Source organism: Protomyctophum bolini (assembly GCF_963924005.1).
Source record: "Protomyctophum bolini genome assembly, chromosome: 5".
Lineage (NCBI taxonomy): Eukaryota > Metazoa > Chordata > Actinopteri > Myctophiformes > Myctophidae > Protomyctophum > Protomyctophum bolini.
Window position 1 is genome coordinate 30549707 of NC_137866.1, and position 72089 is coordinate 30621795.

Consider the following 72089-nt stretch of genomic DNA (forward strand, 5'->3'; position numbering starts at 1 on the left):
GATGTGAAGGCAGGGCGGCAGGCGTTGCTCCGTGAACACATTGAGGTTAATACCACCAGGGGATGTGCTTGTGGATATTCCCAGGTTATGGTCAGAGATCAAGTAGGCTATTTGATTGCTTTAGCCCGCAGTGATTCTGTCACGTATAGGCTACATTCTCACACAGACACACATGCACGCATGTGTGCACACGCACGCAAGCGTGTGAAAAGCTAAAGCCATTTAAAATTATCACCATTATAGTTTTGGTCTTAAAATAATTATATATTGTGTGCTGTTTTTGCTTAAAATATAATGTTCTCACGGTCTACAAAGCCAATATAATTAGTAAAATACATTAAAAAAAGGTTGAACCTTTTTTCAAACAGTAAATTCGGGTCCGAACTGGGTTAACCCCAAAGGCCAATCCAAACACAACAATTACTTTTTTCTTCTTATTCTCCCCCCCCCCCTCTGGAAATTCTTAATATCAATATTTTCTTAATTGTGCCATATAGGCCTATACAGTATGTGTATCAACTGGTAGCGTAGCCTGTAGCCTGGCTCAGTATGGCTCTGCATGCCTCGCCTACCGCTGCCGGTATACTGGTATATAGGCTACTATGGCCAGAACAAAGGCAGTTACTGATGTCAGATTATTGACACCATAGACTAGTCGGAGTCTCGGAGTCGGGTCGTCTTGACCGGCGGCGACATGCATCGCGGATCGCGCCCCCCCAGAAGGATCCACTTTTGGTTTGGTCCAGATTTAGCGTATAGGATGCATTGCGCTGTCCATCCATGCAACAGCGGTTTATTCTATTGGTCCGATGGTGGAGTTGCGCGTCCGTCCATCCATAGATTAATTCTCTGTCAATGGCCCGCTTGTGACTGGACCCGTTCTCTGTGAAATGCAATGGCTTTGCACAGTCAAACGCCGAGAATGTATTTTATTATGGATATCTTGTGTTTTTTATGGATACTGCCAACGGTGTCATGGGCTGTCGAAGGTAAGATATACTTTATGACTCATTCGAATCTATTATTAAAATTTAGGCAATGAACTAATTGTGAATGAGCAACTGCACACTAAAGACCCATGAAGTGCATAAAGAGAAAATAACTATCTGACTGTGGGCAACAATAAACAGGACTGTATTTCATATGAATTATATCTAAGTAGTGTTCGGTACAGAAACATTTGGAAGAGGCTCTGTCAAAGTACAATTACATCATGTGCCTTCAGTGCCTACTCTGAAGTGAATAGAGCATGGTAGGCTAGTCTAGGTTTGTTTGTTTGTTTGCTTGCTTGCTTGCTTTCTTCACATATAAATCAGTTTCACAATAAGTTATACACCGACCAAATAGCAAGTGAAAACTGAGGGAGAATGCCTGAAAACCCTCCAGGGGGTTCGCATTGTATTCGTGAATTATGCATATAATGCATACAACTGAACTAATGCTCTTTCATTAAAACCTGTGTTGTGCCTGTATATAGGCTATAGCAGTACAAGCCCATCATCCCATTTAAACACACTGATGGTAGGGTATGGCCTAGTTACTAGGCTATATGCAATTCATATTTGAGAAATGAAAGTATTTTTTTTAATATATTGGAGGTGTCTGTGATGTGGACTCATCTCTTTTCTGAATCTTTTTGTAATAGTAGCTGCACGTTTCAACCAACTGTACATGGAAGTTTATAGCCCAAGACCTGGCCATGGCCATGTATGATACATTTATTAATGGAAGAATGTGTCTCTTTTGGGTTCGATTTCAGCATCTACTGTTATGGCTGTTGCCTCCCCAAGGGGGGACCCCACTTTCATAGATTGTACGACTAACCTGTAAGGTTTTCATCAGTAAACACCCCTTATTGAACATACTGTACATATAACTATATATGTATAACTGTTTATGTATGTAATATTATGTAGGCCAAAACGTATGTGTAACATTTTATACTACATTATTCTCCGCCTGGTAGTACACTCTCCCCAATGTCCCTGTTGTTATAAAGGGGGCTTACCCCTACCTGAGCTATATTTGACCATATTTATTGATTTATATCGTATAAACCTGAGGGATATTAAAGCTGCAACCCCGAATTTGTTTTGACCCATTGAGACCTTAGAACAGATTCTACAAATGTCTTCTAAATCATGACAGTTTTCTGAAAAACCTCTGTTTTTATAATGTAGCCTAAGTGGTTCTCAAAGTTTTCCATGTCAAGGACCCCAAAAACTATACGTAATTGACCGCCGACCCCCATCTGGAAATATGTTGTTCCAGGGGACACCCCCCCAGAAGCAAAGATTTTGAGTTAAAAACGTTCGCTCTGAAAGAATATATGTTCAAAGATCTGCGCCACATTTTCACGAATTTTCAACAGCTAAAGTATAACACAAAATGCTTAAAACACCAAAAGGGGTTTCCGTCCTGAATGGGTTAATGGGCTGCGGTGGCTCAGGGGTAGAGTGGCTGGTTGCCTGTTCGAACCTGGGCTCTCCCAGAGTTAGTGTCGAAGTCCTCCTGATGTACTGGTTGGTGCCTTGCATGGTTTCCGCTGCCATCAGTGTATGAATGTGTGTGAATGTATGGTTGAATGCAATACACACACAATCTATGTAAAGTACCTTGGATAAAGGCACTATATAAATGCACCATTTAATGAATAATGCCTTATTTTAACCAATCTTGCAGTTAATACAATAGAGGCAGATATGCGCATGCATAAAGTGAATGGCAGATCGAGTGGCAAAGTGAGTGACAAAGTGAATTTAAGGTTGTTTAAAGTCACTTAATGCAATCAGACTTTTCTGTGGTTGTAGGGGCTGTCAAGGCCAGAAAGTAGTTTTTTGCCACTCAGTAGGCGTTCATGCATAACTTCCGGGTATATGATGCTCTACTGGACAGCAGTGGCTCAAGCAGGAGGGAGAGTGGCTGCTTGTGGGAACCAATCAGAAAGGTTAGGTTGGACCTGTGTTACTGTCCAAGTGTCATGATTAGTCATTATGTTGAAACTCCACCAGCTAGTGAGGTCATGAAGCAGGGTACAAATCACACCCGTGTGAAGTGAGGGGCGCTGTTATCATCGTACATCATCATGCATCATCTCATTCTGGCCAATCAGAATGCCTGTTGCCACAAATTTACTGGCAGTCATTTGACCTAATTTCTCCTTTCATTGTCGATGGCAATTAATGTTTGTGTTGCGGACATTTTGTGGGGACAAAAGCTGTATATAGGAGGGGCTAGCGACACTCAAAAATACTGTAGTACTTGCATATTCTTTCAAATTGTGTGTGTGTGTGTGTGTGTGTGTGTGTGTGTGTGTGTGAGTGTGAGTGTGAGAGAGAGACATCCACAACATCAGTGCAAATCACCATCTTGTGTATGATCATGTCAGACCAGAGCGCGATCAGCGACGGTGGTAAGTGACTCACAGCTCACCCAAACACATCTCTCTCTTTTTACTAAACCACGTGGTCACCTTATCACCTAAAACTGGACTATGACTATAGGCCTTAAGAGAGGGAGCGTGTTGAAATATAGGCCAAATATAGGCAATAAGTTAATGCTGGATCCCGAAACCTGAACACGCTGATCAACATGTTGCTGATCAAACACGTGTAGCTCGTCGACGACAAGCCACAGAATGATCGCTGTCAGCAAAATAACCCCGGCAAGCTGATGTCATAGCAGAAAGACTTGTAGTTCATTGGTTCCCAAACTGGGGGTCAGGAACCCCAGGTTCAGGTTCAGGTTTATTTGTCATGTATAAATACAATATTTATTTTGCTCAGAGCACTCTCAGTCTTACATACACAGGACATAAACAAACATCTATAGTGCAAGAAAAAGACAAAAAAAGTGCAAGTGAAGTGACAAAACAGTGCAATACAGTTCAAGGGGGTCCCCACATCATTTTCAACCTTTTTAATACCAAATTTGTCAAATAAGAAAGAGGCAAACATTGTGGAAATAGCCCACCTACAAAGTAGTGCGAGGCGTTGTCAGCGTGTAGTTTGGCTATTCTCACAATATTTATCTGTGGGACTGAGCTAGCCCTGAAACATGACTGCCATGATGATTATCATGACAGTCATGACGTAACTGCACCCTGTTTTTGGTGCTCGCTGCATTTACAAGATTTCCGTATATAAACATTCAGATTTCAAATATAAAGTACTCACAATTTGTCCCACGGGTGTTAGTTAGTAGCAGCACCAGCGATTAGAATTGCTGCATCCCGCGTTGTTTAATAAAAAGCATTTTTGTCCGAGCGCCCCGGCTACTTTTTTCAAACGGGGTTCGTTTGGGAAATCCACAGTTGCACACCGGGAGCGCACTCGCCTATTAGTCTGTATTGGCAGGGCGGTCAGAGTACCTATATCGAACACACCGAGTGCCACCCTCCTCCCGACCGATAGGGGCGCGTAGTTGAAAGCCAATGGGAAAATAACAGCTCGGATAAAAATGCTTTTTATTAAACAACGCGGGATGCAGAAATTCTAATTGCTGGAGCTGCAACTAACTAACACCCGTGGGACAAATTGTGAGTACTTTATATTTGAATTCCGAATGTTTATATATACGGAAACGCTGTAAATGTAGCGAGCGCCAAAAACAGGGTGCAGTTACTTCATGACTCTCGTATGAATACGAGAGTCATGAATCATGGCTAGGACTGAGCCAAACAAAATGTAAGTGCTTGTCAGGGTCCCCATTTCACTTCAAATAGGATAATTTTGGGCAGTCGCGGTCTGAAAGGTTTGGGAACCCTTGCTGTAGATCAGGTCTATAATAAAGTACAACAAAATATGTATTTTCTATGTACATAGGTTAAGGTCTGTTGCAGTAAGCAGAGAAACCATGTACCTTGTTAGTTTTCCTGCATCAATCCAGGCGGTAAGATATGATATAAGTCTGACATAATGGTATCTCAGTGCTGCTCAAATTTGCCATGCTTAGGATGTGCCCCAAAAGTGTTGCGCAACCAGCAGATCTTCCAAAAATCAGCAGTACATTATACAGGATTTCATTGCATGCACGCACGCACACACTGACCCAAAGACCAATGACTGACGTCCATGCACCTGTATTGGGACTAGTTGGTGGTCCCATGATGTGTGTCTAGTCTAGTCAATCTATCTATGCCTGCTGTCGTATTGTGTCTCTCTGATTCAAGAGCCAATCCCCCCACATCATACACCTCTGTCTCTGTCTCTGTCTCTATCTTTCTCTCTCTGTCTCTCTCTCTCTCTCTCTCTCTCGGTCCCTCCCTCTCTTTCTTTCTTTCCTTCTTTCTTTCACTCTCTCTCTCATGTCTCCCTCACTTTCTATGGGGGAAGACCTATGACTGTCTTTTGATCCGACACCCAGCCTACATAGGTAATTGGATGTGCGTGTCTTTCGGCTGTTTGTTCAGCCTCTTTTGCTAAATATTTATAAAAACCTATTCAGGCGGACTTAACCACTTGAAACCTACAGGCTTCCTTCCTTACTTTGGGCATGTCATTATAGGCAATACTTTTATTATTGGTATTAGTATTTTAGTAGTTAGAGTCTACAAGTTCAGAATGCGTTCCGATGCAGTGTGTTGTGAGCTTGTATATATCTGCTATTATTATTATAGCTACTTTTGCACGTCACTGTCAATGAACAGGTACAGGCATTAATTACCAAAACGTAAACATACAAAGTTGAATTGTGAAAATGCAAGGTTTCTGCCTGACAATGTTAACCCATTTAGAACTCAGGACGATTCTACAAATGTCTTCTAAATCATGACAGTTTTCTGAAAAACCTATGTTTCTATATCAGTGGTTCTCAAATTATTGTCAAGGACCCCAGAAATTGCCGACCCCCATCTGAAAATATGTTGTTCCAGGGACTCCCCAGAAGCAAAGATTTGAGTTAAATACATTCGCTCGGAAAAAAATATATATTCAAAGATTTGGGTCACATTTTCACGATTTTTCTAAAATAGCAGACCTACAAGCTTGTAGCGCGGCACTCAGTGCCATGCTCTGAGCTTGTAGATCTGCTATTTTTCAATAGCTAAAGTATAACGTAATGCTTAAAACATTTAAACGTTCCCACCCAAAATGGGTTTTAATGGCAAAATAAATTGTATTTATTGATGTATTCATTTATTTATCATGGAATTATTACGTTTTGGAATATGAACTGTTGCCAGTTTGAAAGAGCTTACTGCACAGCAAGCCTCATGTAACCTCTTCTCTGCACGCTATTGGAAGCAGAAGCAGTCTTTCGTGGCTTCATTGCCCTTTCTTTGCCAACGGAGAAGTTAACCAGCATTAATATTCAGTGTTATACACATTTGCCCTGCTCTTTACCCTCTGGGAACAGTGCCAGAAAGGTACTGAGCATCAAAACAGACCTACTGTTCTCTGCTGCGGGTTGATGGGTTTGGAAGTCTGAGAATGTGATTATAAGATTCTATAGGCCAGGGCTTGTCATTTCCCATTCAATTGTCCGCGGTCATAAAAGTCACTTGTCTGGAGCACGGGCACACAAATACATTTTAAATCAACTAAACTGTAAGTTGGTTTTGTTGAATACATTAACCCATTTTGGGGCGGAAACCCTGGAATAACATATTTTCAGATGGGGGTCGGAGGCCAATTACATATAATCTTGGGGATCCCTGACATGAAGTAGTATCTTACTATAGTCTACCACAGAGAAACATCCCTTTCTGTCTGGGCACAAGGCAGCATGCAGGTTCAGTGCATGGTGAATGAAGTCAGTGTGAAAACCTGAGTGTTGTTGAGAAATCCATATACAGCATGATCCGTTTTCCTTTTTTTTTTTTTTTAAAGAAGAGTTTTAGGGTATGATGTTACAGCCTTGGCAGTGAAAAACCCTCAAAGGGAGGAGAGGATGTCTAATCTGAAATTGTCGTACAAAAATGCCTAATAAAAACAGTATTAAAAAAAAAAAAAAGGGAGGAGAGGATATTGCTGTCGGGAGGAAACCTTATAACTCCATTTTTGAGTTTTTTTGTTGCATAAATCAGTGCTATTGAACACCCTTTACGTCTGTGTGTTGTTTCGAAAAAATTGAACCAATGGAAAGTAGTAAAAAGTGCTTTGGACAAAACCTATTAACTCCATTGGACCCTCAAAATGTCTGCTAAAGCAACACCACCACCTCTCCCCCTCTCATGCAAGTAATTGACAATATATAAAGTTACAACACCAACTTTGATGAGGCTGTATTGCTTTGTTTTCAAAATATAAAGTTTTCTTAATTTCCTTAAAAATGAACATTTTGGAGTTTCCTCCCAACAGCAGAGATATATAAAGTGTATTGAGCTCTAAAAGCCACATATCCACAACGTTTTTGATTTTAGTTTTAGTCATAGTCTTTTGCATAGTTTTCATTTAGTTTTAGTCACACTTAAGTCACCTGTCTAGTTTTAGTCGACTAAATATCATAGGATTTTAGTCTACTAAATCTACAATTGATGTAGTCGATTAAAATGTATTTTGGGGGGGCCTTAATTTACACTTGCTGAAAATATCTGATCTACATGCTCACTTGCGTTGCAGCGCGACGCGTTGTGTAAAAGTGTAAAATGACTTGTGTCTATTATTTATACTGGATCTCTTGTCCACTATAGTCCCTTCCTAACGTTTTAGTCTAGTTTGTATTTGTTATCGAAATTGTTAGTAGGGCCAATATTTAGTCTTATAGTTTTAGTCATCATGGCTTTGTTTTCATTTAGTTTCCATTTAGTTTTCTGAAATCAACACTGCTACAAAGAGAATGCCATTGATCTTCTGCGTGTGCTGCATGCATATAGAGCTCCATGCAGACAGCAAGGTCTTCATTAATTTGCCCATAATGGCTGCTCATAATCACTCTCTGCACTCTACTGTATACATTCCTCATCTTGACCCAGCTCCCTCGTTGACTTTGTGCACTTAATTCCATCCAGTCTTTATATTTCATTTGTGCCAAATCAGCTCAGGAAATAATTGTTTCATGTTGTTATTTGTCTCTCTTAAACCCTGAAGCCGTGATCATTCCATTTTACAAATTACACATTTATGTAAGCTTGAATAGAAAACGCAATAAAGGCTTGATTAGCATGTTTTACTTGAAATGTTGCAGACATTATGAAGCATAGCTGGAAACAATTTGTGAAACTTCCAAAAAGCTTGCATGGGTGGCGGTCTGGTGGATATTAAAAACATCCTTCTAACCGCCCCTTAAGGTCTTCCACTGCTGGCCTGCTCGCTTTGCCTAAAAAAATGGCAACTAAAAAATACGGGGAAGCAGCTTTTTGCTTCTACGGGCCGACGGCATGGAACAAACTCCCACAGTACCTTCGACAGGCAGCCTCTGTAGACATTTTTGCTGTAGTCTACCACAGAGAAACATCCCTTTCTGTCTGGGCACAAGGCAGCATGCAGGTATACTGTATATTTGCAGCTCATGACAGGAGGGAAATGATTGATGTAGGGAAGCCTGTGCAATCAATAACTGAGCTATGCAAGACTGCATCCAGGCTGTTATAATAGAAGCCAGTTTAAACTAAAGAGCTTCATGGAATTAATTCAGTCCAGAACCATGATTTGAATTTACAATTTAGGCATGTCGCTCTTGATCCAGAGCGACTTACTGTAAGCAAGGTAAATACACACATCAAATGCATAATACACTACAATATAGTGCCTCAGTAACAGTAATAGAATCATAGGTAAACCAAGAACCTGACATCAATATTTATAGAAAAATAATAATAATATCTCTGCTGTCGGGAACTCCAAAATGTTCATTTTTCAGGATATGAAAAATTACATTTTACGGGAAATTAAGAAAACCTTATATTTTGAAAACAAAGCAATACTGCCTCATCAAAGTTGCTGTTATGACTAAATATTGTCTATGATTTGCGTGAGAGGGGGAGAGGTGGTGGAGGAAGCTGCTTTAGCAGACAGTTTGAGGGTCCAATGGAGTTAAGAGGTTATGGGTTCTATTTTCGTTCGAGCTTTCTAAAGCCACAATTTGGGGATTTTGCATTGAGGAAGGGCGTTCCCGCACTTAAGTGGCTATTTTGGTCACCTATCTAAATGCCTAAAACACCTCCGCTACCCGTTACATTATGCATAGGTTTATTTCAAAGTGCCATGTAATCTACGAAATTCGGATTTATATATATCGTGCATGTAGGCCGTCTCTATGAAACGGTATCAAGCGAAAATGAGATTAAAAATCGGATTAAATCACATTTGCTGCGCTATGGGGTGATGAAACTGAAATGGCAAATGGAATCGCGCACAATGCCTGGCACAATTAAGTCAAATAACTTCTTTGACTAGACAATTATATAAACCCAATGGACACAAGGAAGTGCATGGCAGGCACTCACTTCTGCTGATTATAGGAAAATTACAAAGAGATTGTAGGAGAATAATGATGGATGATCAAGCAGCCTGACTCCGTGGACATCTCCATTGCAGGCGCACGGTGCGCACTGCTCTATACCAAACAAATTTGGCATTACGCCTTACGGGTACTTTTAAACTCCACTATGCTCCTTTCCAAATGTTTGTGACCAAAATAGCAATTTATGGGAAACACGCCCATGACCACACCTCTAGGTGCAAATACCGGTGTCGGCATAATAGATAGCGGGTGACGCTGGACCAAAATACCATTTAGGGACAGAGAAAGCTCCTATACTCGTAATTGTAGGGCAGCGGCTGCCTTGCGGGCAGCGGCTGCCTTGCGGGCAGCGTCACGGGTAACGGCGGGGACGAAAATCGAGCCCTTTGTCGGTATTATATTGGTTAAATATTTTCAAAGCAAAAAAGAAACAAAAAAAATTGAGTTATGAGGTTTCCTCCCGACAGCAATGACATGTACATTGAAACTATACAAACTATGGGATGCCAGGTGAACAAATGGACCTGCAGGCATCTGTCTAAATAACATGCCATCTAAATTACATTTTTAACCGTTGTATAAGACTGCGTGCGTGGTTGTCGAGGTTATCCTAGGTCAAGTGTTACGGGCTAAGGTGGAGTCTGAAGAGGTGAGTCAGATTACGGTGGAAACGTGGGAGTGAGTCTGCAGGTCTCTAAATGCAACGGGGTTAATTGTTCCACAGTTTGGGAGACAGAAAGGAGAAGATTAAAATGGATTATTTTCATAATACTGTAGATTAGTTTGATTAGCATGCCTAATACACAGTCAGTGGTGGAAAAAGTACTCAAATGTTTTAGGCCTACTTATATTATTATATTAACCCATTTAGGCCTGAGGCTGATTCTAAAAACGCCTCTAAATCATCACATAATAAGCATCACATTTTACATACTGTACAGAACCCCAAAATGGGTTCCCGGCCTGAGGGGGTAAAATACCAAAAGGGGTTCCCGCCCAGAATGGTTAAGTAAAAGTAGAAAAAAGGAAGGAGAGGGTATGTGATCACATACCCTGAAGAAGGCATTTTGTTGCCGAAACATTGGTAATCTAATATATATATTTGCATCGTGACTACGAGCTGTGCGACTCACCTCTCCTTCCCTTTTTTCAAGTTTGTCTCCCGTGGTCAGCACCTCCCCATTGGTGTGGATGTTTGTCTCCCGTGGTCAGAAGTTTCGTATTTAAAATGTACTCAAGTAAAAGTACAAAAGTATAACTCACACTCATATCGCAGAACAAAATCATTTGAAAATAGCCGATCGTCTGTTTTCAAATGCCTGAAATGTATATAGGACTGAAGTGGTTATTACTGTATGTTTTTTCACAATAATCAAAATAAAAAAGAAACTAACTAGTAACTAAGTAAGTAAGTTTTCAAATAAATGTAGTGGAGTAAAAGTACAATATTTGCCGGAAATTGTAAATTTTACACCACTGGAATACAATATGGATACAAAGCCCTTCTGCCAGAGTGTTAAAATGTGTCATATTGGGAGTCTATTCATTCAATAAGCAGCAGGTAAATGTAACTGCCAGGCACAATCTGTTTGGTTTGCAGTAAATGATCCATTTTACTGCACCTCTGTACTGTACCACCTTACCCTGGACTTCCATAAAGTATTGTAATTTAACAGTTGGCCTTAGTGCCACTATTACCTCCATTCTAATCAATCAAAAGTTCTTGGCTTGACACCACTCTACTCAGCCTGACTCCATAGATGTGGTGGGTGTGTCTGTTTAATTACCCTCAACGGCTTGTTCATTGTCAAACTCGCCCCTATGTGCATATTATAACACGCCAACTTTGATGTTGTACCCATACCTGACAAAGACCCGTTTGGGGTCCAAGTGTTGTCATCCTACGTTAAATATACTGTAGGCTAGGCTGAGCTGCTAAACTGCACTCACTTTTTTCCTGTAAGAATCTGAATCAATCCCATGAAAGAATCCAAAGATGATTTACAGTATATTCAAAGATAGACATTTACCCTCCATTCTTAGAGAAACCGACCTGATATACAACTGTACTTGGATCGCTTATATCTCTTCATGTCCCCCCCCCCCTCAAGTGGTTAAGAATCCTGAGGGTCCATTTTTACACTCAGGGTTAGAATATATGACAGTATTTTACATGTGATATAAAGCTAAGTGCAGTCCACTGCTGTTTCCCCCTGGGTTTTAATCCACTGTGGCATACAGAGGCAGCCTACAAGGATTATGTGAGCTGGACTTAGTTGCCCCACTCTCTCCTCGCTGTCCTACTTTTCATTGAAACATGGAGAGAAAGGGAGAGCTCTCTCTCTGTCTGTCTGTCTCTCTCTCTCTCTCTCTCTCTCTCTCTCTCTCTCTCTCTCTCTCTCTTCATATATATGTATATATTGCTGGAATGCGGGGACAGATGGAGTGAGCGGAATGGGGAGTGGGTCAGAAAATGAGAGAGCGAGATCAAGTTGTACAAGGTGTAGTGTGGTTGATGCTGATGTCAGGGTCTACACAAACTGTACCATAGTGTGTATACCCAATATGCACCATAGAACTCATCTCTGCGTAATGCAATGTGTACTTTCAAAAGATGAATAGCGCTTTCGTTTCAAGCAATGATATTAAGATAACTATATGAATCATAATATACACTGTATATTGTTATACTGTGTGTGCGTGCGTGTGTGTGTGCGACAGACAGAGGGTGAGGAGAATTATTGAATTATTCTTAAATACATCATCAATACAATAACAGCCACAGTTGCTAAAGTGTGCGACAGACAGTCCTGGCAGCATATTGTGCCTAGTCGGTTGTGCTTAAATCACATGAACGGAGGAGCTGCCTTGATGAGTGTCTAGTCACGAAAGGAGGGCAACATATAAGGCAACGCAACCCCCCACCCTCGCCAAGCCTGTCCCCGTTTCCCTGTCACTGCTCTCAGCATCGGTTGGAGCGCTGTCAGGTTGGTTGGATTTTGGGTAGTGTGCACGCACAGACAGAACAATGGTGCATTTAAACCTGTAAAATGCGAATGCAAGCACAATTTCCGGTTGGAGAACAATGGTAAAGCCCCGTTATGCCACTTACGTAGTTTACAGCAGGGCTAGATTGTGGTTTCTGAAAGAGGCTGGCTGTGAGCTTTATATCGGTTTAATATTACAGCATGACATGGCCAGAAGTGGCACCACAAACACACATTCCGTGCGACAGTCCAGTTCTCTCCGTTTCGCTTCAACCCTCTTGGACGAGTCCATGGGAATTGGTCGCGGGTCAGCGCTCATGGCCTCTTTATTCCCATTTAGTGGCGGCCCTGACACCTGGCTCTTCGCTCCCTCCCAGCTCCTCATTAATCGCTACTGATACTAACAGGACGCGAGCAGCCGTAAAAAGGGCCCATTTGGATGTAACGGTGGCCGCTGGCACTTCAGGCCACCAATTTTTGGAAAGCACTGCAGCTTGCATTATGATAACTTAGTTATAGCATAAATGGCAGCTTTAGAGTGTCGCAGTCCCGCCCCCTTTCATGACAACGAGTGGCCCGGAAGAGAATTTCCTGTAAATGGTTTCACGTTTCAGGAAGTATTTATTTAATGACCTGTATAAGCCTCGGGACAAAGCCAACTCGGATGGTGACAAATCATGACAATAAACAAATTTAGTTTGGGCCGATCAAATAATTAGAAAGAAGATAAACAACACTACATAAAGTGTTGTACTGTACCTTGACAATTTTTTTTTTTTTTTTCTTCTAATAGTAAGTTTGTTCGCCCTAAATTATTTGTTTATTGTCACGATTTGGCTTTGTCCGAGGTCTATAAATAAATACTTTCTGAAACGTCTATGAATTGGAAATGTTCTTCCGGGCCGCTCGTCGGGGGGAGGGGGACGGACGGACTGACTGCGACGTTGGTTTTTGTATCAAGGCCCATTATTTGTTGAACATTTAAGCCACGGACCACCATTTGATGAGATCTAGCCTCTCTCTCAGACACAAAACTTTGAATTTTTCGTCGTCGTTTGTTGGATATGATTTTGTCCACAATTCCATTCTGTATTGATGTTGGTATACGATAGCAGAGATAACAGGCAAAATAACAGCAACATAACAATTATACTACATTCTATAATTGTGTAGACTTCTTGTAAATTAAGTAACAATTAACAACAATTGAACTCTTGAGAGCGTAAAATGAAACCAAATGGACCCTTTACACTCTCAAGAGTTAAATATCTAGAAGGGTCCAAGGGTCTCTCTCCATAATTTAGTTGGGGACCACCTGGGACCCCCTCAAGGACCACTGGTGGTCCCCGGACCACTGGTTGAAAACCACTACTCTAGAGCCTACAGAGCCTCGAATTGCACCTTTTTAAACAAAATGTTGTTGTGGAACATACTGTGGTCCTCACATGCACATGCATGTAGCCTACATACAGTTTTTGTTTACCCTTTGGTTGCTCTTTCTTGCACTCTTTATTCTATCCCTTTGTTTTCTGTGCTTGCTGTGTTTTTGTTGTTTTGAATATTATTGTTATCTATGCCGCTGCATTGTCTGAAAAAAGCCCAACAAAACATGTGTTTTATTCTTATGTACCTGTACACAAGATGTAACAAGTACAACCTTGAACCTTCAGCTGTGTAAGATAAGACAAGACATTCCATGTAAGAATAGAGTCAGCAAATAAATGGTCACTCTCTTACTTGACTTCTTTCCTCATCATGTCCCATTCGCCATTCAGATTTTAATACTGTCTCTGCATGCTGACACAAAGCAAAGGGGATGGGCTACATTAGCTTCAAAGCCACAATAGTCAATAATCATTTTAAGAGATTTTGATTTGATTACTCCAAATCCTGTATTGAGCGATCGTATGATTGTCGACCGCAAACTTCCTTTCAAAGCTGACGATGGCTGTGATAATGCCAGATTACATTCCGTCAGTGTCATTACTGTATGTCTATTTATATTGTTATCATTGTCATGTCTGCATTTCTATTCTTTACTGCTCTTACAAACGGCTCGATGAAACGTAGAGACGTCGCTGGGCAGAGATGAAGAGCCAGATCCAACGATGGCTAGACTAGAGGATGCTGTGGTGTGGTGGTGTAGTAGGGGGTACCACACAACGAAGGCCACTTTTATTAATATCTTGCTCTCAGCAGCACTAGACCCATAGGAGGCTGTGAATAATTGAAAATGTGTCAGGACACAAGGTCCAACAGAGACCAGTTTCGCTCTACTTGGCTTCCCCCTCTCCTGGGAGGAATGGCATAGAGATTATGGGCTGGACTGTGCGTGCGAGCGTGCATGTGTGTGTGTGCATGCGTGCGTGCCGTGCATGCATGCGTGCGTGTGTGCGAGTGAGTGTGTGTGAATCTGTAATCGCACAGCGAACATACAATCCCATGTAAGTCATTATTTTGTCATACAATAACATATGTGACCACACTCTGGCATTGACACAATTTGAGTTTTATGACACTATACGACATTTCCTATTTCTGTTTAAACCTACATTATTAATGCACTGCAAATATTCAGCGATATATGTGTTACATAAATATATTGATGTTGCAAAAAATAGCCTCCAGCTTTCACCAGTGCTATATCAGATACTGATGAGTAGTCATGTATGAAGTGAAGCATTTACGATGTTTACAATGTTTATGTCCACCTACCAGGGACACAAATATGTCATTATCTATACGATTATAAACCTGCAGCTGATAAACTGAGAGGAACATAATTGCACAGTATATTATAATCGGATAAAACCACAAAACATTACAAGGTGAATATTTTTGTCATAAAACACATCTACTTTTTTTTTTATCAGTCCAGGTTATTATACCATCAAATTACAATAAAAACAAATTCAATAAATATATATAAGGAATGGTATGAAGGGATACTCCTGAAAATGGCATAGTCCTACCAAAAATGCCCTTTTAGCCATATGTCGGTGACAGTAGGCTACAGTCGTACCATTGCTGTGCGTGCTCAATTTGACCAAGCTGTATTTTTTTTCCTTGAAGAAAATTAGCAATGAAGATAAATAACTGTATAGGGACATATCTGATTATCAAACAAATCAATTATAACCCGAGCTGCTGATCAAGCTAACCAATTATCAAGAAATAACTTATCAACCGCTGACCAGCCAACCAAAGCAATGCATACAAGGTTGCTTTCATGCTCGTCTGCGTTGAATTAGTTACAGCTGGATCTCCTGCAGTTTCCACATGCTGGAATGAACTCATTATTGTTCTTTGTGCTCATTGTGCATGTCAGCTAGCTGGCCGCAGTGTTCAGCCAACTATCATATGGCTAAATGTGGTGGAGGCTAAAATTAAATAGTCCTCTTGTTATTCATGTGAAATGTTATTTGGAATAATACATTACACTTATTTTGTGGACAAACTATTATTGGCGTATATACGTCGTCATGTTGTGTATGCTGTGTTTAACTGGTGATATTGAAATTATTTTTTGGAATACCCCTTGAGATACAATATCTCGTTTTTGAGAGGGTCCACACGTATACAGTCCATGCAAGGTAATGCAACGGTTTCAAAACAACACAAAACAGGGTATTACACAAGCAGAGTACAGCAAGATGGATCATTTGTTCCGTGAATATCATTGTCACTAGTCACTACCGTAGGTCAGCATTAAGATACAGTTAATAAAATGGAGTGAGATGGTCATGGGCATGTACAAGAAGTCGTAATATATACAGTGCACTTATTAAGTGCAACATATTCAAAGATGAAATGGTTCGAATGTGGCTTGGTGATGCCAAGTCCACAAACACTACATCTTCATAGTGCTTTTTCTGCTTGGAATTTGTTCCCTATGATCATAAGCCAGATCATGTTCATCATATCCCTATACAATATGCTACGCTGTGATAAATTATTATACACTATGACTATTTTCTAGTATTAACTGGTGGAAGCATGGATGGCAGAAGGGAAAGGAGTAAGGTGACTTGCAACACAGGTGTTTTTATTTGGGCTGGAGAGAACTGGTGGACCGATTCAGGCAGAGTTGACTGAATTATGGGATGATTGAGAGCTGAGTGAATGGGTTGGACTTGTGAGTGACAGGCAGAGGGCAGAGAGCAGAAGGGCGAAAAACAACCACATACAAATGCCCCCATAGGATAGCAATTGACCTTATGCAGACAGCAGCCATCTTGCCTGCAGGGTGGTAGCCTATATAGGTGCAGTTTCCCCTTGACAGCCCATACATACATTCAAACAGAAAAGTCCTATCTGATTGTATTAAACAACGTCAAACTCACCAACATTGCAGCTGAATGAAAAGCTTGAAGGGACAATGTTTCAATATTGTTTGAATATTACAGTACCAGCCTGGCTGTCCTGCTTTAGGGTTCTCAACACTAAATAAATCTTTATTTATTTAACCAATCTGTATGGTACAGTATGTTAATTCAATATATAGCCTCCGTAGCTAGTGCATCTGCTGTCCATTATCAAGTAGGACACACAGGTCGTGGTTGACAATAAGTGACACCGCCAGAAGCTCCTACAGTAAGCCCAATATGTCCCCTGGGCAGTGGTGTAAAGTAACTAATTACTTTTACTTAAGTACTGTACTTCTACTCAACTACATCTCAGAGCCAAAATGTGTACTACAATTATTTGAAAACTTTAGTTACTAGTTACTTTGGCGATTTAAATTTAGATTAGAAAACATACATTAACCACTTCACTTGTAGATCGGCTATTTTCAATAGATTTTGTACACATTTTCAACATGAGTAGTTTTACTTTTAGTACTTTAAGTACATTTTGATGCCGACACTTTTGTACTTTTACTCAACTACATTTTCAATTCCGTACTTTTACTTGTAACAAAGTACTTTTAAATTGCAGTATTGGTACTTTTTCCACCACTGCCCCTGGCCAAGCAGGTATTATATGTCCTCTAGGATGAGATGTTTGGTCTGTCTCCCACATCAGAGTTCTGGATTTTTTGAGAGTGTTATAGTTATAGTGTGTATAGTGTCTCTCTGCCGGGACAGGACATAAAACGTACAGGTTGTAGCTTTAACAGGATTGTGGTAAAGCAACATCATAGAAGCAGCCAAACACACAAACCGATCTCTCCTTGACCCTTTGTTACTCCCGGAGCGGAAATTCAGTTTAACTTCACCCAGCTGAGTTCTGCTCAGATGGTTATGATTGATGAGCGCTTTGGGTTTGGTTGTCTTGTTCAGGGACACCGAAACTGGGAGGCCTTGATGGCCTACGAGAGACCTACGCCTCTTAGCTACAGCCCCCAAACTACTACTGTACTGTATCAGACTGTGTAACTAACAATATCACTATGTATCTCATTTAAAGTATTGTTTTTCTTTTCTTGTCCGCAGAGGTACTAATGGATTCTACTACAGCAACAGCAGAACTGGGCTGGACCCTGCATCCATCACAGGGGGTGAGTGAGTTCAGCCAATTAGTCTAGGACCTGGCTAAGATATGTCTGCACACAGAATATCTCAACTGTTCTTGGCTAATATGACCCCCGCGAACAACTTGGGAACTCTGAGAAATTCTCTATCTCTCTCTTCTAAACCGTTGGAGCTACAGATGTAAAGTGTTTGTTTCATACACATCCACCATAGACATGTTATGAGCTCCATTATATCAAGAAATTCCTTGCAGGTGATTTGTGAAGTGTTCAGAAGTGCTCGCTTTTAGTAAAGCAATTAATGTCCTGCTGTCACCTGCAAATAATTTCTTGACAAAGTAGCTCATAACATGTCTACGTTGGAATTTTATGAAACAAACACTTTGCAGATAGAAAGAGGATAATGTAAGCTTTTCGTACAGCTAAAATGTTCGTGCATGAGTTTGATGTAATTTAATACAATTAGGACTTTGTCTGTTTGGATGTATGAGCTGTCAATGGAAAATTGCGGCTAGTTTCCACCCTGCCATTAACTTATGGTAAGATGACCACCGTGTTCATATGATATGGTCTATTGAGTATTCAAACATGAGTATTCTGAACATTTTGAGCATCTCAGAACAAGGGGAGTGGTCATTTTCGGGTATTTTGTCCTGAATAGAACATTTCTCACAGTTCCTAAGTTGTTCGCGGGGGTCATATTAGCCAAGAACAGTTGATATATTCTCTCCTAAATGAAGTGCATACATGTCTTAGCCAGGTCCTCTAATAAATCAAGTCTACATGACATTTGCATCATTTTCTGTATCATATTGTCACAATATGGCTCACAGCATATTACATGATTCTCTCTATTTAGTCTATTATTCATTTAAATAATTTTACTCTAGTATTAAAATTGACACAGGGTGAATTTCAGTCAACTTTGTACTCTCAGGGGTAACAACTACATACAGTACTTACAGTATATACTTTGTACTCTCAGGGTTAACAACTACATACAGTACTTACAGTATATACTTTGTTGGCCGAGATCCCCCAGGGGTCTATACTTGGCCCACTCCTGTTTTCCATCTACACCAAATATTTGGGCTGACAATAAAAAGACCAGGCTTGACTAAATAGAGGGTATGCGCATGCATAAAGTGAGTGGCAAATGTACTGTACTGTTTAACGTCCTTTAATGCAATCAGATAGGACTTTTCTGTTTGGATGTATGGGCTGTCAAGGCCAGAAAGTAGTTTTTTGCCACTCAGTAGGCGTTCCCACTTCCCGTCATAACTTACGGGTATGGTGATGTTATGCGCAATCGTGCAATCCTATACTAATTATATTTATAGAATATTTGGTCAAGTGCTTACAATAATGCACACGTTACTGAGTTGTTAAAACACAAATTCTCCATTCATTTAAAATGAAGTAGCCTAGCCCAGTGGTTCCCAAAGTGGGGTCCGGGGACCCCCAGGGGTCCTTGAGGGAGTTACAGGGGGTCCCCAGCTAAATGATAGTTTGGAACCAAATGGACCAATCAGAGATTATACAAATGGAACCAAATGGACCCTAACTTGTCCATTTGGTTCCATTTGCACACTCTCAGAGTTAAATTAACATTTTTTTTTACAATATAAATTGGGGGTTCCAGAGATAGAAATGCCATTAAATGGGGGTCTGTAGACTAATGAAAAAGTTTGGGAACCACTGGCCTAGCCTAAATAGCGTTGCAGTCCCGCCCCCTTTCCAGACACGGAAAATAATTCCCCGTTCATTTTCCTCATAGACTTTTCAAAAATATATTTATTTAAAGACGTTTACGCCGCGGACAAAGCCAACCCGAGTTCATGACAATAAACACATTGTTTTGGGCCAATCAAATAATTAGAAAGAAGAAAGGCACGGTGGCACAGTTGGTAGTGCTGTCGCCTCACAGCTAGACGGTCCAGGGTTCGATTCCCGCTGGGGACGCTGTGGGCACTGGCGGCGTGTTCCCTCCTCCGTGTCATCAGTGCCCATACCCGGGGCGGGGGTTGGCGAAAGGGCCTTTCTGTGTGGAGTTTGCATGTTCTCCCCGTGTCCCCTAGGGTAGATACCCTCACAAAAACATGCCGTAATCCTGGTCTCTAAAACTACCTCCCCCTGGCCATCCGGGGCGCCTGATGGAGGGGAAAGGAACTGGTCGGAATACCAGTGTCCCTGTGTACCGGTGTCCCTTCCACGCGCTACGTCCGGCCAGGGAAATTCCCCTCTGTCAGGTGAAAAGAAGCAGCTTGGACTCCTCATGCATAGAAGGAGGCATGAGGTCAGTCCGCTGCCCCCCTAGGTTGGCAGAGGAAGTGTAGCGCCCAGGATTACATTTGATAATTGGCACTGGGTGAAAAGAAAACTGGGTTACAAAATCGTGGGATAATTTCTTTTAAAGAAAAAAGAAAGAAAGAAGAAAGGCAGGTTACAACACTTTTTGTTTTGGTTTTCTTCTTACAAATTATTTGATTGGCCCAAAACATGTTTTGTCACAACTGTCACAATTGCGCGTAAACGTCTTTAAATAAATACTTTTCGAAAAGTCTATGAGGAAAATGAACTGGGAATTATTTTCCGGGTCTGGAAAGGGGGCGGGACTGCGACGCCGCCGACGCTCTATAGTCAACTAAAATGGTCTTTTCCACATGTCATTCTTCCAGTGGGAGGAGGTGAGCGGCTATGACGAAAACATGAACACCATCCGCACATATCAGGTGTGCAACGTCTTCGACAGCAGCCAGAACAACTGGGTGCGCACCAAGTACATCCGGCGACGAGGCGCGCAGCGCATCCACGTCCAGATGAAGTTCTCCGTGCGCGACTGCAGCTCCATACCCAACGTCCCTGGCTCCTGTAAGGAGACCTTCAACCTCTACTACTACGAGGCCGACTCGGACACGGCCACAAAGGTGCGGTGCGTGTAAAGTGACTAGGTACATGTTTACTTAGGCCTCAGGGGGATTCTACAAATGTCTTCTAAATCCTGACAGTTTTATTAAAAACCTCATGTTCTTAAACATTTTCATTTCAAGGATATGTTGTTCCAGGGACCCCCCCAGAAGCAGAGACACTGGGCTCACTGCTAAAATCTAAAATATCGTCACTCACTATGTTAATTTGCAAACTTTAGTTACTTTGTATATTAATATTACAAAACATAGCCTACGTTATCCACTTCAGACCTATGGTATATATACAGTTTATCCATTTGAAAATTATCCACATATAGTCAGTACTTTCTTCTTTTGGTACTTTAAAAGTACATTTTGATACAAACTTTTGCACTTTTACTCAAGTCAATTTTGAATTCAGGACTTTCACTTGTGATGGAGTAGTACTGTAGTTCTACATTGCAGCATTTATACTTTTACTTAACACATTCTGGACAGTAACCCCGTTTGATGTTTTAAGTTTAGCTATAGCGACAAATAGCAGATCTACAAGCTTCAGTGCCGCGCTACGAGCTTGTAGATCTGCTATTTTGGAAAAATCGTGAAAATGTAGCGCACATCTTTGAATATATATTATTTTAAAGTGAACATTTTTAACTCATATGTTTGCTTCTGGGGGAGCGGGGGGGTCCCTGGAACAACATCTTTTCAAATGGGGGCCGGCAGCCAATTACATATAATTCTGGGGTCATTGACATGAAATAGTTCGAGAACCCTTGACAGAGAAACATGAGGTTTTTCAGAAAACTGAATGATTTAGAAGACATTTTGTAGAAATGTCCTCAGGTCTAAATGGGTTAAGCAAAAACAATCGAGCATTTTTTTCCTCCACCACTGCAAATTAAAGGTGTTCCCGGGCTGGATGGAGAACCCCTGGGTCAAGGTGGACACCATCGCGGCCGACGAGAGCTTCTCCCAGGTGGACCTGGGCGGCCGCATCATGAAGATCAACAGCGAGGTGCGGAGCTTCGGCCCCGTGTCGCGGAGCGGCTTCTACCTGGCCTTCCAGGACTACGGAGCGTGCATGTCGCTCATCGCCGTGCGCGTCTTCTACAGGAAGTGTCCTCGCGTGGTCCGCAATGGCGCCGTCTTCCCGGAGACACTGTCCGGCGCCGAGAGCACGTCGCTGGTGGCGGCCCGAGGCCTGTGCGTGCCCAACGGGGAAGAGGTGGACGTTCCCATCAAGCTGTACTGCAACGGGGACGGGGAGTGGATGGTGCCCATCGGCCGCTGCATGTGCAAAGCCGGGTTCGAGGCGGTGGAGAATGGCACGCTGTGCAGAGGTAAGACAAACAGCTGGGTTTCTGTGTTAAAACGCTACAGGCTATACTTCACATGCCAACAACAGAATGATGTAATGGACACACTCCAGATGATCACTGACAGTTAAAGGAGAAAACATTTGTTCTTTTTTTTTTCTTTTTTGGCTTTTCTGCCTTTATTGATAGTATCAAGTGAAGATAGACAGGAAAGAGGGAGAGAGAGAAGGGGAGAGACATGCAGCAAAGGTCGTCATGAACGGGAATCGAACACGTGACGCGCTGCCAGGCCAAAGCCTACAATTTAGGCATTTAGCAGACGCTCTTTATCCAGAGCGACTTACATTAAGAAAGAACAAAAGCATGGCAATACATACAAAGTAGTTATCATGAATCATACGTAAGCTAAGAACGTAACAGTGGAATATCTAAATTAAACTATGCATATAATATTGCTATGTTTACCTAAAAAGCTATAAGTCTACATAAACTGCCATCTAAGTCTACATAAAATGCTGTCTACGTTACATAAGTTGAGCCTTTGCATACACCTGTAGGAGGTCGAGGCTAGGGCAAGTACTACGGAAAGTGCTATGGGCCAAGATGGGGTGCAGGTCTTTTTTCCGACAGCATATTGATCCGAAACCTCAAGCCTAACCTAACCCTAACCGCAAGCACGGGAGCAGCGCATGTCGGACCATCGCTTTTTCGCATCGCAGCGAATGTCCCCCCGCTGCGGATCGGATCGTTGCCCCGTCGGCTAGAATGCTGTCGGAAAAAAGGACGCCTCCCCCAAGATGGAGTCTGAAGAGGTGTGTTTTCAGACTGTGGCGGAAGATTGGGAGTGAATCTGTAGTTCTGATTGCAATGGAAAGTGCATTCCATAGTTTTGGAGCCAGAAGGGAGAAGAGTTTGTGACGTGTGGAGCGTTGTCCCGGCGTTTTTAGCGAGGGTACTTGCAGCTTCCCTGCGTTGGCTGATCTGAGTGCTCGGGAGGGTTTGTAAGGTGTGATCAGACTTGCAAGATATGGCGGCCATATCTTTGATTACTTTGAATGCCAGCATCAGAGTTTTGTACTTTTGTGAGCCAATGGAGGGAGCGGAGAAGGGGAGTGACAGGGGAGTGAGGATTTTGGCTGGTTGAAGACAAAGTGAGCTGTGGCATTTTGTGTGCATACCGGTAGGCCAGTAAGGAGGGAGTTACAATAGTCAAGTTTTGACATGACTGATAAGGAGCTGGGCTGACTCCTGGGTGAGGAATGGTCTAATTCGTTGTATGTTATAGAGTGTAAATCTACAGGATTGAGTGACAGCTTTAATGTGTGCTTTGAACGAGAGCTGACTGTCCAGGACAACACTGCTGTTGGGACAGACGTTACCAAAGTGTTGTCGGAAATAGTTAGCTCCCGCATGGGGCAGGACTTAGCTGGGAAGAGGAGAAGCTCAGTCTTGTCTGGGTTCAGCTGGAGATAGTTAGAAGACATCCACTGTGAGATGTCAGCCAGGCATGCAGTGATGCGCTCTTCCACCTGAGTAGCAGAGGGGGGAGGATAAAGCCTATATGTGGCATGCGCCTGCATGGACCACTTGGCCAGCGGGCGCCCCTGTTCTTTTCTTTCATAAGCGTGGCTATAGAAATGATTCTTTCAAGTCATCCATGACTTGTGTTTATCACCCGAAATATTGAATTAAGTAATTGCTAAATCTGCTAAAGCCCTCCAATACACTACAAGAGCTCCGGACCAGGGGTCATCAATTTGCCCGTGGCACGACTAGACCATGTCCGCAGCAAATCTTTGATTTAAAAAATAAAAACACTATAACCAGTGTCAATAAGTTTCAAGAACATTATTATGTTACTCTACTATACATTATCATTGGACACCTCATTAATTAAATCAAATAAGATTATAAATCATCAGTAATCAGTCAAAAACAATCAGACGTGATTATTCACCAGTAAATACACAGTTGTAAACTGTCCCTAGGAATATTCATGCATTGCTCACACAGGAACTACAGCGTAAGTTACGACGAGCAGCTGCCTTATTCCAGGCCACCTCCTGGAGTAAGGAGAACTAATTAAACTGTGTAGAAAATAACGTGGCTGCAGACCGTTTCCCTGATGATCTAATTAATGACGTCCATCCCATCCCTCCCAGTAAACACTGTGCTAATGATATTATAGACTACCCCAGCGGTGGTGCCCCTCTCGACGGCAGCACTGTGTTACCTCATGCAGATCAGCTACTTGCAAAGGACAGCACACATGGGCGTGCTTTATTATGCGGCGGAGCCGCAGAGAAAATCTTAATTATTTTCTTGCCATCTACGCTTATAAACCTAGCTAGGCTATTGGGACCTATCTATGCCAGCTACGCTTATTTGCATAGACATATGTTTAATCCATATATGAACGTGCCGTCCGTTTGTTTAGCTTTTTAGCATTGTTCCGGGTAGAATAGCCCTCCTCCGACACCACCAGCGATGCGATTTCTAAATCCAGCTCCGTTGAGCCTCCATTATAACCTGATTCATCTCCAAAGGTTCGAATTTGAAGTGGTTGGACTGAAGTGGAAGTACTGTTTGTTTTGGAATAGTAATCAAAATGTACAATGAGTAACTAGTCGTTTTCAGTTTTCAAAGTACAATATTTGCCTCTGAGATGTAGTGGAGTAGAAGAAGTACTGGAAATTGGAAATACTGAAGTAAAGTACAAAAGAAATACCTCAAAATTGTACTTAAGTACAGTATACTTAAGTAAGTGTACTTACTAGTTCCTTTCCAGTCCACCACTGATGGTCGTGCATGGGTCACGGCTCTTTGCCAAAAATCATTGCAGAGTCTGCTTTGATTGTGATTGGGCCTGACAGTCCTCAGATGACGAATACCACGAGAACATGGCTTCGTATCCCTGCTGCCGCACGTTGCTATATATACACAGATCTATAGTTGGCTCATGCATTATAAACTCTGCTGTCATGGTTAGGATCTGTCATCAGAGCAAGTGATGTTCAACTTCAGCTATAGCTGTGCTGATCATCACTTCATGTAACACAGTGCCAACACCTCAAGCCTATATAAGCACAGTTCCTGTGATAATGGCACGTCCCGAACCTTGGGACCAAGCAGGTGCTTGGGTACCGGGTACCAAACCGAACTTGCTTGGGTACCGGGTACCAAACCGAACATGCTTGGGTACCGGGTACCAAACCGAACATGCTTGGGTACCGGGTACCAAAGCGAACATGCTTGGGTACCAGGTACCCATTAAATTAATTCAATTTCGGTTCTCCCTATTTAATTATTATTTTTCTTCCTTTTTGTCTCCACCAGGCCGAAGGCATGGGGAGAGAGTATGTTTTGCACTCACTCCGTCCGTCCGTCCGTCCGTCCGTGTGTCCGTCCGTGTGTCCGTCCGTCTGTCCGTCCGTCTGTCTGTGAACAGCTAATCTCCGGCACCGTTAACCCGGTCGATGCCAAATTTTGCATCACACACACACTCCTATCCTCCTGGTGGAGACCTGTGCCCAGAAGGGCACTTTTTCTAGTTTATCCTATATCCCTTTTCTTTCTTTTTTTAAGTTTTAATTTTTGGCTTTTTCTGCCTTTATTGATAGGTTGAAACTGACAGATATTCATATCTCTTTAAAGGTTTAAAAGAATAAAAGCTTTTTGTTAAACATTTGACCTTTTATTTAAGTTAATTTATACCATTTTGCAACCGAAATAGGGAACCATTAGGAATAGGAACCGTAATCGATAACCGTAATCGCTACCGGACTCATACAAATCCTAACGATACCCGTCCCTATAGACATACTCCTTGTCATCTCTTCTCTCTTTTCTACTGAAAAGTGGCTTTGCTAGGGAAATGACAATAATGATCTCACATTAACTCCAACGTTTACCAATCTGTTTTGACTTTACTTGACCCACCCTATAAGGGTGGAAGCGTGGGGAAGATGCGTTTAACCTGAAGAAACATTCCATTACAAAAATTACATCATGTTCAAGTCATCGTCTAATGGCACGGGAGAAGATAGAGGCACAATGTTGGCCACAGATTGCCAGAGGGGGTGTCAGGGCCGTCATAGACACGCATTACCAGCACAGCATGCAAAGCAACGCTGCTTTGCTCCCGTTCTCCGCCGTTGGACAGATGGGTTTTGTACAGTATGTTCTGTCTCTATGTTGTCATCATCACGCAGGCCTTTACTCCATCATTTGTGTCATCCAATAGGCTTACAGGACAGGGTGCTAGAGTAACCCATAAGAGGATGTAAGAAGAGGATTATGATGATAATCTGATTAAAAATCACATTGAAAACACTACAATATGAGGCAAAATAAAATACATTTGTAAAAAAGAAAGAGAGAAAAAAAAGCAGATGATCACTTCAAAATGTGAGGGGAAAAGACAGATTGACACATTCATATCTCAGTTAAGGCATATTAATGATAATAAAAAACACCTTTATTTTAGGAGATTACTCACTCAGGGTCCATTGATCTCATATACCAATGATTAGTAAACATGTAAGAAGTAACCTAAATGATGTATTATAATTATAATTATGATATAATTATAAATTATTATTTTGTAATTGGTCTGCATGTGTCAGGGCCATGGAGAAAAGCATGTATGCAGTAGTGGCAAAGCTAGACCTGTAAATATCACAACTGCCAAATAAAACCTTTTGCAGTCAGACGATATCATTAATACAGTATAAGTGCAATTAGTGAGCCTTTTTAATTTAATTTTGTACAATAATAGGTTGAACACACATCAAGGCAAAGTGAAACTTTGCCTTGATGTGTATTCGGCTGAGAAGTGGATTTGCTATTTATTCTAGCTACAGTGCAAAAGTCTGACACCATTTTCAAACCTATAACTAATGTCTAAATACAGACCAGCCGGTTCTGACCATCATACCGGTGGCTCAGGGTAGAGAGTAGCTGGTAGAGCGGTTCTACGAGGTTCCCAATTCGACCCTGCGGGCTCCCCCAGAGCTAGTGTCGAAGAATTGCTCCTGATGTGTTGGTTGGTGCCTTGCTATGGTATCCTCTGCCATCGGTGTGTAAATGTGTGTGCGAATGGGTTTACAATCTATGTAAAGCGTTTTGGATAAAAGCGCCATATAAATGCAACATTTACCATTTATGATAGCTGTGTACGAGTGTACCTATATATGGATATGTGTAGATATAAGTGCTTTGTTCTCACACCAGTGGAAGTTCTCATATACTGTAACTGTACCAGGCTATATAAAAGTTAGGCTCGGTGCAAGAAAACCTAATCAGCGTCAGAGGAAGTCATGTGAAAGAAAAGCAGGCATGCTATGTCAGGGCAGACTCCAATCCCAAGCCCTTAGCGACGGGTCAGTGCTTCAGTAAATACAAGAAGGGAAAAAAAACATCCTTTTTATTCACCACCGATCATAGTGAATCATCCACATCTCAGTGTCTCTCTCATGTTCTCTAATGTATGTCTCTCTCTCTCCCTCTATTTTGCTCTCTCTCTGTCTCTCTCTATCACGATAAAAGCGATTATACAATAGTTACCATCAAATAAAATATATTAAAATGTATATATTGCGGGACATTCCTCTCTCAAAATAACAGCCTTTTATTTCTCCAAGTGTGTTATCCTGTGGAAATACTGTACATGGGGTCCATCCAATACCACAATACCACAATCTGGTGATGTCACCAATTAGTCATTCTCAGCACCTGAGCTGTATTGTTTTGGAGCTCTTTAAGAGTAAGTTCTTTGTCTGTGAAAACCATAGCACTGACGAAGGTCTGAGGACCGAAACGTTTGCTTTTTAATTGCACCATGAGCACAGAGCACCATAAGAGCATGATAAAATAAAATAGTCTCAGTCTAAGGAGTTATTTTTCTATACGGTGAGCGAGTCTTTTCCAGTCAAAGTTTCCCTTATGTTTTTGAGACCACCGCTACCGTAGTCAAGTTTGGAAAAAAAGGACGAAGAAAGGCGCAACAGTTTTCTCAGTGCTTCAGTCCATCCAATACCAACATAAAAATCTAGGCTACATTTTGTTGATACACAGAAAAAATACAAAAGGCATTATATTCCTTAATCAAATATTTATTTGACCATTTCAGATACAGGGCCAGACAATGGCATCTTTTATGAGGAATAAAATGAATAGTGCACTGTCTTGTCTTGTCTGTCACATCACATGCGTTTCTGTGGCTAGTGGCTACCAACTTTTTTAATCGGGGGACATGTGCGTTCCTCTGCTGTGCGTGCACATGCAGACGACATTACATTCACAGAAAACCACCCAATGATAGAACCGCAGAATTTCCAACTGTTAAGTTTAATTGAAAATGTTCTTATCGTCAATTAATCGATTTTCGATAAATTGTTAATATCCCTATTCCAAATTGATGCAGTTGCACTGGCCAACGTATATGAGGCACGCTCCTAATGTTCACTTAATGTCACATGGAATGTCTTAAACACCAGACGTAAATAAAATAAACACACACACACACACACACACACACACACACACACACACACACACACACACACACAGTAGAAAGTGTAGATACAGTATAGTGCTTCCCAAATCAGCTAAAATACCAGTATGATATATTTATTTATTTTCACATTCTCTACATGATCTGTCACATCATTTAGTCACACATTAATAATAGACTTTGTTTCAGTGCTTTGGCTGCACAAGTCTTCCTTCATCCTGTCACCATCTACTGTAGGGCGGGGATTCAGATAAAAGCCTCATGCTGTGGTTGGGGGGCACACACTGGTGGATGACCAGTTATTATACCAGTATCGACGACCACATATCGTTGCTGTCGGAAGAAACCTCATAGCTCAATTTTTGAGGTTTTTTATTTTTGTATTGGCATAAATCAGTGCTATTGAACACCCTTTACGTCTGTGTGTTGTTTAGAAAATATTGGAAAATTGGAAAGTAGTAAGAAGTGCTTTGGACAAAACCTCTTAACTCCATTGGAACCTCAAAATGTAACTCCACCACCTCTCCCCCTCGCATGGAAGTAATTGACAATATATAAAGTCCAAACACCAACTTTGATGAGGCTGTATTGCTTCGTTTCAAAATATAAGGTTTTGTTTATTTCCTGAAAATTTTATATTTTTCATTTCCTGAAAAATGAACATTTTGGAGTTATGAGGGTTTCCTCCCTACAGCAGAGATATACTGGTTCAATGCTGTGGTTGGGGGGCACATACTGGTGGATTACCGGTTATTACTATCGACCACATATACTGGTTCAATTCCGGCAAGAAACCTGTGTTCCCCCCGTTCTCTGCCTTTAATGTTCTGTCTCTATACAACACAAAATAAATATATAAAACTACAGTATATAAAATCACACCCATGTGAAGTGAGGGGCGCTCTGACCATCATACATCATCTCATTCCGGCCAATCACAATTTGTGTCCTCACTTTTGTCACCAATGTTTGCGTTTACAGTACACTGGCCTAATGTGCACAAAAAAATGGTAGCAAAGCAATGTTTGTGTTTACACGAACCCTCAAAGCTGGACATACAGTAGGAGGGGCTAGCGCCCCTCAAAAGCTGTATCCCTCGTGGGATACAGTTAATGGAAGTGGAGTGTGGCTGTGGTATGGAGGCGAATAATAACGATAACATGGCTGGCATGGATAACATGGCTTAGTGGAAAGTGAATGAGCAGTCGTCATTAATCGCTTAAACCAGGGGTATTCAATTAGATTAGGCCGGGGGCCACAACTGTAGAATGATTGTGTGTGGGGGGCCGCACATTGTGCGCGCGAAGCGCGGAAATTTGTGGGTTCTCAAAATGCTTTTTGTGCTCAAACACGAAGATTTATGTATATTTCCGCACAGTAATGAGCAGGGTAATATGTCTATACAGGTATATGCCACCTTAGAATAGATGTAGGCCTAGACCTATTTGACAGTGCATAAACCGCATTGCTTTGACATTAACGACCATCAGCTGGACGGACACGCACACAGTACACACACAAACATTACATAGAGCAGTGATTCCAAAGTGGGGTTCGGGGTCCGGGGACCCCCAGGGTCCTTGAGGCAGTTCCAGGGGGTCCCCAGGGAAATGGTTTGGAATCAAATGGACCCTTATGGGTCTGTAACTCTGAGAGTGTACAAATGGAACCAAATGGACCCTAACAGGGTTTATTATTGTGAGAATGATGGCTTCCATTTTCGCAACTTTTCATGACTAGAAAGCCTGCAGTTTCTATTAGCTTGGATTCTCCATTGATGTCACTGTTGGGTGGGTTTCTGAACTGCCCACAGCCCTCCTATGTGACACAGACAGAGTAGAAAAAAACGTGTCATTTTATCATGATTATTAGTGAGGACCTATTATAATATGAAGATAGGTTGAAAAGTGGTCCTTTAATGATTACCGTCATTATGGTAATCTCACAATTAATATCACACACACCATACCTGTAACTTTTATTATCCCTATTATTATTCTAAAGAAAAAAAAGAAAAAAAAAAAGTTCTTTTTTTTTTTTTTTTTTTTTTCAAAATTCTTCCAGGGGCCACAAGGAGGCGCTCCGCGGGCCACATGTGGCCCGCGGGCCGCCAATTGAATATCCCTGGCTTAAACCCTATACTTGGTTGATGTGAGTTGAGTTCCTCAGGGCTCTGTACCGGTGCCTATTCTGTTTTCGCTCTACATTTGTAAGAAAATGGCCGATCTCACAGATTGTGGATTTGCTATTCTCTACACAAACGGATGCTGGGTGTTTAAAGTGTACCAACAATTACTGTACCACATAAATCAGGCGGAATAATTCTCCAGGATATCTGTGTTATGTGTTCTGACAGTGTTCGTGTTGTGCTTTCCGTACCTAGTGGAGCTACAGTATAAATGTAGCAACAAAGTCAGGCCCTGTTTATCATTTGACCTTTGATATGTGGAGTGTCACAGTTGGTTAAGAATATTTCATATACTGTATGGGCAAAGTGAACTACCAGTGAGTCGGTATGACACCCTGTGTCGACTCAATTTACATTTACTATGCCATAAATTATTAATTCAGGACATTTAGCAGACGCTCTTATCCAGGCTTAGAAGTGCAAGATCAGAATGAATGACATGAACCCTATAGTCTACCATTACAACGACTGTGTAAATGATCATAATCAGAGACATGAACCATATAGTCTACCATTACAACGACTGTGTAAATGATCATGATCAGAGACATGAACCCTATAGTCTACCATTACAACGACTGTGTAAATGATCATGATCAGAGACATGAACCCTATAGTCTACCATTACAACGACTGTGTAAATGATCATGATCAGAGACACGAACCCTATAGTCTACCATTACAACGACTGTGTAAATGATCATAATCAGAGACATGAACCCTATAGTCTACCATTACAACGACTGTGTAAATGATCATGATCAGAGACATGAACCCTATAGTCTACCATTACAACGACTGTGTAAATGATCATGATCAGAGACATGAACCCTATAGTCTACCATTACAACGACTGTGTAAATGATCATAATCAGAGACATGAACCCTATAGTCTACCATTACAACGACTGTGTAAATGATCATGATCAGAGACATGAACCCTATAGTCTACCATTACAACGACTGTGTAAATGATCATGATCAGAGACATGAACCCTATAGTCTACCATTACAACGACTGTGTAAATGATCATGATCAGAGACATGAACCCTATAGTCTACCATTACAACGACTGTGTAAATGATCATGATCAGAGACATGAACCCTATAGTCTACCATTACGACGACTGTGTAAATGATCATGCAAGTGGAGAGTACTACTAGGCAGGCAGGGGCGTGCACAGATAGACACCAAATGGTGCTAGAGCACCTGCCCTTTTGCCCCTCTGGACACCAATGTGCCCTTTTGAAGGTTAGCTTTATTTGTGTTTTGTACAGTGTACAGTATGTAGCCCATGGTGACATTGATCAATTCTGGATTAAAAAGCGTCTAATATATTATTTAGGTTCCCTTTTTTTCACTTGAGCACAGCCTGCCCCTCAAAATGTCAGTGCATGCCACTGCTACTAGTTAAGTGGATACTAGGTAAACATCAAACCTACAGTATAGTGTCTGAATAAACAACATGCAATGAAAATAACATTGTCAAGCGATTGACGTATGTGTGAAGAAGTAACCAACACATATAGCTGATGGATTGATTAACATTTGTATTGACACAAATGCATAAATTAAGATACGTATTTTGTCTAGGATAAAACACAAAGAAGCCTGAGAACTTCACATCTGCATAGTAAAACTATACAGCATCTATTAAAACCCATTTACACCTAAGGCTTCTGAAAAACCTATGTTTCTATGTCAGTGGTACTCAACCTTTTTCACTTCAAGGACACCACTGAGAAAACTATTTTATCATGCACATAAAGTGCTCTGTGCTCAAAGTGCAATTAAAAAGCAAACGTTTCGGTCCTAAGACCTTCGTCAGTGCTATATATCACTTCAAGGACAACCAGAATTTTCTGTATTCGGCTGCCGACCCCCATCTGAAAATATGTAGTTCCAGGGACCCAGAAGCAAAGATTTGAGTTAGAAAGAATATATATTCAAAGATTTGCGCCACATTTTCACGTTTTTCAATCTACAAGCTCGTAGCGCGGCACCGAGTGCCATGCTATGAGCTTGTAGATCTGCTATTTTTCAATAGTTATAAAGTATAACCTAATGCTTAAAACACCAAAAGGGGTTCCCGTCCTGAATGGGTTTAAAAGAAGGTGAAAAAAGTGAGAAAACTTACAACTTAAGTAATGAGAAGGTGAGGTCGAGGTGAGCTTTCAGGCTGAAATTGGGAGTTATTTCCTGTATCTGGGAAGAAAGTTAAGTGCTCTAACACATTTTCGCTTTTCTGTAGGCCCACAGGGATCAATTTCCATCATTCAATTATCAACGTGTCTTTGAGCAGGACATTTAATTGCTGTAGTACGTGTGCAGTTGTGAAAAGTCCAGACTGCTAGGTCTAATTAAGCTGGGTGTCTCCCAAGAGTGGATGATGGGACTATGTGGGCCGTTTCTCTCCCTGCAGCATACTGTTTGAGCACCGAGGTCACTGCATGCTATTTAGGTGTGCCACATAAACACAAATGTAATTGTTGTTGCATGTCAACTCCCAAGTCAGTCAGTCTGTGTCACTGCACTGTAACTGTTGTGACAGTGATGGATTGATGGATGTTTAGATCCAAATGTTCTTCATGCAGCCAATGCAATAGCTTGATACAAAAACAAAAGAAAATGTAATTGCCGTATTATATGGACTGTGCTGTTGAAATGCTTATTGACTATGATTGATTGATCAACTAAGCCATTTGAAACTGACAATATTTAGATTTTGGAAGTTCTAGACAGTTCATGTTCAACATACAATCCACATATACAGTACTTTAGATGTGTGGCCGTAACTATTGGGAAATGGACTGGAAGCTCCAGACAGTAGTGAAACATGAAATATGGATGAAATGAATGAATACAGTGTTGAGCTTGCAGAACAAAGACAATGGGGAGATAACATTTCAGACAGTGTCAGACTGTCAGACAAGTGTGTACTGTCCACAGTGCTGTTTGTTTCGTTCAGGCCGAAGGCTTGGCCGAGATTATGTTTTTCGTCCGTCAGTCCATATGTCCGTCCATGTGTCTGTCCGTCCTGTCTGTCTGTCTGAATAGCTAATCTCTGGCCCAATCGACGTGAAACTGTGCACACACACTCCCTGCATGCCAGAGCAGAACCTTTGCCCCAAAACATTTGACACCAGCCTGTAGCGCCACCAGGAGTCAGATTTTTGCAAAACATATATTTTTTTCTATCACGTCTAAAACATTACGCAAATCGGTACACATTCAGCACTTGCACTTGCCCTATAGTCTCGATGACCTTGCAGGCTGGTAAGTAAGTAAGGCTTGCCAAACCATGAGGCCATAGGGACAGGAGCCTATCTCCTGTTTCTGTAGCGTGAGGCAGCTTCATCCAACTCTTGATGCTGAGTGTCAAGCAGGGGCTGCAAAGGCTAACATGTTAGTTGGATGCGATGGCAAGATGGGAAGTATACTTTGAAGAGTTGATAAATGAGGAAAATGAGAGAGAACGAATCGTAGAAGAGGTGACCGTGGTGCAGGACCTGATGCTATACCTATACCTATACCTGGGTTTCAACCCTTTTCATATCAAGGGCCATTATTTATTCTGCATTTGAGCCACGGACCACCATTTGATGACATTTACCATCATCGTTAATGTGTAGACTTCTTGTAAGTTAAGCAATGCAGATGTTTTACAATAATCTCTTGTAAGTGCGTAAAGTGAGTGCGTAAAATGAACCCGGGAGGGTCCATTTGGTTTCATTTCACGCTCTCAAGAGTTAAAGATCTGTAAGGGTCCATTTGGTTACCAAGCCCTCCATCATTTAGCTGGGGACCACTTTGGAACCCCCTCAAGGCCCACTGGTGGTCCCCGGACCACTGGTTAAAAACCACTGCTGTAGAGGTATATGTGTCTAGGAGAGGTAGGAGTAGATTCTTAGCGAGTGAGAGGATGCCTGAGGAATGGAGGAGAAGTGTGCTAACCGCTCCCACGTGTGGCTGTGTGGTATTGTATGGAAGTTGTGTAAGACAGTGGTGAGGTGTGATATGGGCGTGACAGGAGTTCAAGGTCGAAGTGGGTCTGCAACAAGGACCAGCACTAACACCCATCTTGTTTGCCATGGTGATGGACAGGCTGACAGATGAGGTTAGACAGGAATCCACATGATGTTTGCAGATGATATTGTGATCTGTAGTGAGAGCAGTGACAGTGAAAATCTAGGGAGGTGGACAGACATATGCCTTGGAAAGGAGAGCAATGAAGGTTAACGCAGCAAGACAGAATACATGTGTGTGAATGAGAGGAACCCTAATGGAACAGTGAGATTACAGGCCGTAGAGGTAAAGAAGGTGGAGGACTTCAAATACTTAGGCTCAACCTTTCAGAGCAATGGAGAGTGTGGAAAAGAGGAGAAGATACGAGTGCAAGCAGGTTGGAACGCGTGGAGAAAATTGTCAGGTGTGATGTGTGAAAGTATCAGCAAGAATGAAAGGAAAGGTGTACAAGACATTGGTGAGACCAGCTGTTGTAGAGACAGTCGCACTGAAGAAAAGACAGGAAGCAGAGCTGGAGGTAGCAGAGACTAAAATGTTGAGGTTCTCTCTGCGAGTAACAGGGATGGATATAATCAGGAACGAGTACATCAGAGTCGTTATGCCAATTAAGTCCTCCCACTCCTTGCCACTGCTGTTGTTCTTGTACTCTCCTGGCTCACCTGCCAGTGAGTGTGAGGAGCCCCCGCCGGGAGGCCATATTAGCACCTCACCTCCTAATCCTCTCGACAGGTGCCGCCCCAGCCCGTATAAGAGTATGTGCAGTGACCGGTATCACCCTTCCAGCCTGGCTTCCCTCACCCGAATATATATGTGTCAATTGTGTTTGTGTTGACGTTTGGCCAAGTTGTACTCACTGCGAAGGATTCAAACCCCTACTACAAAAATCTTCTCTTATGGGGGTCCCCCATAAGAGAACCCCAGTGGGGTACCACGGGATAATTAGTGGCTCTGCGGTGGAGGCCACCCTGCACCACCAGATCGCCTTATTGATCAACTAACACACAACTGACAGAGCAATATTTAGAATATGGACGTTCTCTAGACAGTTCATTTCCGGCATACACACACATATATATATACTGTGGATGAAATGACTCAATAATCTGTGTGAATGTATGGCTTTAATCAATACTGTACGTATAGGAAAATAGACTGGAAGCTCCAGACAGCAGTGAAACATGAAATATGGATGAATGGATACTGTGTTGGGATGAAACCATTAATGCAGAACAAAGACAACACAGAGATGACATTTCAGAGTCAGACAGTGTCAGACAGTGTCAGACGAGAGACGGTGTTTCTGAATATTAAACTATGTACAATAGAATAGAATAAAACCAACCCTTGTCAACTGTTCGTTCCATTTTCTTAAATATATATATCACACAAATAGATCTTTCAGTACATTGTCCATATAAATAAATAGAAATCAGAGTTCAATAATTGGGTATACTGCATGTAGTAAGTTAGTAACTATAGGAGGTTATCAGAGCTCGGAAAATGAAGACATGTTAACATGTTTTGCCAAAGGCTAACATTAGGTTAATGAGACTGCTGTAATGCATGATTCTATTCCCCTAGAGTGCATTTAGCAAGCTTCGTTCAAAATGACTCTGATAATAATAGATTATTAATAGGTCATAATAGTTTAAAAATCACACCCATGTGAAGTGAGAGATCTATCTATCTATCTATCTATCTATCTATCTATCTATCTATCTATCTATCTATCTATCTATCTATCTATCTATCTATCTATCTATCTATCTATCTATCTATCTATCTATCTATCTATCCATCTATCTATCTACCTACTGTACCTCCCCCCCCCCCCCCCTCCTTTGAACCCATGCATTTCAGGCCCCTCCCTCTCAGTAAAACAGTGCCATGGGTGAGTGAGCATGCAGTGAGCAGGACAATCCCAGACTTCCCCGTCTAATCCTCCTATTCCCAGCGCCAACAACAGAGCTGACAGGGTCTAGAGAGGAATCACCATGCGAGTCACATCCATAAGCTGACCTTTATGAGATGCAGCCTTGTATGACTAAACATAATGCTGTCTTGTATGAGCACAGAGGAACACATTGGCCAGCGAAGAGAGCAAAGCTGCACGTTTCCTATATTTAAACCCATTTAGACCTTTACAAATGTCCTCTAAATCCTGACAGTTTTCTGAAAAACCTTGTTTCTTTGTCAGTGGTGCTTAACCTTTTTCATGTCGAGGACCCCCGGAATTATCTGTATTTGGCCGCGGACCCCCATCTGAAAAGATGTTTTTCCAGGGACCCCCCTCCCCCCAGAAGCAAAGTTAAAAACGTCTGCTCTGAAATAATATGTATTCAAAGATTTGCGCCACATCTGTGATTTTTCAATAGCTAAAGAATAACAACATAATGCTTAAAACACCAGAAGGGGTTCCCATCCTGAATGGGTTCAATCCGGGATGTATCAGTATTCAGTAGTAGTGCTACAGCATGCTCAGAACCAATTGGGCCAAGTGCATGTTACAGTGGCCAGATCAAGCGCTGCTTGTTTCCTTTTTGCGCGGGACCACCCGGAGTCAAAAATCTATCACGCCGTGGCGCCGATGGTCTAGTTGTGTTAGGTCATACCACGCTCCAGAGTATACAGTGCAATGTTCTTGTTTTATTTCATTTTATTTAAGGTACATGATGTACAGTCATATAATACCTTACCTTTCACAGACGAGACCATGAGAGACAGAGCATAATATGTACAGTACAGTACGTGCATGTGTGTGCCTGGCCTGCCTTTGTTTTTATTTGCGTGCGTGCGTGTTTCATCTCTGACTGAGATTTGTTTCTGTGGAAGTCATTTTGGACAAGCATGAGGTCACCACTCACCAACTGCCTGGGGGGCATCAGCATGTTGTCAGCACAGCAACCGGTTGCTGTGCTGTGTGTGTGTGTGTGTGTGTGTGTGTGTGTGTGTGTGTGTGTGTGTGTGTGTGTGTGTGTGTGTGTGTGTGTGTGTGTGTGTGTGTGTGTGTGTGTGTGTGTGTGTGTGTGTGTGTGTGTGTGTGTGTGTGTGTGTGTGTGTGTGTGTGTGTGTGTGTGTGTGTGTGTGTGTGTGTGTGTGTGTGTGTGTGTGTGCGTGTGTGTGTGTGTGTGTGTGTGAGGTGGACGCTTTTCAGACAGGGCATTAATCCGACATGTCGGACTAGCGTCTGCTCCCGTGCTTGCGGTTATGGTTAGGTTAGGAGATGAGGTGGGTTGTCATTTGTCCCTGTGTGTGTGTGTGTGTGTGTGTGTGTGTGTTTGCATCCCCGCCATGTGGTCCAATTCACTCTAGTGGGGAGTAGGCCTCCTCCATCATCTTCCAATATGTGTGTCTCTTTCTACTACACACGCACGTCTGTAGTCTGTCTACCGGCCACTGAGTTGCCCCAAAGGTTTTCAAGAGAAGGAGTGATTCCACTTTAACTCTGAGTGTATACAAATGCAACTAAATGGACCCTTGCAGGTATAATTGGTTACATTTGCACAATCTCATCTGCAAATGGATACAAACAAAAGAGACAACATGTATAAATGAACACAGGGTTTTAATGTGCTGGCACTATTGACCGCCAGCTCCACCCATTTTCCATTCAGTTCAGTAACATGATGAATGAATGCATGTTCTAGTATCGTATACGTGTCAGTATATTGACAGTGTGTTACACAATATGGATGGACAGGGCAGACAAGAAAGAGAGAGAGATTATCTGGACTCACTGCGCCACCCAAGCATTTCTATAGGTTAACCCGTTCAGGAGGGGAACCCCTTTTGGTGTTTTAAGTATTATGTTATACTTTAGCTATTGAAAAATAGCAAATCTAGGCCGCGCTATGAGCTTGTAGATCTGCTATTTGAATGTGAATGTGCCGCAAATCTTTGAATATATATTCTTTCAAAGCAAACGTTTTTAGCTCAAATCTTTGCTTCTGGGGGGGTCCCTGGAACTATATATTTTCAGATGGGGGTCCGCAGCCAAATACAGAAAATTCCGGGGGTCCTTGACGTAAAAAAGGTTTGAGCACCACTGACATCGAAACATAGGTTTTTCAGAAAACTTCAAGCTCATAGCGCTACGAGCTTGTAGACCAGCTTTTCTTTTTTTATCATGAAAATGTGGCACAAATCTTTGAATATAGGCTATATATTCTTTCAGGGCATGGGCTCTATTTCCGTCCATGCTAAACCCTTATCCCTTATAATGGAGGAAATGACTGCAAGGTTATAATTAAAAATGGAAAGTTTCATACTTAGATGGACTTCTGTGATATTGTACTTGGGTGTTTCAGTGTATGTGTAGAGGTTGTGTAAAAATGCAGTGTAGTGGTCGTTGTGTCTATAGAAAATGCTTTGAAGAAGTTGCAGGTGCCCGGTTTGTAGCCGGTCGTGAGCTGGGGGGCGGGGGGGGGGGGGGTCCGGGGACCTCTGGCCAGTCACTTGGTAGCGGGCTGGGGGTCTCCGGAACTTCTGTCTCCACGGGGTGCGAGCGAGGGGCCGAGGCTGGATGCAGGACGGGCCTGTGACAAATAATGTCATATATATATACTGTACCTGCTGTATATTGTGAGTCATGTCTCCGGCTCTTTCCTTACACTTTATTTGAAAAATGCTGTATTGTTGTTCTCCCTATAAACTACTTTTCCTTTTTTTTCTTTTTTTTTTACTATTTTGAACAACATTTTGGAATAGTTAAAATAGCCAATCTACAAGCTCACAACGTGTTGATGTAGATCGGCTGGTTGAACTATTACTATTGAACTATTAAACTAACTATTAAACTAACTAACTAAGGATTTTCAAAATAGTTAAAAGAAAGTAAATTAGTTTAGGGATAAGGGGTTTTAGCATGGACAAAAATAGTGCCCCAAACGTTTTTAACAAAAATCTTTGCTTCTGGGAGGTTCCTAGCTGGAACAACATATTTTCAGGTGGGGGTCGGCGGGACAGTGTACACCCTAAAAGCTGGACAAAAATACAAGCCGTAGTCAATGGAAGAATGTTTCCGTGCACTGGTTCTGTCCACGGTGTGGTTCTAACTCCCTGCCACTGTCCCTTGCAGCTTGTTTGTCGGGCTACTACAAGAGCTCCCAGGGGGACCACACATGTCTGCCGTGTCCCCTCAACAGCCGCACCACTAGTGAGGGAGCCACCAACTGCGTGTGCCGCACCAGCTACTACCGCACTGACTCGGACCCACCGCAGATGCCTTGCACCAGTATGTATAATTATACTATTATATTAGCTCCCTTCACCCGCTCCCTCCAGAGGCCTCGCCTTGTACACAACAAGAACTTGTTCCTAATGTACTTTTCAGCCGGTGTCATTATTTTGGGCATTTCATTATTGGGGAAAATTGTAAAAAGAAATTACAAATTACAAAAATAGTGAATGTGCGAATGTGCCTATTTTGTTTTCATAGGAAGTGATCATAATTTTTGGTCAAAAAAGTAGTATTAGGAAACACGGAAGTGAAACTGACTTACGTGGCTGGGTATGACTGATATGAGGTTAGGAGACTTACTGTAAGTGGCTGGGTATGACTGATATGAGGGGTAAAAAATGGTAAAACAAATATATGGCTACTCTACATTGAAAGAGTATAACATGGGGGGAAAGAAACGCAACCTAAATGGTACCCAGTTGGACTCTAGCATCATCTCTTCTTCCCTCCTGTTTCTTGCAGCTATTCCGTCCACGCCGCAGAACGTCATCTCCATGGTGAACGAGACGTCTCTGAAGCTGGAGTGGACGGCGCCGCGGGAAGGCGGCGGCCGCGAGGACGTGGTCTACAACATCATCTGCAAGAGCTGCGGCGCGGGCCGCGGCGCGGGCGGCGGCTGCACCCGCTGCGGAGACAACGTGCAGTTCGTGCCGCGTCAGCTCGGCCTGACCGACACACGGGTGCACATCAGCGAGCTCCTGGCCCACACCCAGTACACCTTCGAGATCCAGGCCGTGAACGGCGTGTCGGACCAGAGCCTCCACTCGGCGCGGTACACGGCGGTCAACATCACCACCAACCAAGCTGGTAGGGTCGACTCTGAACTCACCGCTGACCCGTTAAGGGTCCAATGGGCTGGGGGCACGGTAGCACAGTTGGTAGTGCTGTCGCCTCACAGCTAGAAGGTCCTGGGTTCGATTCCCGCTCGGGGCACTGTGGGTGCTGGCGGCGTGTTTCCTCCTCCGCGTCATCAGTGCCCATACCCGAAGTCGGGGTTGGCGAAAGGGCCTTTCTGTGTGGAGTTTGCATGTTCTCCCCGTGTCCCCTAGGGTAGATACCCTCACAAAAAACATGCAGTAATCCTGGTCTCTAAACTGCCTCCCCCTGGCCAGCCGGGGCGCCTGATGGAGGGGAAAGGAACTGGTTGGAATAACGTGTTCCTTCCACGCGCTACGTCCAACCAGGGAAACTCCCCCCTGGCAGGTGTAAAGGAGCAACTTGGACACTCAGGCATGAAGGAAGCATGAGTTAAGTCCGTTGCTCTCCCCAGGTTGGCGGAGGGTGTGTAGAGCCCAGGATCACAGTAGATGATTGGCACAGGGGTGAAAAATGGGTTACAAAATCGTGGGATAAAATATTGTGTAAAAAAAAAGGGTCCAATGGGCTCTCTATGCACACAACGAACACGACATGTTGGAAAGAACTTGGGCGCCTTCCCTATACTTCCTTACTGCTGATACTAGTGAAGGCTCTGTTCCATTCTGGTCAAACAGAGAGTCAGGGTGCTGCTATTGTGCGTGTTGGCTCACTGGAAACACTCTGCTACGGTATTCCACACGTAATTCCGACAGAGCATTAGTCCGACATGAGGGAACCGCTCGAACATGCGCTGCTCCCGTGCTTGCGGGTATTGTTAGGTTAGGGTTTGAGGTAGGTTGTCGTTTGTCAGACCAATGACTAGTCTGAACTAAGTACTGCACCCCTCTGCTACACCAGTGGGTCTCAAAGTGTCCTTCAGTGGGTCCCGTAAGGGACCCGTAAGGGTAGTGTCATTAGTATCATCAGTAACAGCTGTGAAGCAAGTAGAGAAGTGGCCCGGAAGTAGGACGAGTTATTTTGTGTGCGTATAGTCTATAGCCCATTAACACATTTGCTATGCAGTAACGCCTGCGGTTACTCTTGTCAACATTGTCTTTGCTCTGTCTGTCTGTTAGCCCCTCTCGGAACCCCCTGGGTCAGCCCAATCCGAACCGAACCGGGCTGACCCGTAGGGTCCCTGTGCGGTGATGTGTTTTCGTATGGGAATGTTGGAACGCGGACATAAATATCTTCGGTAACGTGGTTTCTGCAATGTTTGAGGGCTTTTGTTCGTTTCAGTTATTTTGAAGGTGTGAACTATAATTACCTATATAAATACCGCTGCGAATTCTCCTGTGGCGCGGAAGCCGTTAAGTATTTTGAATCTTTGTTTGACCGATTTGGTCGATTTGATTCTTCTTTTCCTTCCTTGTTTATTTACCGTTTATTGTACCGCCTCCCGCTGTGCGGTTGGCTTGTTCGTGGCTACGTTCCTGCCTCTGATCTGCTCTGTCATAGCTATAGCCACTAGCTAGCCAGATAGGCGGTACAATGAGGTGTCAATAAATAAGGAAGGAAGAGAAGAATCAAAGCGACCAAATCGGTCAAACAAAGTACTTTACTTTTTACTTAAAAATACTTAACGGATTCCGCGCCACAGGAGAATTCGCAGCGGTATTTATAGGTACTTATAGTTCACACATTCAGAAGCCCTCAAACGAGAAAAAAAAGCCCTCAAACAGCACAGACACGACGTTACCGAAGTTATTTACGTTTATTTATGTGTGCGTACCCGGTGGCAGGGTAGAGGTGGAATAGGACCCCATGGTCTGGGTCTCAAAAATGTCAGAAACTTCAGTACCATTGGGTTCTGACTTGTAGGGCTATCTGTCTGTCTGTCTGTCTCTCTCTCTCTCTCTCTCTCTCTCTCTCTCTCTCTATAGAGGGCACATCGTATTTTCTCTCGTGCTTTTCCCCGTCCTAACTTTCTGTCTCTGGGTTCTTTGACGTTCTCAGCACCATCAGCCGTTTCCATTATGCACCAGGTCAGCAGAGCCCCCAATAGCATCACTTTATCCTGGTCCCAGCCTGACCAGCCAAATGGACTCATCCTGGACTATGAGCTCCAGTACTATGAGAAGGTACAGTATTGTCAACAAGGTCTTTTGTACAATGTGCACTTTTTTTTTCTCCAATTAATTTCTCCAATTAAAAAACAAGGCTTAATTTTTCATATTACAAGATACATTCATTGAAATCCTCATGCATTATCGCTAGGCTGAGAGAAGAGATCCCACTTTTCCCACTTTCTATTGAACTTTATAGAATCGTCTTGTAGTTTAAGTATGAATGTTAGTTTTTCCATAACATACAGTTCCTCAGTAATGTCCATCCAATGTTTTTTCGTTGGTGGGTCCTGTAGGTACCAGCGTCGTGTGATCGCTTTCTTACTTGTTGCTAAGCGATCTTGATTAAATATTTATCATGTATTAGAAACTCTTATAAAAAGGAACAAGTCTGAGGTATCTTAAAACACAGAATTATCTCCAAGGTGGAGTGGATATCCTGCCAGTATTTCTGACTTTTAGGACAAGTCCAGAATATATGAGCGTGGCCCGCCTCCTTGTGGCCACACTGTCTCCAGCATGGCTGTTCTGTTTTCAATTGTCTTGACTTAATTTTAGGTGTTCTTCCAACAGAATTCTCTCCACATTCTTGTGTTGGTAGATGTAACATGTTGTGTTTTGCACATATTTACCCATTCCTCTGTAGTGATGGTAATCTCCAACTATTTTTCCCAATTCGTTTTAATGTACTCTGTGGAGTTAGCCCTAGCTGAAACCAAGGCATTGTATACACTAGACACTGCTCTTTTGGACTCATGCTTATATGCCTGTATAAAAACCTGTATGAGATCGTTTGTACAATGTGCACGTTGAGCTGTTTTTGTCAGGTGAAACCTAACAGGCCCGTTTTTATTAGCGACCTAGTCATGATTGACTGCCCCCTAGGCCAATGGGAGTCTGACCCCGTACTCTAAAACACAGCTGAAACGCCGCCAGCCAATCGCGTAGTAGTTGTCAATCAGGTCAATCATGACCTAGTCATGATTGGCTGCCTCCTAAGCTATGACACGCGCACCGCGGAAGTCTAATGTTATGAGCTAGCTGGAGAGCAGGAAAAAGAAAAGGAGGACAGATGCACAACGGAGACAGCGCTTGTTTCACCTGACAAATATGACTGTCATAATTTCTTGTTTATCATCATGATGAGGCTCAATGAGCTCTTCTGTGCACAACACTGTAGTGCAGGGGTTCCCAAACTGTGGTGTGTGCCGTGCACCCCTTGTGGGGCGCGAATGCCCGCCCTCTAGGGGGTGCGTGACATGAAAAAGGTAATGGTGGTTTTACGGTGTTATTATTTAACACAAACTGCTAAATCCTGCAAAACACTGTTGTAAGGAGATGTACTGTATAGAGTATACATGGCAGCTGCATGTCTCTCAGGGCAGTGACATCCTGACATGCCAAAGATTTATCATTTTTGGCCAAATACAACGAGAGGGAGTGTGGGGGGAGTGTCAGCTGAACTAGGTCAGGAGGTAACGGCGTGCACGGACAAAAAATGGTTTGGGGGCCGCTGCTGTAATGTAATGAGTCTGCAAGCAGAAGCTGCTGAATAAATATGACAGGTTGACATGTCAGGTTATCATTTTGTGTAGATGTAACTATGGCGTAAGAACCTGAATGAGCCAAACTATATGTTTCAGAACCAGGCGGAGTCGAACTCCTCTGTGGTGAGGAGTCAGACCAACACTGTGCTCATCAGAGGGCTGAGGCCTGGATCTATATACGTCTTCCAAGTGCGAGCTCGGACCGTGGCCGGATTCGGACGATTTAGTGGCAAGATGTACTTCCAAACTATGACTGAAGGTATGCTGAAGATCTCTTTATCTAAAAGGTAAAATGATAAATGGTGCGTCAATATAGCGCTTGTGCATTACATTCACCCATCTCACACATTCATACACATGCAACCAGGGGCAGTGGCTCAGGGGTAGAGCGGCCGGATGGGAACCGCAAGGTTCCCAGTTCGATCCCAGGCTCCCCCAGAGTTAGTGTCGAAGTGTCCTTGAGAGAAAGACTCTGAAGTACCCCTAATTGCTTCTGATGTGCAGGTTGTCTTGCATGGTTTCCTCCGCCATCTGTGTGTGAAAGTGTGTGTGAATGGGTGATTATCAAGCACTTTGGAATGGATAAAATCACTATTTCAATGAATGCACCATTTATAACCGTTGAGTCTTGCTCAAGGAACCCCTTTTGGTGATTTAAGCATTATGTTATCCTTTAGCTGTTGAAAAATAGCAGATATACAAGCTCGTATAGCGAGTGAATATTATTTCAGAGTGAACGTTTTTAACTAAAATCTTTGCTTCTGGGGGGGGGGTCACTGGAACAACTTATTTTCAGATGGGGGTCGGCGGCCAAATACAGATAATTCTGGGGCTCTTGGACATGAAATAGTTTGACATAGAAAGATAGGGTTTTTCAGAAAACTGTCACCATTTAGAAGGCATTTATAGAATGGTCCTCAGGTCTATGGGTTCATTCAGCTATGTAGTGTGCCCTGTCAACCAGGATGGCTCAGGTTTGATGCAGGGCACTGGACAGGAAATTATAGGTACACATACAGTAGAGTAGCCTATATAGCTACAGTATAGACACAAGTCATACGATCATACGAACGAATCATGTTAATAGATTTTTGTGGTGTCCTGACAGGGCGATATTTCCTGAGCATGTACGTACGGCACACACTGATTTCACAGCACTTGATACTTATTGCCTCATGTTATCGATCTCTTTTCATATGGACTGACATAAAACACACTGGCACATGTGCCAGTGTGTTATGTGTGTCTATTTTGAGACACATAAGTGATCTGAGGGTCATGCTATTTCTGGTATTCAGACAGCCAGCAATGGGTAAAACGCTCCCAAACATTTTTTGTCTCTGTGACACATCTAGGAGCCACAATCTTCATTCAAAGATGTTCCTAGACGCTTTGTCATTCGTCGATTTGCCTGTCGACCGGGTTTTTTTTTTCGACCAATGACAAAGCTTCTAGGAACATCTTTGAATGCAGATTGTGGCCCCACTAATTTTGGAGCATTTTACTCATTGCTGGCTGTCTGAATAAGTAATTCAAATTTGGACATATTATTGGGGAGCGAGTGACGCAGGCATCGTTGCCTGGATCATCACAATTTCACTGGACTGCACTCGTGAAAATACACTTGCGTTGTCACTCACTCAACTTCTCCTGCACGTCCAAAATAAACGCCACGCCTGTCCTTGAAAATGAACCACTATAGGCGCGTGAGATGCTGCCCGTCTGAAAAGGCCTTTAATCAACACCGCAGTGTTGATTTGGTCGACTAAAACTATGACGAAAGATGTTCGTCGACTACCTTTAAAGTACCGGTAAATATATTGACTATTTCGTCAACAAATGAAAACTAGACTAAAATGTTAGTAAGGGACTACTGGACTATGCTGAAAATAGCAGATCTACAGGGCTACACAGCTATTTTCAGCAAGTGTAAAATCAGTCATCACGACGGCATCAAGGCACACAAAACACATTTTAGCCGACTAAATCAAATGTAGATTTAGTCGACTAAAATCTTATATTTAGTCGACTAAAACTAGACTAAAACTAAAACATTCCAGGTGACTAAAATGTGACTTCATACTAAATGAAAACTATTCAAAAGACTAAAACTAAAATCAAAATTTGCTGTCAAAATCAACACTGCTTTACTGTCTTTTCTTTTTTATCTACAGAGGAATATAATTCCAGTATCCAGGAGAAGCTGCCTCTGATCATTGGCTCGGCTGCTGCGGGCGTGGTCTTCATCATCGCCATCACCGTGCTCATCATCGTCTGTAACCGGTCAGTCAGGCAGCACGCTGTCAATCATATACAGTCTGTAACCGGTCAGTCAGGCAGCACGCTGTCAATCATATACAGTCTGTAACCGGTCAGTCAGGCAGCACGCTGTCAATCATATACAGTCTGTAACCTAACCGGTCAGTCACGGCATCATATACAGTCTGTAACCTAACTGGTCAGTCAGGCAGAACGCTGTCAGTCATATACAGTCTGTAACCTAACCGGTCAGTCAGGCAGCATGCTGTCAATCATATACAGTCTGTAACCTAACCGGTCAGTCAGGCAGCATGCTGTCAATCATATACAGTCTGTACTCTGTAACCTAACCGGTCAGTCAGGCAGCACGCTGTCAATCATATACAATCTGTAACCTAACCGGTCAGTCAGGCAGCACGCTGTCACTCATATACAATCTGTAACCTAACCGGTCAGTCAGGCAGCACGCTGTCAATCATATACAATCTGTAACCTAACCGGTCAGTCAGGCAGCACGCTGTCACTCATATACAATCTGTAACCTAACCGGTCAGTCAGGCAGCACGCTGTCAATCATATACAATCTGTAACCTAACCGGTCAGTCAGGCAGCACGCTGTCACTCATATACAGCAGTGGTGGTAAAAGTCCTGAATTAAAAAAAGTACAAAAGTATCGGCATACCAACAGTATACTCATTGTGCGGAATATTGTCCCATTTCAAGTTTTCAAATCTTTTTAAAATAGCCGATCTAAAAGCACACAATGCGTCGCATTGACGCATGCTTCTAGATCGGCTATTTCCAAATAGCCGAAAAGTGTGCATATAGGGCTGAAGTGGTTAATTTTGTAATAATCAAAATGTACAAAGTAACTAAAGTTGTCAAATAATTGTAGTGGAGTAAAAGTACAATATTTGCCTCTGAAATGTAGTGGAGTAAGTAAAAGTACAAATACGTCAAAATTGTAGGTTGTAAGTAAATGTACTACTTTCCACCACTGATAAACAGATGCCATGATTACCACTATACCTGCATGTTCTGTGTTTTTACGAGGACAAAAACAAGCGTTTTCTGACCCAAAAACCATGACTTTTCAGGACGGGTCAAAGAAGATGCTGTCTGCCTTGTTTTGCAAACCCTTAGTGTAGATTTGTGTTCAAGACAGATGTGTACTCAGGCCAGGGCACTTCAGTGAGCTTGCAAGCACGCTTGCACACTATGTGCTGCGGCTGCTGCCTTCCTGTACAAATAGACCTGGACTTTTACTTTGAGGAGGGCAGTAATCTGGCACACTTGACCTAGATTAAATCAACCAAACAGTGTTTTATGGGAGTTCCACATACAGTAGCGGCTAATAAAATCTCCCAAGCATCAACTCTAAGAACCCCAGTCTAGCCTGGCCTGAATCGCTGAGTTCCGTGATTCTACTCAGTCTGGACAGAGGCTGCTTGACTCGCATTTCATAACGTTAACTGTTACGTAGCCACGTTGTTGCTGTCATCAGCCAGCGCCACTCTGTCCATGCTTCTCACTGTTGAAAACAATACCGCCATTCGAGACGGCTGTGTGGGGTGAGTTTAGTGAATTATAAGGGGACGTTGCAGGACAACAGCAGTAGCTGCGCAGTGCGCATTGATACAACATCAAACTGGTGTTTTTCCTCAACCCGCACCACAGACCAATCAGAAGCCACGGTTCCATTTCAACCTTTCATATGTCCCGTCTACCTTGGAGATCAGGAGACTGTCCAGACTGAGTAGCGCAGTGACATTTTCAGGCTGGAACCCAGGCTAAGTAAGAAACTTTGAAGGATAGCGTGGAAATACAGTAGTGTCACTGGTGTATTCTGCTGACAATGCACAGGTTTCTAACTACAATATAATGAAATACAAACAAATATTATATCCCTCTTTCACATCCCTTTTTAGTCTGTTGCCTGGCCTGGTGATATGCGCTTCAATGAGCACACCTTTGTAGTTACAGCTGTTCACAGCTCACAGAAAACCAACTACAGTACTACTAACGCACTGTAGTTGGCCTACATTTATATATCCTAGAGAGGACATGTTATATAAATGTTCATTACAATGATTCCCGCAAATAAAAATTGCGCGTGCATGCGTGCGTGTGTGTCCGCTGTTTGACCTGCTGGTTGACACAAGTTTGAATCCAGAACAGAATTTGTATAAAAATGCCGTAGCCAGTCTACTTCTGATGTGGAACAAAAATGGCTCATCTAATGTTATTGCCATCCCTTGCGCTTATTAGAATTAATTTCAGCATTGCATTTCAACATCAGTTCATTAATTAACATGGTTAGCAGTCTCTCTCTAATACAGCCTCTAACACAGCTACGTTACACACTACAGATACAATCAGCCTAAAATCACTAATGGCTTCATTTAACCCTTTTAGACCTGAGGCCAATTTTGAAAAGGCCTTCAAAAACCTGAACGACACCCTAAAACCTGAGGTCTTTCTGAGAAACTTGGAAGAATTGAATCCGGAAATCCATACCGGTACCGAAAGAGACTACAAAACTACAAGGCGACGGCAGCCGGTCTTAACCCTAGAACACTAAACCCGGGAGATTTTCACCCGTGTTTAGTGATCCCATACCCATTTTTTTATTTATTTTTTTACTTCTCACATGTCCCAGGAATGGGTTGACCAAAGCAAAAGTTCCCAGCTCCATTATTTTTTATTTTTTAATATTTTTAAAATAATACCCACATTCTTTGCTGATTTTGCTCCCCTATATTGTAATAGGTCCTCTCCATGATATCTATTTTTCAGGGTTTTTTGTGAAAAGTCATGATGAAATATTAAAGAAGAGTACCTCAAGTTGCGGATTGCTGTATATTTTTATGAGAAATATTTTTAATGGAATAATATTGGATAAAATATACCTGATCTACAAGCTCGTAGCTGTAGATCTGCTATTTTTGAAAAATCGTGAAAATGTGCCTCAAATCTTTGAAAATATATTCTTTCAGAGCGAAAGTTGAACTCAAATCTTTGCTTCTGCCAAATACAGATAATTCTGGGGGTCCTTGACATGAAAAAGGTTGAGCACCACTGACTGGTTTTTCAAAAAGCTGTCAGGATTTAGAAGACATTTGTAGAATCTTGTTCTTTCTGTGTGTCCATAACAGAAGGGGATCAGCTAGACCAGAATCTGAGTACACAGACAAGCTTCAACACTACACCAGTGGTCACCGTAAGTCACACTAAACTAAATTTATTTTTTTAAGTGGTTTTGCTCGTTTTGCTCTAGGCTTCAGAGTTTCAGTTACTGTTGTGGGGGAAATTATTAAAAAAGCCATCCATAGTTTTCTCTATGTTTCTAGGTTAGAGTTGAGGGTAGAAAAATCATTCTAAAACCTTTCTTTTTCTCCATAGTGTTCTCTATACCTACTGTACAGTAAACTGGTTTCTTATGACAGTGCTTTGTCCCAGTGTCACCAGGAATGAAGATCTACATTGATCCCTTCACATACGAGGACCCAAATGAGGCCGTCAGGGAGTTTGCCAAGGAGATTGACTCCTCCTGTGTGAAGATTGAGCAAGTCATTGGTGCAGGTAAAATTGCAACGCGTCCCATGCTGCACACACTGCTACCGTACGTACATCCACATGGTGTAGTTATTCTTAGATGCATTAGAAGAAGACCAGAAATGTAAGACGTGTCTTTATCTTGTAATAAATGCATCCATATAATACGTTTCAGTTCCCACAGTATTTCCAGGTGTTTAGACAAAGTCAAAGTCGTACGATTAGTCACACACGTTACAGCAGTCAAATTTGTTCTCCACATTTGACCCATCTCTTAGAGCGGTGAGCCGCAGCGTGCGCCACGCTCGGGAATCATTAGTTGATTTGACCCCCAATCCAACCCATTGATGCTGAGGCCAAGCAGGGAGGCATTGGGTCCAATTTATACAGCCCCGACCTCCCAGTTTCAGGGCGGACACTCTAACCACAAGGCCACTGTCTGGTTAGAGTGGACGATGTTCCTGGGAATGGAGGAAATGCTTAGGACAAATGCCAGTACAAGAGGGGCAGACTTGATACTTTGAATCCTTTGAATTGATACACACTTGAGCTAAGCTTGTGCCAAATTTCTTGTGCACACTGCCAGTAAACTACAGTAACATGATACTACTTTTGTCAGGTACCATTGGAGGTTTTACCACTTTCCTTTACAAATCAGATCAACACAACCCAGAACCAATAGTCTCTCTTTCACTAATAGGAGAGTTTGGAGAGGTGTGCAGTGGAAACCTGCGTCTGCCTGGGAAACGAGAGATCCTAGTGGCTATTAAGACCCTCAAGGGGGGCTACACAGATCGCCAGAGACGGGACTTCCTGAGTGAGGCGTCCATCATGGGCCAGTTTGACCACCCCAACATCATCCACCTGGAGGGAGTGGTGACCAAGAGCAGCCCTGTCATGATCATCACAGAGTTCATGGAGAACGGGTCCCTGGACTCCTTCCTCAGGGTAAAGCATGTACTCCATTGTATAGGATCCCTAGCTGGACTCCTTCCTCAGGGTAAAGCATGTACTCCATTGTATAGGATCCCTAGCTGGACTTCTTCCTCAGGGTAAAGCATGTACTCCATTGTATAGGATCCCTAGCTGGACTCCTTCCTCAGGGTAAAGCATGTACTCCATTGTATAGGATCCCTAGCTGGACTCCTTCCTCAGGGTAAAGCATGTACTCCATTGTATAGGATCCCTAGCTGGACTCCTTCCTCAGGGTAAAGCATGTACTCCATTGTTTTATTTTTATTAATATTATTTATATTTTAGGCGTGTTTTATTGCTCCCCGTTTGCAAGGCCCTTTAAGCATGTACTTCATTGTATAGCTCGCTGAAAAGAACCAATGTTCAACTAAAATACTTGACGCATGCTTTGGAAGTGATAGGTTTGAAGGGTAAGACCACAGGTTTGGGTTGTATAGTTAGTAGTTACCTTGCCATGATGTAACTCCAAATGTGGACAAGAAATAAAAAAATAATTGTTCCAATTATTCTTTATTTCTTGTCCACATTTGGAGAACACAACCCAACCCAAACCTCTGCCAAAGTGGACTTGCACTTTAGGTCAATGTAATATCATGTAGGCCGGGCTTACACCTCTGAATCAGTAATTCCACCATGCTGTCTGTGTCCTAGAAGTAACATTATCCACATTGGAACAGCTCGAGGGTTTGCTTATTACATCATCACTACAGTCTTCAGTTGTCACTTATAACATGATGCCCCCCGAGTAAAACGTTTACTAAGACGAACACTTTTTATTCTGCTCTGAAGAAGGCTCTGCCGAAACGAGTGCCGCTTTTTCCATTTAGTTGGTTTATGATTAGTTAAGTTATTTTCAAAGCCTGAGCACCCACTGCCTCAACCAATCAGAGCTGAGCACTCACTGCCTCAACCAATCAGAGCTGAGCACCCACTGCCTCAACCAATCAGAGCTGAGCTCCCACTGCCTCAACCAATCAGAGCTGAGCACCCACTGCCTCAACCAATCAGAGCTGAGCACCCACTGCCTCAACCAATCAGAGCTGAGCACCCACTGCCTCAACCAATCAAAGCTGAGCACCCACTGCCTCAACCACGGGCAGTTTCCAGAGGAAGGGCACCTGTTTTTCATTCTTTATTATCTGTCAATTTAGCTTTTGATTATTTTTTTCTTTTTTCCTTCAGCAAAACGATGGCCAGTTCACAGTAATCCAGTTGGTGGGCATGCTACGTGGCATAGCAGCAGGGATGAAGTACCTGTGTGACATGAACTATGTCCATCGAGACCTGGCGGCCCGGAATATCCTGGTCAACAGCAACCTGGTGTGTAAGGTGTCTGACTTTGGCCTGTCGCGCTTCTTAGAGGACGACACGTCAGACCCCACTTACACCAGCGCTCTGGTGAGTCACCGGCGGGCATTTAGCACCGGTGGAAAGTAACTAAGTGCATTTACTTAAGTACTGTCCTTAAGTACAATTTTGAAGAATTTGTACTTTACTTGAGCATGTCCAATTTAGTTACTAGTTACCTTGTAGATCTGCTAATATTTGTCTACATTTGAAAACTTGAAATTGGGACATTCTGCATAGTCAGTATACTTTCTACTTTTGGTACTTTTAGTAGTAAAGTACGTTAATTTGTAATTCTACCGAAATGTGTGCACAGCAACAATCTTGAAAACAAAGTATTTCATTATGGGTTTGTGCTGACAGGCCTTTTTGATGTCAATCAATCAAGTCAACTTAATTAATTCAAGTGGCAGATGCCAAAAAATAGTTATTTTTTAAATATATAGTTATATAGTTAAATTCTGTTTAGGGGCATGTCATGTGGTCTACCTGCACAGCCTTTGTGATCTGGGCACCCCTGGTATACACTCTGATTAACAGGGGATTTTACATTATAGTCAATGAATGGACACATGCCAGAATGATCACCGGCCGTTTAAATTATATTAAAAACTTTGGCAACCAAAAATACTTTGGCACTGTGTATCTTCACCAGGGCGGGAAGATCCCCATCAGATGGACAGCTCCCGAGGCCATTCAGTACAGGAAGTTCACCTCCTCCAGTGACTGCTGGAGCTACGGCATCGTCATGTGGGAGGTGATGTCCTACGGCGAGAGGCCCTACTGGGACATGAGCAACCAAGATGTGAGTATATATCCAGTAGGGGTGGGACCATATGGGTACCTCACCATGGGCTCCATTTTCGTCACCGCTAAACCCCTTAACCCTAAACTTCTTTGTCTTTTTTTAACTATTTTGCAAAACATTTTTGAATAGTTAAAATGGCCAGTCTACAAGCTCACAACGTATCATTGTAGATTGGCTAGTTGAACTATTCAAAATAAGTTTAGAAATAAGGGGTTTAGCGGTGACGAAAATGGAGCCCTACATATTTGGTCATATTAGGCCCTCGATAATGATACTATCACGATATTCGATATATTGCAATAGAGAGCAATAAGAGATTTCATCAACGATATATCACGATATAAGTAATGATATAAGTAACCAGCCAGGCAGGGACCCACACACACTCACTTAAGGAAGTGGTTTGCAGTGCACCACTTAAAAATATCCATAAAATGCAGCAATCTGGAATTATGTATTTATTCCAAAATCTTTTAAGATTTCTTTTGTGTCACAAACTGGCCAATAAGTACATGAATCTTGCCTCCTCCAAACAGTAAAACACTGACTACAACTTTGCAACTTGTGAACACTGAACAGCTTGTCTGTCCACAACAATGGGTAGCCTACTACTACTACTAGTACTAACTAATCAATATCAAAATATTGGGAGGATGATACGATATCTATATATATTGTGCATGGCAATATATATATCATAATATCGCAATATCGATATATAGTCCCACCCCTAATATCCAGTGGTGGAAAAAGTACTCAATTGTTTTACTTAAAGGAGAAATCCACACCAAAACACATGAATAGTACCCTGAATCTTTATAATCCTGCCCCATCATTCATAATGCAGGTATTTTAGTAATAACAATATATAATAATAATCTTTATTTATAGAGCACCTTTCAGACACAAGTGCAGTTCAAAGTGCTTTACATACAAATTAAAATTAAAAGAAGAAACAACGGGTAAAAACAGGGTTAATAAGTTCAGATCTGGTCAGTAGTAAAAGTAAGACAATATTAGTTAAAAAAGAATTAAAATAAAAAATACGATCAGTTAAAAGCAAGGTCTTAAAAATTGGTTTTTAGCTGCCTTTTGAAGCCATCGACCGAGGTTGCCAGTCTGATATACAGTATATGTAGGGGGAGAGAGTTCCAAATCCTTAATTGGTACGTAGCTGGCAAAGGCAGCTTTGCTGTGTCTCTTGCCATTTGTTGGGATTTCGATCAGCCGTTTAGTAAGGAGGCGAGCTGGGACATAATCATGCAGGCAATCTGACAGATAGGAACCCTTCTTGACTTTAAAAGCAAGTAGAACTTTAAATTAGATCCTAAATTTCACGGGGATCCAGAGCAGGGATGCAAGTACCGGAATAATGTGGTCCCTTTTTCTGGCTGCTGCATTTTGAATGAGTTGTAGACGGGCCGTGGTTTTCTTAGGCACGCCTGTATAAAGTGCATTGCAGTAATCTGGGGCCCACGTACCATGAGGGGGTTCAGGGGGGTTCCCAGTGAAATCTGTAAATGTAACTAATTTAAAAATAACTTTGAATATTTATAGTATAGTATCGGTTATATGAAAATAGCCGATGGTGCCTGGCACAAAATATTTTCAGATAGGCCAAATACATATTAGTTTAGGGGTCCTTGACATAAAAACACTAACACAAAATAATAATAGTCTCTCTTTAAAAAATATATAATAGTCTTTTTCTTGTGCTGTTTTAGGTGATAAATGCCATAGAGCAGGACTACAGGTTACCGCCCCCTATGGACTGCCCTAGTGCATTGCATCAGTTGATGCTGGACTGCTGGCAGAAGGATCGAAACAACCGGCCCAAGTTAGGCCAGATAGTGAGCACTCTGGACAAGATGATCCGCAACCCCAACACCCTCAAGGCCATGACGCCACTCTCTTCAAGGTATGGCCTTCTAACCCTAACCCTCTCTAACCCCAACACCCTCAAGGCCATGACGCCACTCTCTTCAAGGTATGGCCTTCTAACCCTAACCCAACCCCAACACCCTCAAGGCAATGACGCCACTCTCTTCAAGGTACGGCCTTCTAACCCTTACCCTCTCTAACTCTAGCCCTAACCCAGGGGTAGGCAACCTGTGGCTCTTATAGGCCCTCTCCCGTGGCTCCTACGGCAAAGTATACGAAAAGGAATAAGAGTTTTTTATTTTTTACATTTAATCATCATTTATTATTGAATTTGTAGTAGGCATAAAGTTATTATTTCATTTTGATATTGCAAAACAATGTTGCCTATACACCAGATAAAAATAAGAATCAAATTGAATGAAGGAAAATAGAAGAATAGAGGAATGTATTCATGATAAGACATATTTGTTTGTTTTCCACCACCAATGCTGCTGGCTTACTGGTACAGTATACTTGATATGCTTTGAGAAATTAGCAAACAATAAAATAAATAAAGTAATATTGAAAGACCAGAAAAATCACAAATACTTAGAGTTTGCTTTATTAAAGCAAACATATTTTGCGGCTCAGATAGAATTGTAATACGTTTTCTGGGCCAAAAATGGCTCTTCTGATATTAAAGGTTGCCTACCCCTGCCCTAACCCAACCCCAACACCCTCAGGCCATGACGACACTCTCTTCAAGGCATGGTCCTCTTCTTACTCACTGGTTCCTTCTTGGGCCTGAATTTATTTTGTAGGTCATGAAGCACCACCAGTGTTGATTTTGTCGACTAATAATATGACAAAAAATGTTCGTTGACTATACCATTTGTCACTGACGAAAACAAAATGGAAACTAAATGAAAACTAAGCTATGATGACTGAAACTAAGACTAAATATACTGACAATTTCGTCCCCAAATAAAAACTAGAATAAAATGTTACGAAGGAACTAGTGGACAAGAGATCCAGTATGAGTAAAAGACACAAGTCATTTTACACTTGGTTGCATGCTGAAAATAGCAGATCTACACTACAAGCTCACAACGTGTCACGCTGCGACGCGTTGTGAGATTGTAGATTTTCAGCAAGCGTAAAATCATCAGTCATTACGACGGCATCAAGGCCCGCCAAAATACATTTTAGTCGACTAAATCAACAGTATATTTAGTCGACTAAAACTAGACTACTGTAACACTAAAGCATTTCAGATGACTAAAATATGACCAAAAACTAAATTAAGCTTTATTCCAAAGACTATGACTAAACGAGAATCAAACTTTGCTGCCAAAATCAACACTGTGAAGCACTATTGATATCATTGTTCTGTTTCTGCAGTGTTCACTTACCTCTGCTAGACCGCACTACTCCAGACTTCTATCATTGTTCTGTTTCTGCAGTGTTCACTTACCTCTGCTAGACCGCACTACTCCAGACTATTGATATCATTGTTCTGTTTCTGCAGTGTTCACTTACCTCTGCTAGACCGCACTACTCCAGACTTCTATCATTGTTCTGTTTCTGCAGTGTTCACTTACCTCTGCTAGACCGCACTACTCCAGACTTCTCGTCCTTTAGCACAGTGGACGATTGGCTGGAAGCCATCAAGATGGGTCAGTATAAGGAGAACTTTGCCAATGAAGGCTTCGCCAGCTTCGATGTGGTGTCCCAAATGACCACAGAGTAAGTCCTGATTTTAACATTCATGGATTCAACCCAACAGATTAAAAAAGTATATATATCTCTTAATTTAGTCGATGTAATTGTCTCGGGCAGAGATTGTACTGTGTCTGATCCCCATTATGAAGCACTTACTTAGAATAGTGTTCTGTTCTCATGATGGGAACAGAATGTGCAGAGAGTGTACACTTTCATAATGTAAGTTTGAGCCACTTCAGAGTTGTGCTGTCTCCGTCTAGAAAGTCTACTTCACTCCCATAACCATGGTTTATGAATAACAATCTCCGTCTAGAAAGTCAAGCTTCAATCTACTTCACTCCCATAACCATGGTTTATGATTGAATAACAAACGCACAAATAAAACCTACAGAAAAGCACCCTTCAGGCAAACAGTGCATTTTCTATTATAGGAGTGGTTAATGAGGGATAATAATACATCCACAGCTCTTTTAAAACGTCGCAGAATGAAAGCATTGTTTCATCATAAAAAGTATTTATGATTGTGAATTAAACTTTTATTATGCCCTACCCGGGTTTCAAACGCTGCTGGTCCCCTGAGTGTGCCAAATTAATTACTACTGTTGTCGAGCTATTACGGGCAGTCCTTTGGGAATAGAATGAATTGTGATTTGGGCTTCATGCAATAGCCTATAGTACCAACTGGTAACTGGCCACCCACAGGATATGTACATTTCTCAAGAAGAGAAGTGAACCGATAGTTTAACATTGTTGGTACCGTGCTGTATCTCTGTGTCGGTGAGGGCAATAGCTGCATTTGATGGTAAAATGAATTCATTACTCTACATAAATGTTTTATCACTTGAAATGACTCTGTCTGACTGGTCTCACTCCACTCAGCCACTAAATAATATATGGTTGTGCAGTGAACTGGCAACCACATGAGGGGGCCTGTTATGTGCTTTGGGCAACACTGGGGTTATGATGCAGATTGTGTGGTTGCACTGCGACATCTAGTGGCTGAATGTTTCTATTTCACCTTTAACATCTTTTGCTGGTCTTAGTACTAGAAGACTTAATTGAAACATGAAATATCCCCTGTGTGAAGTGAGGGGCGCTCTGATCAACATACATCCTCCATTCACCGTCAATGGGAATTTAATGTTTGTGTAAGGCGAAACTGAATAGCTGAATATATCTTTTCAGAAGTACATAACACTAATTTACTTCTTGCATAATCTTTACCCACAGCTGATCAGTTATTGTCATGTCACAAAGAATTATAAGGCTATGTATGTAAGTTAAAATTGTAACTTTACCATCAAGCAGATTTTCACCGAGGTAGCTAGCTAACAGCAGCATAAACCTATGCATATAGAACCAGGTTCATAGTACATAGGATCATTGTATAATCCATCAAAAGTATTTTATAGAAAACAACAGAACAACCACTCACCGCTCACAGGAGATAAAAAGGTAACAATAGTTAAAGGGATTTCAAAACATTTTTGGGTCATTTTATCGTCTACTCAAGCTTTAAGTGAACAGCCCAGACAGATTCAGTACTATTTAGATATTTTATCAGACACGCCCCCTTCCTATACAAACCCATTGTAACTTCAAACTCCATTTTAACCATGATAGATTCATCGAAAATACCCGACCTCGGTTCTGGTGACTGAATGGGGAATAAAGTGGCCACCCTCGCATATTAAAAGGGCAGTATGAGTCACCAAGGCTTTTCCATTAATCTATCATGGTTAAAATGGGGTTTGAAGGTTGAAGGAGGTTTGTATAGGAAGGTGACGTGTCTTATAAAATGAATATCAAATATCTAAATACAGAATCAAGCAACATAAAAACTGTCGGGGGGTCTCACAAAAGCCAGAGTAGACGATAAATTACCACGTTATTTTTTTAAAGTGAAATATCCCTTTAAAAGTATATCAATGGTGCTCACGGATCAAACGGAATCAAATGAGAAAGAACAATGACGATCCGGGCATTCAGCAGTAAAACGGAGGAAAAGCCTTAGGCAACTGTTAATTGCCTAATTGCATGCAGTAGCTATTATCATGTGTTCTAGTAGTATTTAATGAGTTTGTCTGTCTGTCAGGTGCTTTTTACTCCTGAGAGTGCCCAAAAGTATTCCACACTTAATTAAATGAGTGCCTATGCTTCTCATTAGCATAGCATTTTGTTCTACAGAGCTCTGGGCAGGTTGGTTAAAAGGTGATAAGCATCAGTCTTCTGCCTCAGTTTAAAAGGTTGGGGTGCCTGGTGGCTCAGCCAGTTGCAAGTTCAAATCCGACTCCCAGTCTTGTCTCGCATGTCTCTCCTCTCTCTCTCTGCCTTTGGCTTCCTTATTTCTCTACACTAGGGTTTCACTTCTAGTGATTTTTGCTAGTTGACTAGTTGCCTAGTTCACTAGTCGAATGAAGCATGAAAATAAATTAAAAACTATTAAGGTGTCACTGGCTGACTGGTCTCTTTACACAGGGATATCCTTCGAGTGGGTGTTACGCTGGCAGGCCACCAGAAGAAGATCCTCAACAGCATTCAGTGTATGAGGGCCCAGATGAACCAGATTACCTCAGTGGAGGTCTGACCGTGCAGACCTAGACTGGCACGTTGTTGTCTTCCCACTCCTTCTGCATCCTTCCACTGGGAACCTAGCTCCTTGGATCCCACAAAATGTCAGGATTCTCTTGAGAGACTATGAACTAACCCACCGCTCACCCAACGCAGCCAGCAGTGCACATTCCTTTATTGTGTCCTGGGTCTTAACATCACACTCATACTTCACCCTAAAGCTCAGCGCTTCAAATCACTGGATCTGTCTGGGTAGTCCCACATTCCGAACATACCCGCATAAGGAATGCCTTGAACTTTTTTGAACGTTTGTGGAAGGAGGATAATGGGCAATAAATGACAATTGCTTATTGAATTACTTGTTGGTAATACAACAAGCAGTAAAACACTCAAACATTATTCTGAGTTGATAAGCCATGTTGGTTCTAACAAGCCAAGCACAAAGTATTAATGCTGGAAAATGACAAAACGGAAGACACATTTCTTCTTAGCTTTCCTAGCACATTGTTTAGTGTTCACACACAGATGCTACGGTATGATCATTTTGTTTTATGTGCACCTCTTAATTGGTATTACTTGGGCAAGGAGCATGATTGCGTTGCCACATAGAGCTGAATTCCACTCTGTTGAAGCTAGCATGCCAGGTAGTGGCAACGATAGGTTTCAGGATGCTGTGGAATGCTAATGAGCCGCTTTTAGTCAAAATAGCAAATCGATCAATCAATTGTCCCACCCAAGCGATACAAATGAACAGTTTGGATCTGGTCACCCTACTTGGCAGAGAATGATAGAAGAAAATAGAACATGTCAAGAAGGTATCCTTTTACAATGTAGAGACTGGTCGAGTGGTCGTCATGAAGTCCAGTCTATATACCTTCTATCAGTTGACATCCACAGACCCAGTTCAATCTGGTTCCACATGTTCACAGACCCAGTTCAATCCGGTTCCACATGTCAACCATTGGACCAGTTACAGCTTTGGTTTTGGATCATTATATTGGCTTCCAGACTAATGTGAAGGGTTTGCCCTTTAAAAGGGCTTTGTTTTTACAAGAGCTGGGAAGAGATCTACTGTACAAGGAAATCATGTCTGTTTTGTTTTTTTACAGAAAAATGACATCACATTGGCATCAATGAATATACTGTAGGTCATCAGGAGTATGATTGTAGATACCATAAGTTGAAGTCGTGTGGTTTTAGAAACATCATGAAAGTCTGCATGGTCTATGCTGTCTGAGTTTGAAGTCTGGAAGTGCCATAAACTGGTTCCTCTTTCAGTAGCAACTATAGCTCTACAATAGAGGTCACAATATGGGATAACGGACGATTTGAAAAGCGAATGACTCGCTATTACTTCTTACACACTAATCGCCTATTTGCGAGGAAAAACAATGTTTTTAACTTTTAAATGAAATTCACCAGCTTAGAAATCCCATATAGAAATGCTGTGGAACCATGCAGCATGTCATTCACTGTGTTTTCACTATCCCGGGTTAGGGTTATAGCATTAAGGAGAGCAATATTGTTGCAACAAAGGTTTTACTACTACCATACCGTGGTTGTGAGATCGGGGGACTACAAACAGGCTATTACAAAATTGGTTAATAAGCAGGAAATACGATTTAACAGCTGCTGCTGCAATGACATCACATATTAGCTGCGGCAAAAAGCAACCCTTTTGTCTTGTACTGTACATATCGAACGCATTTGACTTTGTGTTGTTCACATCAACAGGCCACAGCCATCATAGCGCAACTAATTATTCACACAGGTCCAGAGTTACAGTAGCAACAACCTATTGATGTGCAATATTTTCTTTTTTTTTTCTTTTTTCAGTGACTCGGTAACTGTTTGTGTTTGTTAAAATAGTTTTTATGTTGGTTTTGTACTTACTTGATTTGGTCTTTTGCAGGCGGGGTGGGGACGGGTGGGAGATTTTCTGTGATTTTTATATTGAGGACACACAATACTATGTTAGCCAAATTATCCGTCTTTTAATGGTTAAAGAAATCTGGACATTCATCTTAACCTTCACATACTGTAGGGTGGGCACTGTGAATTCTTCTCGGAGAAAATGTTATTTTATGCAAAATGGAGTTATGCCTGTGATGATCATTTCCACACTCACTGTAGAGACTTTTCTATTCTGTTTATGGAAAAATGACACGTTTTGTTGATGGTTCAAATGCTGTTCTGTAAGTGTGAATCCAGAGCTACTGTAATTGCACAAACATATACAGTAGCAGTGTTTTTGCGACAGCTCCAAACCAGGATCGGTGATTCTAAATGGAGCCAACATACCAAAACACTGCACTCTCCAAAATGCATTTTGTTCGTTTTTACAATGTGATTTTTGATACGTGTATGTGTTTATAATATACAGTGTATGTATATACAGTATGTGTGTATACTGCCATTATAATTATTTTTTTCTCTGTGCAGAAAAGAAAAATGTGAAATTTTCTTTGTCACATCTATAGTGTTGATAAGTAGCCTTGTACTATACAAAAGCAAGAAGCTATGCCAAGGCATAGTCTCTAAATAAAGGATTTGTATAGGGAAATTATTAAACAATTATCATAGGGGGGGTTATACAGTATTGTACAGTATGTCCTACTCGTACTGTACTGGCACAAATCAAAAGTTTACATGCTGGCACACCACCGATTATATGCTGTACCTGTTCTGTACCTTCGCCCTGTGGTGGATATTGTGGTAAATAATTTCCTTATAACTTCAAATTCTTTTTGCTTTTGTTTTTATACAAATTTGTGTGTACCATAATGAATACCAAAATTTTACTGGAAATGCAGTACTTTTACTGAGATTGTAGATTGTATTAGAGTGATACATAATATTGTACGGTACATGCATTTCTGCTTTTAGCTTCCTCCACTATATAGGATCATGGGCTATTCCTGAGTGCTGCCCCTTTCTTTGCAATGGTTACAGAAATCTATAGGATAAGATAACGCACCAGGTGGCCAGAGTGCAGCAGCATCCCTGCAAACAGAATTAGGCCTGATTTATGCTTTGTCAGACAATGGTGGCCTGCGCCAAGAATAGGTATTAGTTTCCTCCACTTGTTTCCACTACGATCTGTACGTCAGTGCCATTTTACAAACAATAGGAAAAACTCAACTAAATGCCCTCGCATTTAAATTAAAGGTAGGCTAAGTGATTTCCTTTGGTTAAAATAAGTGTTAAAAAGCTCTATATTGTGATATTGCTATAGACTAGAGTGTTTGTTCAGTAACAGGAGTGTCCATGTCTCCTGCTTTTTATTAATCAGAACATTCATTACCAGGTCGTAATACCAATTTCATCCAATCAGGATATAGAGAATGCAGTCCGGATACAGTTTAAACTAGTGGAATTGTTGAATTTTGTTTGATGGGGGGAGGGGGGCAGAACACATCCATCAAAGCTGTGCTCAGACACAAATCAGGTGTCAGACACAAGGCAAGTGTCTTGAATGCAGCCCAGTAAAGGCATATGTCGACCCCGCCCGCTCATCTCCACCCCATCACCTCCTGGTGCTGTGGCCATCTTGGATCCTAAACACAATATAAACAATGGCAGAGGGGTGGGGCCGAGAAAGGCCCTCGTTACCGAACAAACTCTACAGCAATGATTACTGAGTAAATTAACCTTTCAACAAAAACCTTTTGTTTTAACCAAAAATATAATTTACGTACCTACCTTTAAATTGTAGTGTTCTCTCTATAATTTAAAAACGTTAGCCCTATTTTATACTTTAATAGACTGATATCTACAAACTCAGCGTGTACATTGAGATTGTATATTTTGATCGGCTATAAAAGAAATCCTACATGATTGTGAAAAATCGTTCACTACATACACCATGCAGGGTTAACATGGTTAATGAGTAGATGTTTGCCCCCCATAACATTGTTCATGTTTGAGAAAACAAACAAATGATTCTCAACCAGTTTAATTTCTAGGACCCCCAGTTTGACATGCAGTCTACGGACCCCCATTTAATGGCATTTCTATCTCTGGGACCCCAATGCATATTGTAAAATCTAAGTTAATTTAACGGGTCCATTTGTTTCCATTTGTACACTCTGAGTTACTGACCCATAAGGGTTCCTAACTTGATTTAGCTGGGGACCCCCTGGAACACCCTCAAGGACCCTAGAGGCCCTAGGGGTCCCCAGACACGGAACGACTGTTATACTGTAGTGTACGCTATGCTGTGGAGAAAAGGCCAGGGCACTGATGAGAAATGTTGAAGGAGCACTAGTGAGGACCGGTTATTTGAAGATAGATTGAAAAGTGAAAATGGGTATACAGCGCTCTTTTAAAGATACGTCCTGGGCCAGTTGTGTCCAATGCACATATAAGATGGTAGGGGTCAAGTATATAGAGAGTAGAGTCAAATCCATCCATCCATCTTCAACCGCTTATCCGTAGTCGGGTCGTGGGGCAACAGCTCCACCAGAGTGCTCCAGACTTCCCTCTCCAGAGCAACATCAGTGACCTCCTCCTGGGGGATCCCGAGACGTTCCAAGGCCAGTGAGTTGATGTGTTTCCTCCAACTGCGTCTCGGTCTGCCCCGGGCTGTCCTCCCAGTGGGACATGCATCGAGGACCTCCCTAGGCAGACGCCCGAGAGGCATCCTAACCAGATGCCCGAACCACCTAAGCTGGCTCCTTTCCAGGCGAAGGAGCAGCGGTTCTACTCCGAATCTCTCTCGTGTGACTGAACTTCTCATCCTATCTCTAAGGCCACCCGTTGAAGAAAACAAATTTCGGCCGCTTGTATTCGCGACCTTATTATCACAAATCTCTATGAGTGACTATGGCCGTTTTAGCCCAAATAGTGTTTTTTTTTTTTGCAAAACTAATGCTTGAAATGGATTCAGCATCATGAAAACCCCCCAGGTCTGACACGTCACCTGCTACATAAAGCATGATGAAATTTAGATTATTATTTTTTGCCTTCTATAGGTTGTTAATGGTATGGTCACATATTGTGCGAATTATGAAAATTGCTCAACATTATGCAAGTTATTAGCATCCAGCAGTTTCTAAATGCTGGGGACCCATACTCAACATTTCTAACATACTGTAAAAACTTGGTGTACACTAGTGCAGGGATACTCAAATAGATTTACCTGTGGGCCACATTACAAAAATGGCAAGGGGCCAGGGGCCAGTAGATAAAATTACGACATTAATGATACTTGATAACTTCTCTCTTCAATTACCATTTCCGCAATTTCCATTTCCGCAATTTCCTCAATTTCCATTTCCGCAATTTCCGCAATTTCCATTTCCACCATTTCCGCAATTTCCGCAATTACCATTTCCGCAATTTCCATTTCCGCATTTCCGCAATTTCCATTTCCACCATTTCCGCAATTTCCGCAATTTCCGCAATTTCCATCTCCATTTCCAACTATTAATGGCAGCTGGGTTTCATCATTCAAATAAAATAGAATTCTGTCCGTTTAGCTATAAAATTATGTCAAGGAATAGGGATACACAGTATATGTCTTTCATTTGCATTGCATCTCCCCCCCCCCCCCCAAGCTTTTATTTTCGTTCGAGTAATAGTACAACTCTAATAGTATTACTTATAATAATGTAATTAAAGATAACTTCATTCAGATATATTTATTTTTATTTCATTTTCCAGATTTCTTTTTCTTCTTTTTTTTAGATTTTCATTGGTGGGCCAGTCATAATGGTCCCGCGGGCCTGATGTGGCCCGCGGGCCTGAGGTTGAGTATCACTGCACTAGTGTACTCAACATGTCCAGGTTCACAATGGGGCTCTATGGGCTGGCAAGTAGACTATATGGTCCCTTTGTTTTCATTTTCACACTCAAATACAACAGGATAAATGAACACTGAGGATTTTACTGTGGCATGTTGTTAATGGTCAGGGTCACCAGCACTCCAACACACCATGTCCTTACCACTGTGCTCTCATTTGGGACATTTCTTTTCTGTATAAATGTATATTTGACTGCACCCCCAGTGAATGATGTAGGTATTGATATTCATTATTTGTAATACTGTTATTGGTCTATTTTGTAAAAAATAAAAAATAAAAGAAGAAAAAAAATCAACTAAGACAAAAGAAAAAGACAAATTAAAAGAAAAAATCCAATGGAGTTTTGTAGCAACTGTCTTGAATAAAAAACATGAAAATAAAATGACATTCAGTGACTATCTGACACCGACTGTTATTTAGTCCCTCCTTGCAACCATTTTAATGCATTCTATTTAGATGTTGTTCCCCAAAATAATCAAAACATAATGAAAACAAGCAACTAATAGGAAAAAGAAACCAAACTCTTCTGGTGAAAGAAGTTGAAAAGTTTATTAAAGTGGCGAGTTCATAGTAGAAATTAAAAACTGGGATACCCTCTTCGGGGTATATGAAAACAATTCCTATAATCCTATTCCTATTTTACTACAGAACCATGAAATCAGTAATAGTATGAAGCTACTGTGTGGTTTAAAGAAAAAATAATCATCTGAAACTGAACACAAGAGGGAAGTAGAGACATTGCATAACCATGTGTTTCTATGAAATAGTCAATCTCACTGGTCCTGAACCATGCTCTTTCAAAGTCCTAGTCTAATGGTCTGCAAAGGAGTGCATATCAGGCGCACTATTGGCGGACAGTCTGGCAGTCCTTGGGAAAGGTCCAGCAATGATAGGGGACTGTGTGCGTGCGTGAGGCTACTAGCCTAGACTAATATCACACTGCCTGGCCGAGGGCAATTTTTCTTTTTTGCCCCGGGCCGATTGGCCACTGGCCACTGCGAGGCTACGATGCTACAGGTTAGGTTACTACATTTTAGAGAGGGAGTAAAAATCATGGATTCATCAGCAAAACGTTCACTTCATTCCAAGAGTGTGAGACAACTTGCATCTTTCTTTGTCTTTGCTCAGTGGACAGCATCCATTTTGGAGCCCTGATAATGATATTGACAAACACACTCACTCACGAGACACATCGTTTCTGTCATTCTAATAGAAATAAATATAACTTAGAATGAGCATGTGATTATTAAGGCTAATTTGACATGTAAATATGTCTCATTATAAACATAAAGGAGAAGATGTCACAGGAGGAAGGAAGGACGTGACCCGTGCATGTTTTGTAGTTACAGGCTACATTCACTCAAGGAAACAGGCAAGTCAACTAACTAGATCGTAGGTCGAACTCAATGGACAATCAACACATGATAGGCTGAGGCAGGACACAGGTGACCCTGACTTCATAATACAATCACAGGGTGGAGAGACAAGACAGCTAGCATGGAAACAACAGAGGCCGATAAACTTGTGACTGTGACAGCATGGCCAAAATACACCTATGACCATGACTGGCCAAACTGCATTCTTTCTTGTCTTGAATTTGCATGTGTATAATTGCTTTAGTGGCACTGTAGGGTTGTTCATGACATTAATATATGACTAGATTGACTAGATTTGGTATATTCCTTTCTAATAACGGCTTAGCCTACTTATTTGCTGTCAAGCACACTATTGTCATGCCTGCTCTATGCTTTTCAATGTCATTTTGCTAATGGTGTTGGCTGTATCACAAGTAACACTTGCCAGGCTTCATTCAGAGTCACTTCATTATCCTAAGGACATCTGGAACCAAAGCAACATCCATCAGACTTCACCTTCACTGACACCGATTACATTTTACCTGAGTGCCGCTGACCCACAAGTTATAAGCACACTTTATAGAGGGATTAGAGGGATTGACATTAAGGTGAGTAATGAGTTGAATATGATCATGATGCATAAGTATTAAGTAAAGTATTTGGTCTTGTAGGCCTATGCTTTTATCCAGAGCAACTTAACAGTAACAAAGCGGTTGTTTGTCAGCCAGTAGGCCTACCATGTTTTCCCAATGCAAACTTACGGAAGCAGTACTGCATGTGGACGGGGGTTGACTGGACTACATTTTTATTCAGGCCTGATGTAAGCAGTTGTTTCACCCCTGACTTATAATGTTACGACGTGCCTGTCCTAAATTTATCATCTGTAGCTCGGTTCTGATACCATTACTTTTTGGAAACGATACTGTGAAAAGGGTTTTGGCCACTGTTTTAGGACAGAAAACCCTGTTCGACCGATGCAGGGATATCCTGATACGTAACCTCTTCTCTGAGCTAAAGCGTAGTGAGGTTACAAACGGAGCTACTTAACAGTGAGAGAGCAGGTGGATTATAATTGTCTTGCTCAAAGGCACTTCAACAGGACAGATCAAGTCGTTGAGGGATTAAACCTGTGGTCTCTTTCTAATGAAATATTTAGATTACAGTAGAAACTTGAACTGTAAATTTAGATTAAAAGGGGATTTTTATGTTCTAAAGGTGCTTTAATTTGTATTTCGCTATTTCTACTAGCTATCTTTATGTTTCTCATCTGAATTCTGAAGCACATCAATTTAACCTATGGGCTACAGCATGTTTTCCAGATAAACTTGACTCGACTTTTCACTACATGTGAAAGCCTCTTAATTAGCTCATAGCCTAATTGTGTGAAACAGAAACTTGCAGGGAAAGCGTGCGGCAATGTGACATGTAGACTAGACATGACCATCGTGGTCAAAGTGTGCGTTACTGTGCTGATGGCCTTGTCCTAGTTCTGTGCTTGGCAGGTGCTTAAGTGGACATTGGTGTTCATGGAAACACACACACACACACACACACGCACACACAGACTCCCCTGCCCATAGCGAAGTGTGCATACGTCTAGAGTTTCTGCTCAGACCTTGTTCACACAGGTCCATTTCTATACTAGTTTTAGCCTATGGTACTGTTGAACAAATAATAGTCGATCTACAAATTCTACATGCTCACAAGGTGTTAAATGGCATTGAAACATATTGTGGGCTTTAAATTTTTTTTTTTTTAATAATATAGGCCTAACGAGTAACGACATGCCCAGGTTGAAAATGGAAATTGAAAACGTACACACACTTGCAATGCATGTCATGTTCTTTTCTGAACCTGGTGATGAAATAGATTTTTGTCCCATCCTTACGTTAGATCTTACTTCTAAAGAGCTACTGTTATGTTCAGAGCAGGGTTGCATTCATGAAGGTCAAGGCAGCGTGTGTCATGGCTCCCATGCTACCACACTGTCTGTACAACTGTCTTTTTTTCCCCTTCGTTCTTCTACTTTTTTCTTACTTGTGATGCCATGCGGCTTCTATAGGCATTATCATTTATTCAAATACATGCTGCCATTTAATTGATTTGTCATTTCGTCCTTCCAGACTCCAGTGTGTAATCTGGCTATCTACGTATCTATCACCCTCATTAAACAAAACGTCCAATCAGTCATACCATAGTCCCTGACAGGATGCTCTGGGTTGTCCATGTATGGTCCTAGTACCTGACAGTAAAATAAAAATGCATGAAACATAAAATTGCTATAAAGAACAATCACATAGGCCTATATAATTAATTTGCTGTATTATTACTATATGCGTCCAAACCATTCTAGATCTGTCTGTCTGTCTGTCTGTCTGTCTGTCTGTCTGTCTGTCTGTCTGTCTGTCTGTCTGTCTGTCTAGTCAGTCTGTCAGTCTGTCAGTCTGTCTGTCTGTCTGTCTGTCTGTCTGTCTGTCTGTCTGTCTGTCTGTCTGTCTGTCTGTCTGTCTATCTAGTCTGTCTGTCTGTCTGTCTGTCTGTCTGTCTGTCTGTCTGTCTGTCTGTCTGTCTGTCTGTCTGTCTGTCTGTCTGTCTGTCTGTCTATCTATCTATCTATCTATCTATCTATCTAGTCTGTCTGTCTGTGTATTTATTACTTCTTATACTTTACAACAGAGTAGGCTATGTTTATAAATCTCTTCTTTCAGGGTTCTTTAATCAATAAACCTTTTATTATTCACGATATTAATTTAATTTAATATAAAAAGTTGAGTGCATGCAGGCTGCCTACAATGTGGACCCTGTTGTAAACAAGTGTAATGCTTAATTGGGTCGTCCACTCACAGTTAACAGTCTCTGTATTGAGTTTGTGCTTGAAATGTACTGTAATTCTACAAACTGTTAATAAATATTTCAATCAATCAATCAAAGCCTACTTCCACTCGCCTCTGTGTGTGTGTGTGTGTGTGTGTGTGTGTGTGTGTGTGTGTGTGTGTGTGTGTGTGCGCGTGCGTGTGTGTGTGTGTGTGTGTGTGTGTGTGTGTGTGTGTGTGTGCGTGCGTGCGTGCGTGTGTGTTTGTGGGTGTGCGTGCGTGTGTGTGCGCATGCGTGCGGCTTGAAAATCCACACAGCTGCAGCGGATGAGATTCACTCTGACGGACCAACCAATGACCGACGGACTTTACTTTCCAATCACGTGGATCAACAGACCGGATACAGGTTTAGGTTTAAAATGGAGCGCAGCGGTGCGGCGGCAGAATGTTTGGGGCCTGGGGCGCGCTGCTCAAAGGTAAGGGTTTTATCTGTTAACTCTGTCATTGTTTAAACATTAGAGTTGTTAGAAGGACGTTGGTTGTTTGTGAATTTGTGACACTAAATGGACAACACTATGGGCTATATGAGCAATGTGTTGGTCCTTTTTTGAGAAGCAAACACACAAGCTAAACTAAACGGGTGGGAAGTTAATCACAACATTTACTGAAGTACTGTGGAAAGTATATTGTAGGGGAGAGCCGCCTTGGATGTAACGCGTCACGGTTGTAACATGGACGTTATCTCTTGATTGGTCAACGCCACCATGACGCCATCGCGTCAGTATGTGTACAGCAACGTACTCTACGTGCCCAGGAAGTTTGAAGTGTTTACCTTCATCCTGCGGGGAGCTATTGGCGAAAAACTGACTTTTTTCAAAATGCGTATAATTTTACACCTGGAGTATTTGTGTGCTACAAGTTTTTTCTTTGGTGTTGGTGAATAAAAATCCACATGGATGTCTTCATGCTTATGTTCTTCATTAGTTTGCATCGTGTTTAGACGGAATTCACGTTCATTCTGGTCTGTAAGCAACGGCAAAGAAAACTTCGGAGGGAGGGTCAATTGTAACATGTGTTACAAATGGTCCGCTTCCATTCAATGCCATTATAAGTAATATTTACATATTTGACATATTGGCCAATATTATATGTTCTAAAATTGTATTGTATTGTGTAGTGTATTCTAAAATTAGTTTAGGGTTGTATAACATTGTACAACTCAATCAATCAAACGTTTGTTTAATCAATGTATTTCCCCATTGAACTGAAAAAAAAAGCCCAAACTGGTACACCCGATACTATTTAATATTTCCCAATATGTTTGATACATTTTCTTATCACATCCATGGTATGAAAACAATGCTAAGGAGTTGCTTCAATGAAATATAATTGCTTTAAGCTGAAAACGATATGTTTAATGGTGTTTTTTAGCGTTGTTACATTTATACTCCATGCTGTTACAATTAATCCGATATGCGCAGCAAATGTAACACTGAAACAGCGTCCACGTTCGGTTTAATAACTCCCGACCTGTTTTATCAAAAAAATAACTTGAAGTGGTTTATGGTAGCTGACATGTGTAGGTCCGTTGCCTGAAAATATTACATGTGTAGCTAAACGGATCTCAGAGTAAAAAAATGAAACGTGCAAAATGTTACATCCGTGGCGGCTCTCCCCTACTTTTATACTACACTAGTATTTGGAAACTTTTAATTACTAGTTACTTTGTAGATTTAGATTTAAACAGCCTGGCTACATTGCAATTATTTACCACTAGACTACAACCACATTTTGGCCATTTGAAAGTAGCTGATCTACAAGCTCACAATGCAATGCAAGACATTGTGAGCTTGTAGATCTGCTATATTCAGATTTTTGAAATGGGACATTCTGCATAATGAGTACATTTGGTCATTGGGCAAGTACATTTTGATGCCTGTACTTAAAAAAATTTTTTTACTCAAATACATAATGGTAACAAGTTGTAACTGTGGCAGTTACATTCATAAGATTAATCTAAAATAAATGCTGGGTAGAAAACTCCAATGTACAAACTTACTTCTCAGAATTTGAATTAGAAAGTTCAATGCTCAATGTGTTTTACACATTACAACTAAATGAATCCAAAGCACATAGTCATTTGTATTGACCCATTTCTACCATACAGAGCAACTTTATTTCAACTTTAAAGGGCCACTTCACCCCTTTTGCAACCAGATCTTATTTGAATGATGTTTGGGAGACACACACTTTCCTGGGGTTTTGTGTTTTGTTTTAGATATTTTAGTATTTCAAAGTGTCCATGGACTCCATGATGTCCATGGACACTGGGCTCGCTTCCTTCCTGGACTACAATTCCCATGATGCTCTGGTGCACTGCTCCTCGTGGATTTTAGGCTTCATAAAAGAATAGTTGCACAAGGCAGATGTGACTAATTATAGTTACTTAACACATAGACTGCTACAGGTTCTAGCGGACCCTGGCTTAC

At 41.8% G+C, this 72089-nt stretch overlaps 1 protein-coding gene across 2 annotated transcripts; it reads left to right on the forward strand.

Moving 5' to 3' along the window:
- Positions 1-922: 922 nt before the first annotated feature.
- ephb2a (eph receptor B2a) lies at positions 923-59664 on the forward strand (the record flags this gene model as incomplete). Of its 2 annotated transcripts, none has more annotated exons than XM_080764253.1 (17): positions 923-989; positions 17825-17889; positions 20541-20789; positions 21679-22114; positions 39898-40053; positions 40522-40866; positions 42874-42998; positions 44627-44789; positions 46705-46813; positions 49946-50010; positions 50250-50372; positions 51046-51293; positions 52503-52718; positions 53323-53472; positions 55200-55393; positions 56926-57081; positions 59536-59664. In XM_080764253.1, 17 exons carry the CDS (start codon positions 923-925, stop codon positions 59642-59644), a joined length of 2976 nt encoding a protein of 991 aa, XP_080620379.1. In that variant the 3' UTR covers positions 59645-59664. The 2 variants fall into 2 exon arrangements, with proteins under 2 accessions (XP_080620379.1, XP_080620380.1); XM_080764254.1 differs by having other exon boundaries at positions 935-989; positions 17825-17904.
- Between the last annotated feature and the right edge of the window lie 12425 nt (positions 59665-72089).